The 72,089-nt window shown below is 36.3% G+C and overlaps 2 protein-coding genes across 3 annotated transcripts; both read right to left on the reverse strand.

Annotated features, from left to right (window-relative positions):
• Nucleotides 1–27,689: 27,689 nt before the first annotated feature.
• On the reverse strand, nucleotides 27,690–43,664 carry LOC121265863. The gene is made up of 9 exons (XM_041169555.1): nucleotides 43,296–43,664; nucleotides 41,843–42,577; nucleotides 41,086–41,621; nucleotides 39,882–40,362; nucleotides 39,192–39,640; nucleotides 30,122–30,282; nucleotides 29,203–29,401; nucleotides 28,496–28,598; nucleotides 27,690–28,396 (listed from the first exon to the last, which is right to left on the reverse strand). Exons 2-9 carry the CDS (start codon nucleotides 42,486–42,488, stop codon nucleotides 27,690–27,692), a joined length of 3,282 nt encoding a protein of 1,093 aa, XP_041025489.1. The 5' UTR covers nucleotides 42,489–42,577; nucleotides 43,296–43,664.
• Nucleotides 43,665–63,067: 19,403 nt separating this feature from the next.
• Nucleotides 63,068–65,491, reverse strand: LOC121250471 (ankyrin repeat-containing protein At5g02620-like). Of its 2 annotated transcripts, none has more exons than XM_041149604.1 (3): nucleotides 65,445–65,491; nucleotides 64,014–64,707; nucleotides 63,068–63,609 (listed from the first exon to the last, which is right to left on the reverse strand). In XM_041149604.1, exons 2-3 carry the CDS (start codon nucleotides 64,651–64,653, stop codon nucleotides 63,083–63,085), a joined length of 1,167 nt encoding a protein of 388 aa, XP_041005538.1. In that variant the 5' UTR covers nucleotides 64,654–64,707; nucleotides 65,445–65,491; the 3' UTR covers nucleotides 63,068–63,082. The 2 variants fall into 2 exon arrangements, with proteins under 2 accessions (XP_041005538.1, XP_041005546.1); XM_041149612.1 differs by having other exon boundaries at nucleotides 64,014–64,697; nucleotides 65,445–65,485.
• Nucleotides 65,492–72,089: the final 6,598 nt, after the last annotated feature.

Below are 72,089 nucleotides of genomic sequence, written 5' to 3' on the forward strand. Positions count from 1 at the left end.
TTAACTAACTGAGTCTAGATGTTAATGAATAACTCAATCTAACAAGTCATCTTTTGCATTTTTTTGCAACTCTAATTCCGCACTTCCCTAGCAGCTGCACAACCCCAAAGCACATGACCAGAAGTCTCAGGTTCTTGCCTGTAGATGGAGCACAAACTATCTTCAATAATCTTTCTTCTTTTCAAATTAGTAAGGGTGGGAAGGGCTTCACTACAAGCTCTCTAAATAAATATCTTAACAGCAGGAGCCACCTTTATTTTCCATAACACCTTCCACCCTACTTGTTCTCTTGATCTACCTGAAGATTCCCCTTCCAATCCAGTCTCCAAGTCTCTATGAAGATGATACCCACTTCTTACTGAAAACTGACCATTATTATTAAATTTCCATACAAGTTTATCTTCTCTCCCCCCAAGATTGATAGGAATGGATTTAATGGCCTCAATCTCCTGTGTTGAGAATAGCTCTTGAAGGAGGTCCCCATTCCATTGCTTTAGATCAGAATCAATCAAATCACTAACTATGCCACATCTACAACCTTTAGCTTGAGAGGTCTATCTGACCAGATATGCAACATTTGGCCATTCCCAACCCTCCACATGAGACACTTCTTAAGCAAAGACAAACCTACATACAAACTTCTCCAAGCAAATGATGACCCTGACACTAGTTTAGCATCCAACAAGTCCACCTTGATAAAATACTTCTACTTTAACACCTTGGCAACCAGAGAAGATGGATCCTACAATATTCTCTAGTTTTTTTTTTTTAGAACATGGCTAAGTTAAAACTTCTAAAATCTCTAAAACCAAAACCCCCAGATTCTTTTGTATGACTAAGTTGTTTCCAATTCACCCACTAGATTTTTGAAGCATCTTCATTATAGCCCCACCAAAATTTCTTAAGCAGCATGTTTAGTTTTTATTAATAGAGGTGGGCAAGAGAAAGATCCCCATTGAATAAGTTGAAATAGCTTGGAGGACAGCTTTAAGGAGAACTTCTTTACCTGCTACTGAGAGGAACTTAATTATCTAGTTGGCCACCCTAGCCCATGTTCTATCTATGAGAGAATGAAAAACTGTAATTTTAGCCATCCCCACCACTACAGGCGGTCCCAAATACTTTTCAAAAGTTCCAATAGTTTTAACCCTAGCCAATTGCAAAATTGGTTTTTGTACCTCAACATTAGTGTTCTTGCTGGAAAAAATAGATGACTTGTCCTTATTCAATACATGACATGAGGCTTGTTCATATGAATCAAGAATGTTGAGAATTCTAGTCAACTCTTTAGTGTTAGCTTGGCAAAAGAGAAAACTATCATCTGACAAAAATAGGTGATTGACACTAGTAGGGCCTCTCCCAATTGGAACACTAGTATTGTCACCACACTGCTCAGCTTTATGCAACAAAGATGATAAGATCTCAGCACAAAGGATGAAAATGTAGGGGGATAAGGGGTCATCTTGTACACTGGCATCTCAATTCCCGTGTTCCCTTACATGGGGGTAGGGGCGCCACAGATATCACTATTAAATTATTAATATAGTGTATAGTAATAATAGTATTAGTAATAATTTATATAATGTTTTATTATATAATATATAGTATTAGTATCACCATATCATTATAATATATATATATATACACACTATAAGTCTATATGTAGTAGTAACAGTAACACTATAATAGTATAATATATAGTATTAATATCACTATAAGTTATAGCTATATATACCTAATAGGCTTATAGGCTAATATAATGATTTATTCCATATAATGATATACCTAATACAATGATTTATTAGTCATATTACAAATTTACATATACAAAATGTAAAAACTATATGGAAAAATTGAAAATTATCATAGATTCATAAAATTATAAATTATAAATTTATAATACATTGAATTTGAGTCATTGACATACTCTAAGTTAGTAACAAATTAGCAATTAACATTTAACATCATAAATATAATTATCATTAATTATTTTTTTAATGAGTTAATTAAATAATCCACATTAAATAGTTTATTTAATTTTAATTTTACTAATTTAAATAATTTTTTTAACTAATTTATTTGCCAAAAAGATAAAAGAATCACAACAAATCACACATGGGAGCTGCCTTCCCAGAAACGACACCGTTCGGAACAAAATTGGACGTAAATGGCACCGTTTTAGTCACTGCAGGAAAAAAAAATAATTGAGTTGCGTGAAACGGCGTCTTCCCACCTCCCCCCCCCCCCCCCCCGGGATTCATTTTCATTTTTCAGTTTTCCCCAATTCCCCTCCCGTGAAACCCTAAGCGTTGTGATCCACCCTCTGTCCCCTCCATTGCAGCAGGCTCGCAGCTGATTGGTACTCTCTCTCTCTCTCTCTCTCTCTCTCTCTCTTTGTTATGTGCTTGAAAGTTAAAAGGAGTACAATGGAAGGCTGTTGTATTGGAAGTGAAGTGCAGAAGGATGTTTTCTTTGTTTTCTTTTAATGAATTGGTTAAATACGGTGTTGTTCTTCTACTTGTATTGGCAGTGGCGATTAGTTTACATATGGTGTCGTTCCTTTTAATGAGTTGATTGAGTACGGTATCGTTTTGTACTTGTATTGGCAGTTATGTTAGTTAGTATACGGTGTCGTTTTAATATTCATTCCAGGAGATTAAACACAATCTCTTTCCTATGCATTGTATTCTCACAGATGTAGTATAAAAAGGTAGCCATGAGTTGGGATGGAGCCCAAATCTGGTATTCAAGTGTTAATTCTCTTCTTCCTTCTCTCTTTCTCTCTCACTTTTACTCTCTCTCTCTTCTTCTTGATATCTTTCTAGAGGCCTGACTCCCACAAAGCAGTCATCACTAATAAAGAAACTACTTACAGAACAAGGGTCCATTATAGTTGGCATCAACAGTCAGTACTATTGGCAGAAGGTACAAGATTGTACCCTCAGATTGTAACGCCCCGCACCGGGAAGGGTCGGAGAATTACTACCTATCACTCACAAACCTGTCTCTCCAGGAACTTAAAACTCCAAGGACTTCATGATTAGCACACAAACTCATATTTTCCAAATAACCATAATACAAACTCCATAAGTCATCAATACAAAAACATAAACCAAAGGGGGTCCACAATCTCCCAATAACCTCAACAAAATTAAACAATACATCTTTACATCTCAATAGGTCCAAACAACATAAAGTACTTCAAATACTCAAATTAAATCCATCTACTAACAATGGTACTCTTAGGTACCCAACCTTCCATCCATATCTAGCCAGCTTCAATTCTATTCCTGACCCCTAGCTGGGTAATCAATGTCATCTTAAAATATATGAAGATAAGGGAATGAGTTATCCACAACTCAGTAAGTAGAGGATATATACTAGTATGTAAACATGAGCCAATTTTAGAAAGTTTAGTATGCAGAAATAAATCATTTCATTTTCATATACACATCTCAAAATCTTTTCATACTCATAAACCAAATTCATATTCAAAAACTGCTTTGGCATAACGTAACTGCACATCTTCACCTTATTATATCATATCATGTCATATACCATATTTAAACCCCCGTGGTAGAGTTGTGCTATCCCTGGTGGCCAAATCAGGCAGTATCATATAGTGAAACTTCCCTTTTTTCAATCTCGGAGCCCCGAGTGTGCACACAGGAAAGAACACATAAAAGACCACTTTGTTTCCAAAGTGGGTGCACTCATATCATATCATATCATGTTGGTACCAACCATATCACGTGAACCTATATCATCATATCAGAACCATATTCAGAATCAGATTCAGAACAAATAAGTATGCCAAAGTTTTATCATATTTATATCATATCAAAACACATGCGAAACATATTCATATCATTTCCATTTGATCAAAAACAGATCCAAATCATTTCATACCACATGTATAAAAATCTCAATGGTATCATATTCGCTCTTTTGCATATTTCAGAAGCATGTCAAGTATTGCTCATGTCTACACATTTCATGTCAAAAACATTTATTTTCTCTTTCATCCGTATCTTATGATTAAATTCAAAACATACATTGAGGTTGTTTTTCACTTTTTTGTTTTAAAACAACATGCACATTTTTACAAACCAACCTCAGTTCATTTCTTTTTATGCAAATCTAACATAGGAACCCCGCTTACCTGGACGTCTTAGCTTTTCAAAAATTTCTTCAATAATGCTGAATAAAATTAATCGTCACCTATAAAATAATCATATAAATTTCCATAAATTTTCAATTTATCTCGCATTTTGATATTCAGGCCTAAACATCTAAAATAACCTATTTTAACTTCCTCAAAACCCAAAATTTTCATTCTTCTTAGAATACCAACAACATTGTTTAAATAATAATAAAACAAAAATATTCTTTTTAGTATTTATCAGTATCTACTTAGTAACCATTCCAATAAAAATATTAGTCCTTTAAAATACCGACTTAACAAAGTAAATCCACACGTCTACGTCCAAATAAAAACATACTCTACAACCCACGTAATATCTTCATGATTTCAAACCCCAAGTACATGATATAACCTCATTAAACTATTCACCCGAAACAATAAATCTGGAAGGAGATACTATAAGGGGTAAAAAGGTAATATTTCCTACTATTAGAATAACGTGAGTTACAGATATATATATATATATACACATATGCACACCAGAAAAAGAAAACTCCACACAGTGCAGCTGAAGCACTTACGGAGAGGAGGCGGGGGCACAACGGCGTGGAGCTGGTGGTTGGCTACGGCAGAAGGGGGTCGCGCTTGGTCACTGGCTGCGAGAGCAAGAGAGAGAGACAAGTGAGAGAGGCACATGGTGAGAGAACGAGGGAGAGACCGATAGAAAAGGAACTCCAATCGGAAATGGCGTGAGATTACCGTGGGAAAAACTGAGGCGGCGTGCAGCGGACCGGGGTGATGGGGCGTCCTCGCCGGCAGTTTCTGTGGGGTCACTACAAGGAGGAGTCTCCGGAGGAGGAGATTTCAGCAGCTAAGGGGATGACCTGCTCTGTTTTCAGCTACCAAAACAGAGGAACGCAGGGCTTGGCCACGGGGAAGCTAGGCGGTGGCTTTGTACGACTGAGCACGATGGTGAGGACCGGACTAAGTTTCACAGTGATGGGTGAAGACCGGATGGCTTGGGGTGGCAGTTTACCAAGTGCAACCTGAGCCTTCGGTTTGGTGTTTAGCAGAGCAACGATGGCCTTCTGCGAAGAGGAGAACGAGCGGCGCTTAGTCTAGGGTTGAAGATTTTTAACATATATATAAGATAAAAGTAGTAAAGAGATAAAACCTAGAGGAAAAGGATACACGTACATGCATGAAAATTGAAAATAAGAACGTGAACATAAGCGACGTAGGGCGGTGAACCCGTGCGACCGTTTATGGAACCGTGAACCACGTGCAGGGATGGTAGTGAGCTGGGTATTACATCCTCCCCCTTTATAAAATTCCGTCCTCAGAATTTGTTAAAAAAAAGTCAACATTCGCATCGAAGAGTTGTGGGTACCTATCTCGCATTTCTTCCTCCAACTTCTATGAAGCTTCACTAATAGCATGATTTTTCCACAACACTTTAACAAAAGGGATAGTTCGAGTCTGTAACACTTGCTCTTTCCTTTCCAAAATCAGAACTGGTTCCTCTGCAAAAGTCATATCCTCTTGAATCTGAAGTGGTTCATAGTCAATAACGTGAGTCGGGTCGGGAACATATTTCCTCAACATGGATATATGAAATACATTATGCACTCCCGCAAGTGCCAGTGGAAGCGCTACTCTGTAAGCCACTGGTCGAATCCAGTCAAGAATCTCAAATGGCCCAATATATCTTGGGCTCAACTTGCCCTTTTTTCCAAATCTCATAATTCCTTTCGTCGGTGTTATTCTCAAAAATACTTTATCTCCAACCTCAAACTCCAATTGGCGGCGACATTTGTCTGCATAACTCTTTTGTCGGCTTTGAGCTGCTTTCATTCTTGTCCGAATGATATCTATCTTCTCTGTAGTCTGGTGAATAATCTCTGGTCCCAAAAGTTTCCTTTCACCTACTTCATCCCAATACAATGGAGATCTACACCTTCTGCCATACAAAACCTCGTAGGATGCCATTCCAATGCTAGCCTGGAAACTATTATTATAGGCAAACTCGACCAACGGTAAATGTTGCATCCAAGTTCCCTTCAAATCCATCACACATGCTCTCAACATGTCTTCCAAGATTTGAATAGTTCTTTCTGACTGTCTATCTGTCGGAGGGTGAAATGCAGTACTGAAACTTAACTTAGTACCCATTGCCTCCTGTAAGCTTCGCCAGAACTTGGATGTGAAACGAGGGTCTCTATCCGACACAATGGATACTGGTACCCCATGCAACCTCACTATCTCCCACACATACAACTCAGCTAGTTTGTCCAATTTATAAGAGACTTTAATGGGTATAAAATGAGCAGCTTTTGTTAAGCGATCCACAATCACCCATATAGCATCTTGTCCGCTCAATGCTCTTGGTAGGCCTGTCACAAAGTCCATGGTGATATGCTCCCACTTCCACTCTGGGATATGAAGTGGTTGTAATAATCCTACTGGTCTCTAATGCTCCGCCTTCACCTGTTGGCAAGTTAGGCACTATTATACAAATTTAGCAATTTCTCTTTTCATACCATTCCACCGAAAAGACTCTCTCAAGTCCCAATACATCTTGGTACTCCCTAGGTGAACTGTGTATAAGGAACGGTGTGCTTCTTCAAGAATTACCCTTTTCAGTTCTTCATTAGCTGGCACGCATAATCTACCTCTAAATCTTAAAACTCCATCCTCGAAAATGCTAAAGTCAGATCTGTCCCCGTTCCCGACTTCTTCCACTAGCTTCACCAACCCTAAATCCACCTTCTGAGCAGCTTTGATTCTATCTATTAAGGTTGGTTGAACTATCAAACTGGCCAAGAAAGTACTTGTATCACTAGTGATAACCTCAATACCCGCTCTTTCTAGGTCCATTAACAACCTATGTTGAGTGGTAAGGGCTGCAACTGCTAGTCCCACAGACTTCCTACTTAAGGTGTCGGTTACAACATTAGTTTTGCCTAGGTGATAATTGATGGTGCTGTCATAATCCTTGATCAACTCAAGCCATCTCCTCTGCCTCATATTTAATTCCTTTTGGGTGAAGAAATATTTCAAACTCTTGTGATCTGTAAAAATCTCGTACTTTTCCCCATACAGATAGTGTCTCCAAATCTTAAGTGCAAAATGATTGCCGCAAGCTCCAGATCTTGAGTGGGATAATTCTGCTAGTACGCTTTCAGTTGGCGTGAGGCATATGCTATAACCTTCCCATGTTGCATCAGTACGCACCCCAAACCAAGCCTTGATGCATCGCTATAAACTACAAATCCCCCTCTAGCTGTGGGGACTGTTAACACCGGAGCTGTCACTAATCTCCGTTTCAACTCCTGGAAGCTTCCTACACACTTTGTTGTCCATTCAAACTTATTATTTTTCCTTGTGAGTGCTGTGAGAGGAACTGCTATCTTGGCGAAACCGTCAATGAATCAACGGTAATAACCCGCCAATCCAAAGAAACTTCTAACCTCATGCACATTCTTCGGCGTAGGCCAATTAACCACTGCCTCCACTTTTCCCGGGTCCACTAAAATGCCATCTTTCGAAACTACATGCCCCAAAAATGCGATTGAATCGAGCCAAAATCCACACTTCTTCAATTTAGCAAACAACTTTTTATCTCTGAGTGTCCCAAGTACCAGCCTCAAATGTTCCTCATGCTCGGATTTGTCTTTGGAGTATACCAATATATCATCAATAAAAACAACTACAAACTTATCCAAAAATTCATGGAATACCCTGTTCATCAAATCCATGAATACTGCTGGGGCATTAGTCAGGCCAAAAGGCATGACCAAAAACTCATAATGGCCATAACGAGTCCTGAAAGCCATCTTAGCTACGTCCTCTACTCTGATCTTCAATTGATGGTAACCCGATCGAAGATCAATCTTTGAAAATACCTGAGCGCACTAGAGCTGATCAAACAAATCCTCTATATGGGGTAGCAGGTACTTATTCTTTATGGTCACACGATTAAGTTCCCTGTAGTCAATACACATCCTCATCGATCCATCCATCTTCTTCACAAAGAGAAGTGGAGCTCCCCAAGGTGATACACTAGGCTTGATAAAACCCTTATCCAACAGGTCTTGCAATTGTTCCTTGAGTTCCACTAACTCCGACGGTGCCATCCGATAAGGTGCTCGTGCCTGGAACTAGTTCTATAGTAAACTCTACTTCCCGCTTGGGCGGGAGTCCAGGTAAATCTTCTGGGAAAACCTCTGGATATTCTCTCACCACAGGTATCTGCTCTAACTTCAACTCCTCTTTTGGTGCTTCTACCACGCAGGTTAAGAATCTCTGACAACCATCTCGTAACAATTTCCCAACTTGAACGGCAGATATGATGGGTGGATGCATCCTCACTTTTGAACCTGTGAATCGAAATTCACTTTCTTTTGGGGCCTAGATATCACTTCCTTTTTAAAACAGTCTATGCTGGCGTGGTAGCAAGCCAACCAATCCATACCCAAAATTACATCAAACCCAATCATGTTAAACACTATCAAATCTGCTGGCATCAATCTTCCCTCAATTGATAAAGGACACCCTGGTAGAAACTCGTCACAAACTACTGAATTTCCTGTTGGGGTCGTAACCACTAACTTGGACTTTAACTTTTCGGTTTCTAAGGTGCAAAATCGAGCATAAGTCATGGAAACAAACGAATGTGTCACTCCCAAATCAAATAACACAGTGGCATTATTAGAAAACAAAGAAAGAGTACCTGTGGTCACAATCAACATCATTTATGAACTAAAATTTCCAAATCTTAACCTCAATCCACAAATTAATATCTTAAAACATAACAAAGAAGTCATACCCGTGATCACATCATTCCTATCCTCAGCCTCTCCATGTGTCAGAGCAAAAACCCTTGCAGGCGCAGTAGTGCGCTGAATCTTGCCTCGCGCTGTCCCTTTTGTCCTAGGTGGTGGTGGTGGTGGCCTGTTGCTATCCAATCGCAGAGGGCAGTCCCTGAGATAATGGCCCGATTTGCCATAACGGTAGCATAGTCCCGCTTCCTTCTTGCATACTCCAGTATGTACTCAGTTGCAAGTTCTACATTGATATGCTTGTTGGGTGCCCTGAACCATCCTTTTTCCTGAGCTACTACATTCATTTCTCTTTTTCCACGATTCTTTGTCCATACCAAAATGAGGCCCCGATGAAATAGTCCACTTCCTCTGATCGTGCAATGCAGCGCTCCTTTGAAGGCTTTGCTAAAAAATTGTGGCTTTATCTACCAATTCTGAGAAATTCTGAATCTGGAAGCCCACTACTCGTTCATAAAGTTTTTCATTTAGCCCTTGTTCGAATTTACGCGCTTTCTTTTCTTCGTCAGGAATCAGATACGCAGCAAAACGGGATAATTCAATGAATCTAGCTGAATATTGGTGCACTGTCATGGATCCCTGCACCAGAGTGGCAAATTCCATTGCCTTCTCCTCTCGAGCCGAGCTAGGGAAAAATCGTTAAAGAAAAATCTGCTTAAAATGTGGCCAACTGACTATTTCTGTTCCCCTGCTTCTCGGATAGTTCTTTCTGAGATCCACCATGTTTTCGCCTCACCGGTCAGTTTGAATGTTGCATATGCCACCTTTTGTTCATCTGTGCAGGTTAACACCCGCAATATCTCTTCAATATCTTGCACCCAATCTTCAGCTAGGGTTGGTTCACCTTTCCCATCAAATGAAGGGGTGCATCCAATTGAACTGTTCTATGTTACCACCTCCTTCATTAAAGTTGCGTTGGCGACCCACGGGATTTTGCGCGAGATCGTCTATTAACTGATGAGCTGTTGCTCGTAGCACTTCAGAAACACTCGGGTTTGCTCCCCTTTCGTTCTCTTTCATGTTCAAATCCGACATACTTCGCTCTTGACGACGAGTTGGCATCCTGTAATAAAGAGAAAAGAAGTACGCGCAACAGTAGTAATGATTAATCTCCAAAGTCTAAAACTTTAACGCCATCAAATCTATTTAATAAAAGTCTCCAAAATGAACCCAAACCACAAACAACATGAATTCAACACATAGACCTAAAAAATCCTACACGTCAAAATCATTCCTAAAGTTTGTAAATTTTAAGACCTCAAATACCTATGATATTCTTCCTTATAGCCCGCTCCACTATCACATCCAATCTAAAAATGATTTCTTAAAGCCTATCTATACTCCATAACCTTACACTCTATAGTCTGCAGAACCTCCAACTTGGCTCTGATACCAACTGTAACGCCCCGCCCCCGGAAGGGTCGGAGAATTACTACCCGTCACTTACAAACCTGTCTCTCTAGGCAACTAAAACTCCAAGGACTTCATGATTAGCACACAAACTCATATTTTCCAAATAACCATAATACAAACTCCATAAGTCATCTTTACAAAAACATAAACCAAAGGGGGTCCACAATCTCCCAATAACCTCAACAAAATTAAACAATACATCTTCAGGTCTCAGTAGGTCCAAACAACATAAAGTACTTCAAATACTCAAGTTAAATCCATCTACTAACAATGGTACTCTTAGGTACCCAACCTTCCATCCATATCTAGCCAGCTTCAATTCTATTTCTGACCCCCAGCTGGGTAATCAATGTTATCTGAAAATATATGAAGATAAGAGGGTGAGTTATCCACAACTCAATAAGTAGAAGACATATACTAGTATGTAAACATGAGCCAATTTTAGAAAGTTTAGTATGCAGAAATAAATTATTTCATTTTCATATACACATCTCAAAACATATTATCAAAAATAAATCAAAGCGACTTTTAAAATCTTTTCATACTCATAAACCAAATCCATATTCAAAAACTGCTTTGGCATAACGTAACTACACATTTTCATCTTATTATATCATATCATGTCATGTCATATACTATGTTTAACCCCCGTGGTAGGGTTGTGCTATCCTCGGTGGCCAAACCAGGCAGTATCATGTTGTGAAACTTCCACTTTTTCAATCTCGAAACCCTGAGTGTGCACACAGAAAAGAACACGTAAAAGACCACTTTGTTTCCAAAGTGGGTGCACTCATATCATATCATGTTGGTACCAACCATATCACGTAAACCCGTATCATCATATCGGAACCATATTCAGAATCAGATTCAGAACAAATAAGTATGCCAAAGTTTTATCATATCCATATCATATCAAAACACGTGCGAAACATATTCATATCATTTTCATTTGATCAAAAACATATCCAAATCATTTCATACCACATGTATAAAAATCTAATGGTATCATATTCACTCTTTTGCATATTTCAGAAGCATGTCAAGTATTGCTCATGTCTACACATTTCATGTCAAAAACATTTATTTTCTCTTTCAGAAGCATGTCAAGTATTCACTCAATGATTGAATGCAAAACATACATTGAGGTTGTTTTTCACTTTTTCATTTTAAAACAACATGCACATTTTTACAAACCAGCCTCAGTTCATTTCTTTTTATGCAAATCTAACATAGGAACCCCGCTTACCTGGACATCTTAGCTTTTAAAAAATTTCTTCAACAACGCCGAATAAAATTAATCATCACCTATAAAATAATCACATAAATTTTCATAAATTTCTAATTTATCTCGTATTTCGATATTCAAGCCTAAACATCTAAAATTACCTATTTTGTCTTCCTCAAAACCCAAACTTTTCATTCTTCTTAGAATACCAACATCATTGTTTAAATAATAACAAAACAAAAATATTCTTTTTAGTATTACTTATCAGTATCTACTTAGTAACCATTCCAATAAAAATATTAGACCTTTATAATGCCCACTTAACAAAGTAAATCCACACGTCTAGGTCCAAGTAAAAACATGCTCTACAACCCACGTAATATCTTCATAATTTCAAACCCCAAGTACATGATATAACCTCATTAAACTATTCACCCGAAACAATAAATCTGGAAGGAGATACTATAAGGGGTAAAAAGGTAATATTTCCAACTATTAGAATAACATGAGTTACAGATATATATATACATATGCACACCAGAAAAAGAAAACTCCACACAGTGCAGCTGAAGCACTTACGGAGAGGAGGCGGGGGCACGACGGCGGGGAGTTGGTTGTTGGCTACGGCGGAAGGGGGTCGCGCTTGGTCACTGGCTGCGAGAGCAAGAGAGAGAGACAAGTGAGAGAGGCACATGGTGAGAGAACGAGGGAGAGACTGATAGAAAAGGAACTCCAACCGGAAATGACGAACCGAGGTGGTGGGGCATCCTCGCCGGCAGTTTCTGTGGGGTGACCACAAGGAGGAGCCTCCGGAGGAGGAGATTTTAGCGGCTAAGGGGATGACCTGCTCTGTTTTCAACTACCAAAACAGAGGAAGGCAGGGCTTGGCCATGGGGAAGCTAGGCAGTGGCTTTGTACGGCTGAGCACGATGGTGAGGACCGGACTAAGCTTCACGATGATGGGTGAAGACCGGATGGCTTGGGGTGGCAGTTTACCAAGTGCAACCCGAGCCTTCGGTTTGGTGTTTAGCAGAGCAACGATGGCCTTCTGCGAAGAGGAGAACAAGCGACGCTTAGTCTAGGGTTGAAGATGTTTAACATATATATAAGATAAAAGTAGTAAAGAGATAAAACCTAAAGGAAAAGGATACACGTACATACTTGAAAATGGAAAATAAGAACATGAACATAAGCGACGTAAGGCGGTGAACCCGTGCGACCGTTTATGGAACCGTGAACCACGTGCATGGATGGCAGTGAACTGGGTATAACACAGATTGTGGATACAGTTAATCAAGTCAAACAACAACAAGAAAGACAACAAAAGCAATTAAAAGATACAATTTCCATTATATTTCAACAGCAAGAAGCAGCAAGATTGGAAAGGGAAAGTCAAGAGAAAAGGTTCTTAGATTTTATGCAGCAGATTTCAAGAATTTATTGCAACAATTCTGAAGAGAATGGACAGAATGCAAGGAATAATCAAGATAGTCATCATGGAGGCAGAGAAGGTGATAATGAAGAAGTGCACACTCATGACATGGATGACAGATCTGTTGCTAAAGGGATTAAGCTTGACTTTCCAAGATTTTTTGGCAAGAATCCTGCAGCATGGATATATAGGGCAAATCAGTATTTTTTGTATCATCAAGTTCCTCATGGACAAAGAATTTTTTTGGCTTCCTTTTACATGGAGGAAGAAGCCCTTGTTTGGTTTCAAGTTGCGAGTGAAGCTGGCACTTTTCATTCTTGGGAAGAATTTACACAAGCTATTCAAGTGAGGTTTGGATCATCAGCTTATGATGATCCAATGGAGACATTAACACATTTAAAACAAGTTAATTATGTTACTGCTTACAAGACAGAGTTTTAGTTACTTTCAAATAGAATTAAAGGGGTTTCTTAAAAAAACAAGCATAGTTATTTTTTGAATGGCCTGAAGGATGAAGTAAGGCTACCAGCGAAGATGCTTAATCCAACGACTTTAAATGATGCCTTTGGCTTAGCCAAGATACAAGAACAGTATGTGTGGGAAACTAGAAGATCTTGGAGGGTCACTAGTAGTGATCTTGGTGGACATTCTGCAGGTGGGTCAATATTAGGAACACCTAAGGTGTTGTATAATAATAAGCTACCTTATCAGAAAGTTTCTGAAGCACAGATGCAAGAAAGAAGAAAGCAAGGTCTTTCTATTTTTGTGAAGATAAGTGGCATCAAGGCCACAAGTGCATTAAGTCAAAGATCTATTTGTTGGAGGGAATGGATATTCTTGATGATGAAACTGTTGAAGATCTAGAAAAGGTGGAGATTGTTGGAAGAAGAAATGCAGCAGGGTGATATTGCTTCAATTTCTTTGCAAGCAATTGGAGGAACTCCAAATCCTAAAACAATGAGGATTGTGGGGCAAATTAATAAAAAAATGGTGGTCATTTTGATAAACACTGGTAGTATCCATAACTTTGTAGATACAACAGTGGCTGACAAGTGTGCTTTGGCAGTTAATAAAGATCAATCCATTCAGGTTTGAGTGGCAAATGGAAATGTTGTTTAAAGTTTGGGTAGAACTACTGCTGTAGCAGTACAGATGCAAGGTACAAGTTTTATTGCTCATTTCTTTACTCTTAATTTGGGAGGTTGTGATGTGGTTATGGGAGTGCAATGGCTGCTATCACTTGGTTCCATACTTTGGAATTTTGCTAAGTTGCAAATGCAGTTTTCTTATGGCACAATAACTGTGGTTCTTAAAGGGCTGACATCAACAAATGCTAAGTTGGTTGATAACAAGGAGTTAGCTACTATTTCTAAAGTGGGATCAAAAGGGTTTTGGCTCCAATTAATGGTTGTGGAGCCTATTCATAAGCAGTCTATTAACCCCCACTCCCCCCCCCCCCCCAGATTGATGAATTGTTGCAGAACTATCAAATGGTCTTTGAGGAGCCTAAGGGCCTTCCCCCCCCCCCCCCCCCCAATAGATCTTGAGACCATCAAATTATTTTAAAGGATGAGTCTATTCTAGTATCCTTGAGACCATACAGATACCCACACTTTCAGAAACCAAAAATTGAGAACATAGTAGCTAATTTACTTAAAACTGGAGTTATTCGACCAAGACATTCTCCATTCTCATCACCTGTGTTACTGGTCAAGAAGGCAGATGGTTCTTGAAGGATGTGCATGGACTATCGAATGCTTAATGAGGCCACCCATTAAAGATAAGTATCCAATTCCAGTAGTTGATGAACTCTTGGATGAATTATTTGGCTCAACTATTTTTTCAAAGCTTGATCTTAGATTTGGTTACCACCAGATAAGAATGAGGCCTCAAGACATACACAAAACTGCATTTAGAACATATGAGGGACATTATGAGTTTCTTGTTATGCCATTTGGAATCACTAATGCTCCCTCAACTTTTCAAACTCTCATGAATGATGTTTTTAAACCATTATTGAGAAAATTTGAAATTGTGTTCTTTGATGATATTCTAGTGTACAGCAAAGACCTAGAATCTCATTTAACACATTTAGCTACTGTTTTGGGAGTTTTGAAGCAAAATCAGTTATATGCTAAAAAGTCTGAGTGTCATTTTGCATGCCAAGAGATTGAGTACTTGGGCCATCTGATTTCCAAGGAGGGAGTGAGAGCTGACCCAAAGAAATTAGAGTCAATGGTTAACTGGCCAGTTCCGAAAACTCTTAAAGCTTTGAAAGGTTTTTTGGGTTTAACTGGGTATTACAGAAAGTTTATTAAACACTATGGTCAGATTGCGAGCCCTCTTACTTCCTTGTTGAAAAAGGATGCCTTTTTGTGGAATAAGGAAGCTACTGTGGCCTTTAAGGAATTAAAGGAAGCTGTTGTGACCCCTCTTGTGTTAGCATTTCCAGATTTCACTCAAAAGTTTGTCATTGAGTGTGATGCATGTGGAGTTGGGGTGGGTGCTGTGCTCATGCAAAATCAGAAACCCATAGCTTTCTTAAGTCAAGCTTTAAAAGGAAACAATTTAACACTCTCTACCTATGAGAAAGAGCTGTTAGCATTGGTTTTAACCATGAAAAAATGGAGACCTTATTTGTTGGGATCAGTTTTTACAATAAGAACTGATCATTTGAGTTTGAAGTATTTGTTGGAGCAAAAAGTGGTACAGTAGCTCAACAAAAATGGATCTCAAAGCAGTTGGGCTATGAGTTTTCCAGTGAATATAAAAAAGGGATAGAGAACAAGGTGGCTGATGCCTTGTCTCAAAAAGATTGCCAAGAAGATGAAGCTGCAATGTATGCCATTTCATATCCTACACCAGTTTGGTTGGAAGAACTTAAACAAGCTTATGTCTCAGATCCTATAACTCAACAACAGCTGTCCTTGTTAACAGATGGGGTTGCTTCACATACTTCTTTTACTGTGAAACATGGAGTGTTGTTCAGAAAAGGCAAGATTTATGTCCCTAATTGTCAACAATTAAAACTGAAGTTGATGCATTTTATTCATTCCAGTCCATCTGTTGGTCATTCAAGATTTCATAAATCCTTACAAAGGGCAAGGTATGACTTTTATTGGCCTGGTTTAAAAAAAGATGTGAAGACCTTCATTCGAGAGTGTGAAACTTGTCAAAGAAATAAGGTGGAAAGCATCCACCCAGCTGGATTGTTAAAGCCCTTACCAGTACCACAAACTATTTGGACTGATTTATCAATGGACTTTGTGGAAGGCTTACCAATTTGTAAGGGATACTCAGTGGTGATAGTTGTTGTGGATAGGTTACCAAAGTACTCCCATTTTATGGCCCTTAAACACCCTTTTACAGTAGAGAAATTGGCTTTATTATTTTTTGACCATGTTTTCAAATTACATGGTATGCCCCAGAATATTGTTTCAGATAGAGGAGCTACTTTCACCAGTTCTTTTTTGAAAGAATTGTTCAAATTACAAAGGGTCAGTCTTTCCTATTCATCTGCTTAACACCTTCAAAGTGATGGCCAAACTGTGGCAGTGAAGAAATGTCTTGAACATTTCTTGAGATGCTTTGCAGCTGACAAGCCCAGATCATGGTTTGATTGGCTGACTTTAGCTGAATGGTGGTATAACACCATGTTTCATACATCTACCAAGTTAACCCCTTATGAAGTGGTTTATGGCAGAGCTCCAGCCAAGTTGCAATCTTATATCCCTGGGTTATCTGCTAATCAAGCAGTGGAAGAGGTGCTTAGAACAAGAGAGGAGTTATTGGCTACTTTAAAGCTAAATTTGCAAGCTGCTCAAGAGTGGATGAAGTACCAGGCTTATAAGTCAAGAAGTGTGAGAGAATTTCAGGTGGGAGAGTGGGTGTTTCTTAGGTTACAACCCTATAGACAACAATCTTTAGTGGTTAGGAGGAATCTATAATTATCTCCTAAGTACAATGGGCCATTTCAGATACTAGAAAGGATTGGGCAGGTAGCATACAAGTTGAATTTGCCTCAGACTTCGAGTTTGCATCCAGTGTTTCATGTTTCTTGTTTGAAAAAGAAGTTAGGCCAGTTGATCTCCCCTCTGTCCATTTTACCACCAACCAAGTTTCATGGAGAATTAGCCCCAGAACCTGAGTGCACTCTGCAGAGAAGAACCAGGAAAGTCAATAATAGGCCATTGGTTGAGGTTCTTGTACAATGGAAAGGAGTTGCTATTGAGGAAGCTACATGGGAAGCTTATTGGAAGTTGCGTAAAAAAATTCCCTCACCTTGTGGGCAAGGTTCTCTAAAGGGAGAGGGTATGTTATGTGCTTGAAAGTTAAATGGAGTACAATGGAATGTTGTTGTATTGGAAGTGAAGTGCAGAATGATCGACAGCTATGTTAGTTGTTAATACGGTGTCGTTTTCTTTTAATGAATTGGTTAAATACGGTGTCATTCTTCTACTTGTATTGGCAGTGGCGATTAGTTTACATACGGTGTCGTTCCTTTTAATGAGTTGATTGAGTATGGTATCGTTTTGCACTTGTATTGGCAGTTATGTTAGTTAGTATACGGTGTCGTTTTAATATTCATTCCAGGAGATTAAACACAGTTTAATCTCTCCTATGAATTGTATTCTCACAGATGCAGTATAAAGAGGTAGCCATGAGTTGGGTTAGAGGCCAACTCTGGTATTCAAGTGTTAATTCTCTTCTTCCTTCCTTCTCTCTCTCTCACTTTTACTCTCTCTCTCTCTCTCTTCTTCTTGATCATCTTTCTGGAGGCCTAACTCCCTTGAAGCAGTCATCACTGATAAAGAAACTACTTACAGAACAAGGGTCCATTACACACACTCTCTCTCTCTCTCTCCGCGATTGGTTTGTGGAGATGAAATTTCAGTAGCGATTAGCTTGCCCATGATTTTAACTCCTCCATAATAGCTGAGGCACATAATGGTTCTAGTAAGGCTACTTGCTTTGTCCTTGGGATGTTGAGTCGCATTGATCCCAAGCTGATGGCTCCTCAGGCACTCTGTGTCTCTCCTAAATTTGTTATGCTTGATGCTTGGTTTGATTTTTTTTAATATTTATTTTGATGGTATCTCTTGAAAGTGCAGAAATTTTGTTGGAAGAACATTGCCATATTTTTTTCTGCATCTTTAATTTCAAATCTCAACAAACTGTAAACAGCCTTACATGAAATGCTTTGGTCTCTTTATAATATTTGTACATTATCATGTTTTATTATTATATTATCATAATAATATAATAATGAAAACAGCCTTACACAATACATTTAAACCAATGTGCTTGTTGAATTTAATGATTTTTAACCAGAGTGTATGTATTCTACCATGAAAACAATACTTTACATTTATGTGGATCAGAACAATATAGCAATCAGACAGCTGAATGGTTCTGATAATTGGAATCAAGCTCTTGGAATTTATATATATCCAGCTTCTACACTTGTACATGAATTACGGATCATGCATCACCATGTACAATATCTTTTGTCCTTGTTTGTTGTCTAATTCATTATTAATGTTTGGACGTTGTACAAGCCATAAACACTTGTACATGAATTAATGTTTGTTTTCTAATTCTTTTGTCCTTTTGTCCTAACCAACAAGAAAGTTTTTATTATATTAAATTAAAACTTATCAATTCAGACAGTTATAATAATTTCTTGATGTTTTGGATCTACTTCTTTCTCTATGGCAATGCAATGCGTACATCTATGATATAATCACCTTATAAATCAATACTAATTGCATGATTGTGCTTCTCAAGATTCTTACATCTCATGTATATATGCATTTCCATCCATACATTTTTTTCAAGCTAGTGACTATGTCATGTAATTCTTATAGTTGCTGATGTGCCATATAGTCAACTTTAATATGATCACTTCATTTTTGTAGATGGAGTCTTCTACAAATGATGTGCAAGAGTCAACACAAGACATGCCTCCACTCCCACCCCCATCCAATGTAAGTGATAAAATAGTTGGTGTGTCACAAAGAGGTAGAGTTAGGTCGTTTTATTTGGGATCACTTTACAATAATACCAAAAGGTAATCCAAGTAAACCTAGGGCTGCATGTCATTATTGTGGTGCTTTGTATGCATGTGATACGAAGACCAATGGTATGAAAAATATGAAGTATCATATTGAGAATTAATGTAAGAAATGTCCATTTAAGAAGACGGATAAATCTCAGATGACTCTAGGTTGGAAGGTGGAGGGAGGCAGTGGTAGTGGGGGACTTGTGTCTATTACATTTAGTGTTGAGGCTTGCCGACAAGTCTTAGCAGAGATTGTTATTCTTGATGAATTACCCTTTAGGCATGCTGAAGGGGAGGGTTTCAGGAAGTTTATACTTGTGGTTTGCCCTAAGTGGATATGGATTCCATCCTGTATGATGGTTGTCAAGTATTACTTTAATTTGTTATTTAAGGAAAAACAAAAGTTGAGAAATGCTCTTCAAGGGCAGCGAATTTTCCTCACCACGGATACATGGACATTGTGCAAAACCTAAACTATATGTGTCTCACAGCACACTTTATTAATGATGACTAGAAGTTACACAAGAGAATTCTTTCCTTTTGTTTGGTTGAAAATCACAAGGGTGATACACTTGGTAAGGCATAGAGATGTGTTTGCATGATTGGAGGCGACCAAAAATACTTGCACTCACTCTTGATAATACAAGTTTTAATAATGGGGCCGTTTCTTATTTGAAAAAGAAAACCAACTATAGGAGAGACATGGTCTTGGAACATGAATTCTTGCATGTTCGATATTGTGCTCACATTTTGAACCTAATCGTTCATGAAGGGTTGAAAGAATATGATGAGTCTATTGAGAAGGTGAGGGGTGTTGGGAAGTATGTTAAATCCTCCCCTCAAAGGTGGAGTACATTTAAGAAATATGTGGGGTTAGAAGAGAGTCAATCCAAAAGCCAATTTTGCCTAGATGTACTGACTAGTTAGAACTCCACCTATCTTATGTTTGAGAGAACTTCAAAATTTAGAAGGGCTTTTGATCAGTTGGAGGAACAAGATCTGTGTTTCGTAAGTAGTATTAGAAATGACGATGATGACGATGTCAATGATAAAGATGTGGACCATGTGGTGAATAGGAGAAAGTCAAAGAAGTTAGGGCCTCCCAATGCATCCGATTGGGAGAAGATGTTAACGATAGAGATGTGGACCATTCTCCTCAGCGCGCAAGTTCTCTACATGAAGATGTAGGTCCTTCAACTGACAAGATTGTGAGTAGAAAGGCACATTTGATGGCCCAATTTCAGCAACAGTTAGAGTCAGAAGACAATTTAGAAAGTAAGTCAGAGGTTGATAGATATCTAGATGAAAGATGTGAGGATCAAGATGATAGTCTTGACCTTCTAATTTGGTAGAAGGTGAATTCAGTTAGATATCGCGTACTTTCAAAGGTTGCACGCGATGTTCTTACAATACCAGTATCTACTGTGGCCTCTGAATCTACATTTAGCACTGTGGGTCGTGTACTTAACCCTTTTCGAAGTAGTTTAAATCCAATGAGTGTTGAGGGTCTAATATGTGCACAATACTAGCTTCATTCTTCTTCTACTCCAATAAGTCTTAGGACTTTAATGGATGAAGTGGAGGAATTTCAGAAGCGCTAGATATGGGTATGTAATAAAATTACCTTTGATATCTTTTGTGGTTTATTTTGTTTTATCTTCAATGTTATGTAACTTTATTTAACTTGTTTTGTTTTAAATTTTTGTGGATAGAACTTATTAGGGACCTGGACTTTGCAAATTCTGTGGAGGCGTCAAATTCAATGCCTACTGGCCCTACACCCAATGCTGATTAAAGACTAAAGAAATGAGAAGATTGTTGGTTATCATTTTTGGTCTTGAATTTTATCATCGAGCTAATTTCATATAGTGGGGTAGATTAAAGACCAAATATGATTGCAATTTACTATCAAGACTTTCTCCAGACTGTGTGTGTCTTCATATTGCTGGAAAATATGGTCTTCACGCCATGTACCCATTTAAAGCTTATAGATTGTATGTTAAGTTGCTAGATTGTAATTTGTAATAACTTTTGGGGTTTTTTTTTTTTGTTTTTTGGTTTTCTACTTTTTTTATATAGATTAGTTTTCTTCTATCATTGTATTTTTCAAGATCAAGTTTTTTTTAGTATTTTTTAGCTAAAAAATATACAAATACTGAAGTTGTGACGCCCCGACTCCCACGTACAAAAACAAGGGAATCGTGACGTCAGGATGATGACAACACGGGTCATGCATCCCAACGAAATGTGCTCAAGTGTATGCAACATGCAAAAGTGCACAATAAAAATCGCAGCAGTTAATATAAATAAGTCATCTAAGTACCAGAAATTTAAATACAAATATTCAAAACAAATTACCTTTAAATAGCTATACAGTCATCCTAAATATATTACAAAGGCAACACATAAATTGATAAAAAATAAAACTTGATAAACAGGAGCAATCCCAGATCACTCCACCAACGGAGCCAGGCTAAGGCTCGTCATCCTCATCTGCATCAAAATCTGCGATACCATAAAATGGTACCACAGGTAAGTATAAACCAAACAACTCTCGGGATAAAAACATATTAATGCAACTAACATGCATTCATACGACAAAATCCACTTAGCCATAAAATACTGTTTTTCTCCAAAAATGATTATTTCCAACACGTGCCAAAATCTCATTTTGGCCCAAAAACATAGTCTGTCATTTTTCCAGAAAATGATTCACACAAAACAAACTATTTATCGGACACTGTAGGCGAGAATCGCAGGCGGGACTCTACCACCTTCCCTGCTTACCACCATCCCTACCGCGTGCACCGTAGGCAGGAATCACAAGCGGGACTCTACCACCATCCCTGTTTACCACCGTCCCTACAGTCTCTTTTCCTTTTTCTCAAACCAGTCAATCTAGTCGTTTCAAACACACTCAAATCATTTCACATGAAAATTCAATTTTCAGATAAACATATGAACATGTATGCAATCATATGAAAACCCAGTTTTCATTTACAAACATGAACATGCGTGCAAATATGCCATATACATGAAACAACACCACAACAACCAACAATTCACAATACCAACTAAACACACAACTCCGTCCATAATCCATCCGACCCCCGAACTCCTCGGACTCAGTCCGGCATGTCCAACCAGATCACAATAATATGTGTTAGTGCAAAAATACATTTAAATCACGAAAGTTCTTTGGAAAAATACTTACAGTGCTACATAATAATTTTCGAAGGATCACGAAGCTGCAAGAAGTGGCGGCTCAGCAACGTAACAGTGTAAAATACACTATGTCCGTGGGTCTCAAAAACTCACTTTTCAACGGAGACAAACTAAGACCCAAAATTGATAGGGTAGGGCCTAAAGAGGTCGGTGAAGCTAATGGTGGTGGTGGTTTGAAGTGGGTGGCGGCGCAAATTGTGGTTTTAGGCCAAAAATACCCAAATCGAAAATGGGGTTGGATGTGCTTCACCGGTGACGGATCGGAGCTGGGGTTGGGTCCATTGGGTTGCTAGGAGGTCAAGGATGAAGTGGTGAAGAGATGGTGGCCGGAGGTTGCGCGGCGGCGGTGCGGGAGCTCAAAGGGTGCAGCGGCTTTGCATTGTGCGAAGGAGGTAATGGCGGCGAGGGAGGAGCTGGGAATGGACGGGAATGGCCGTCAGTGGGTGGAGGAGGAGGAGGAAGGGGCGGTGAGGTACACAGTGGTACACGGCGGCGCAGAAAGTCTACAACCCATATGGGTTTGACACAGCCAGCGGGGAGAGAGAGAGAGAGAGCGTGGGTAAGGGAAACCGGGGTGGGGGAGATCGCCAGAGTGTGGGGAAGGAGGTGGGATGGGCGGTGTCGCCAGACGGTGGCGCACGACGACGGCTGGTGGACGAACGACGCGGACGCAGGGGAGAAAGGGAGAGCTGGTCGCGCGCGGGAGAGGAAGCAGGGGAAGAAAGAAAAAAGAAAGGAAAAGAAGAAAAGAAAAAAAAAAAAGAGGAAAGAGAAAATGAAGGGAAATAAATGAGGTTCAATCCTCATATCTTGGGTCACAAAAATTATCCAACGAAAATGATTTCAAAATAGTATCTCAATTAAAATAATTTAAACGTAATGATACAATGAAAATAAAATAATTAAATCCAACAATCAAATAATTTAAAATAAAGAAAAATTTAAATGCATCACAATAATAAATATTAAGAAAACATATCAAATTTAATTTTCGTAAATTTTAAAAATCATAAAATAAACCCACTAAAAATCCATCAATTTTAAAATAAGAGAATAAATTTTTGAATTATTAAAAATAATCCTTCAGTGAAAATACACTAAAATACGGAGTGTTATAGAAGCAGGCCGAAAATAATTGAAATTGGGCTTAAAAAAACTAGATTTAGATGGGTTGAATGGCCTATTTTGGGCATGGTCCAAACCGAATGGACGGACCGGACCGAAAGGGATCAGACCGGTCTAGTCCTAAAGATTACTCGGTCTGGTCTAGGGTGAAAAATCCTTAGACTGAATAGGTCTGGTCTGATCCACAGAACCCCCTAGGACCGGACCAAACTGGACCGAGAGTACCCCTAACGACCACTAAGAACCTTTTCTTTATCAGTCAACTTCTGAAACCCAATCTAGAAACTCTGATCATCCAGTTCCTTAAACCTCACCCATCCCTCCAACCTCCAAACTTGGGACATGAAAGCTTCATTGTTTACACCTTTCTCATAAATTACTCTTTCAATAATACAGTGTTTCCCATGTACTCCCCCCTCCTTCACACCCTCACGAGTGATATGGAACATAGAGCTCTCTTCCCATGACAAGTTTAGTCTCTCCCAACGCTTAGCCAGTTCTTCATCTTCCATCATCACACCACCCTCTGCCCAACTGTCACAGTGATGAGAGACTTACACCCTTGCACAAGACAGACACTACACCTTACTCTATCTCAAGGCATTATGCATATTCATCTTTGTATCATTCTTTACTATTTTTTTAATTTTTCCAATCTTTTTTTATATATATTTCTCGCATTTACACTTTTATTTGTAGAAGCATGCAAATGTCAATATTATTAGAATACTTTATCTTAATAAAAAGAAAAATACTCATATAACCATTTGTGCAAGACATGATAAAAAAGGGAAAAAAGATCAGAAAAAATAGAATGAATGAGGTTTTTCCATTTACTTTCTTTTTAATTTTTTATTGAGCGATTGAAATCATTTTATCAATAACGAGATATTGAGTTCATATTAATATATTGAAAATATTGAAAAGATCTGAAAATATTACAAATTTAACCATAGGTATAAAATATTTAAAATGAATAAAGAAATAAAAAATCAAGAATATTTAAATAATATATAGATAAACCGATGTATAGTGTATTGTAAAAGTCGTTACATAAAATAGAAAAAATGAGTTTTAGTTGAATATAACAGATGAAAATTTAGATTAGTCATTAGGAATGCTCAAAGTGGGACAAAGTGTTACATGCCATACCATGCGAGTTGTAAATGTGATATCTCGTATTTACGTGTATTTTGACTAAGTAATTATTACATTTCTTAGGATTGTGGGCTTTCTTGTTTTAAATTTTAGATGATTTACGTGGAATTATTTTACGACTTTTAATTGAAAATCTTAACTCAATGTGTTTTATTGTTATTAATTATTGTTCATTATTTAAAATGCTCTTTATTTTAAATTAGTTTATTGTTGGATTTTATTATTTTATTTTTCTTATTCACTATGTTTAAATTAGTTTATTTAAATATTGCCTTTTTGAAATCATTTTCATTGGATCAATTTCGAGACCCCGAGTTGAAAGACTGGACCTCATTTCTTTCCCTCATTTTCTCTTTTTCCCTTTTCTTTTTCTTTTTCTCCTCTTTTTCTTTTTCTCCTTTCTTTTTCTCATGCCTTTCTCTTCCCACGTGCGAGCCCCTCCCCTCTCCTCGTCCATTTTCTTCATCCACCCACAGCACCGTCGTGCGCCGTGCGTAGCCACCACCATCCCTCCCATTTTCTTCCCCTCTGGCCAGAGACCACCCCCATATATTTTCAACCCTTTCCACACCGCCAATCTCCTCCACACATGGCTTCAAGCAATGCGATCTTTGTGTTTCAGTGCCGCTGTTGCGCACCATCTCTTCACCACTGCAACGGCAGCCTCTCAGCTACCTAACCCACCCATCCTCAGCTCTAATCCGCCACTGTTGAAGTCCTCCATCCCCATTTCCGATTTGGGTGTTTTGGCCTTCAACCGCCACCCACGGCCAACCACCACTACCAATAGTTTTACCAACACCTCTAAGTCCTTCCATAGCCATCCCAAGTCTTAGTTGTCCCCATTCGATATTGGGATTTTTTAGATCCACGACTTTAGCCCGAATTGCACTGTTTCGTTACTGTGTTGCCACTTCAAACACATCCTTTGAAAATTATATTATAGCACTGTAAGTATTTTTTCAAAGAACTTTTGAGATTTAAATATATTTTTGCACTAACTCATATTTACTGTGTATTGGTTGGTTGTGCCGGACTGAGTCCAAGGAGTAAGGGGCTGGTTGGATTGGAGGATGAAGCTGTTGTGTGATTGGATTATGTCGGGATTTGTTGGCTGTTGGATATTTGTGACGTGTCTTGTACATTGCATAATTGTACGGATGTTCATGTTTGTAAATAAAAACTAAGTTTTCGCATAATTGCATACATGTTTAAGTGTATATTTGAAAACTGAGTTTTCATGTGAGAAATGGTTTTTGGGAGCGTGTGTATAATGACCCCAAGATGAGATGGATTATCTTGGTGGAGCTCATATGGTCACTCGAGAGCAAAATATACTGAGTGACGTCCCCTAGATTGTCGTTGGGCAACAATGGGATTGGACAGGATGGTAACACTCTCGTGCCAACTCCGTGACCCCTCTTGCTGGCGGAGGTTAGAGGATGCTAGGCCATGAACGTGTTGGATGCGGAACTGGACATCGCTCGTTACGAAGTCACTCGCATGGTCGTTACTCGTGATGTGACGAAGGGAGTCAGGGTGTGCGGATGGTCCTTATGGGAGATCATGATACATACGGTTAAAATGGATTGTTGGGCTATTTTATGGAAAAATGGCGTGTTTTGGGTAAAAGGATTCTATGTGAACTATTTTCTTGAAAAATGGTGGAATATTGTTTTGAGCCATTTTCAGGAAAAATGACGGGAAATGTTTTAATGGAATGTTTTGGTCCAAAATGAAATTTTGGCATGCGTTAGAAAATATTTACTTTTACGGAAAATGAGGTTTTGGGTCTAATGCATATTCCATCATATGCACGCATATATGTTGGTTGCATTAATGCATTTTTATCTCTTGAATTGTTTAGATTGTTACTTACTGAGATTCATATCTCATGTGGTATTCCTTATCCTGCGGTACCGTTTTATAGTATCGTAGATTTTGATGCAGATAAGGATGTGGAGCGTAAGGGATCGACTCCACCGTAGGAGTGACATGTGGTCACTTGGGATTATGGGATTTGTTTCCCACTCGTTTATGTATTTTTTTTGTATTATATTTATACTAGATCATTGTATAACTTTTTAAAGGTATTTTGTTTTGAAAATCTATATTTAAATTTCTGGTACTTAGTTGGCTAACTTTTAATTAACCGCTATAACTTTTGTTGTGCACTTTTTGCATGTTGTGCACACTTGAGCACTTATCTTTAGGATGCGTGACCCATATTATCATCATCCTGCCGTCACGATTCCCGCGTTTCCGTACATGGGAGTCGGAGCTTCATAGTAAAAGCTTGCAATTGCAGCCATAAATTTTACAAGTTAAGCAACAGAGGTGGCATTTTGGAAACCGACAGAAACTAAGTTACTAAATTTGCAATTAAACCCTATATACAATGATATTTATCTTTAAAAAAAAAAAAGTTCCATACTCAATATTTTTATTGATTAAATCAGAAACATATTTGCATAGTGGTTAGATCATCCCACATACCACATTATTTTTTGAAATATAAAAACAAGGATGGGAACGGAGGATAAGCAGATAATACAAGTGGGAATGGCAATATTTGAATACTCCAACACAGCATATGCACCTGTGACAAATGCCAAAACCATTGTTGCCAGGGAGGAAAGAAGGAACCAAAAGGCCATTTGAAGAAAACTTGTGTGCTTTTCTTTTTTCTTTTTTTTTTCTTTTTTTTTTTAACAATACCTTTGTATTTCATTTATAACTGTCAAGTAATACAACTTTTATCTCTATCCAGACTTCTTGGAACAAAATCTAATACATCCTCTATCCAAATTTTTTCTAACAAAGATAAAGTTGACTTAGCTAAGGTATGAGCTACTATGTTTCTTTCTATATAAGCAAACTGAATTTTACAATCTGATCTATTGTGAAAAAAGAACTTTATATCATCAATTAAAGAACCAAAAACAGAACTTCCCTCTTCAAAACTCTGCACTGCCTCGATGATAATTCTTGCATTTCCTTCAAAAAACAGCCTTGTGTATATTAAGTTCATTGCAAAGCTCTACAGCCATCCTCAAAGCAAAACATTATGCCACCACTGAACTGTCAACATTGGCCTTCTGATCACAAATAGCAACTAAAGCTTCTACTTTCGGTACTCTAACTATGATCCCAGCCCTCATTCTTCTCTCTTTCAAGTTTAATGAAGCATCTCGATTCACCTTCGCACATCCACTCTCTAGTTTCTCCCAACTCATAGCACTCCTTGCATTGTTGTTTTGCCCTTTCACCACTTGTTTTGTGAGAATCTGAGCTGCCTTGAACTCGAGTAAACTTTCTAAAGTTGTCTTCACCAGTATCTTAGGACAGCCTAGCTTCTTCTCAAAAACAAACTCATTCCTGTGTAGCCAAACTCTCCTAAGTAAAACAACCATATCTTCTAACTTCTTCATGCTCAACCTTCCCATTAACTTCCCCCATAACAATAGAAACTCCTCTTCTGTTCTTCCCCATTTTTGCACACAACCTCCAACCTCAGCCCATATGTCATTGGCTGCTGGACAAACCCACAAAGCATGCATAATAGTTTCTGTTTCTACACTACAAACTAGGCAACTTTTGTCTTCAACTACCTTTCTTTTAAACAAATTCTCCTTTGTAGGCAGTCGGTTATTTCCAGCTCTCCACAAAAACAACTTTGTTACACTTGGAACTTCAAGATTCCAAATGTTTCTCCACCTCTCATCTATAACAGCCCCTACTAAGCAATCTCCTCTTTCATTCTTGAGCCTTTCTAGTTGCAGAAAGTAGGCACTGCTTACTGAGAAAGTTCCCTTCTTGGAAGGGCCCCAAATTAATTTATCTTGAGTCTAGCCTCGACTCAGAGGTATACTTAGAATTTGAGCAACCTCTTCTTCTAAAAAAATTTCTCGGATCCTTCCCTCATTCCATTCCCCCTTATGCTTATCAATAAGTTGTTCCACTTTGGCATCTTCCTGGAATACAGAAACAGGAGATTGTATAGAAAAAGAGGAAGGAGTGGGTAGCCATTTTGAGCCCCAGATTCTTATCTTACTGCCATCTCCCAATGTCCATCTCATCCCATCCTTAACAAGCTCCCTTGCTAACTAAATACTTCTCCACATTAAAGCGAGCAATGAGCTTAGCTTAGCATCCAAGAAACTGGAATGCCTATAATACTTCTCTTTAAAAATGGTGGCAACCAAAGACTTAAGACTTTTGAGCAGCCTCCATCCTTGCTTTGCTAGTAGGGCCATGTTGAAACTCTCCAAATCCCTAAAGCCTAAGCCCCCCTTCCATTTCTGCATGCCCATGTTCTCCCATTTTTTTCATAAAATACCCTTTCCTTCCTACTGTTTACCCCACCAAAATTTTGAAAAAAGTACATTTATCTCTTGGCACAATCTCTTAGAAAACTTAAGGACAGACATAGTGTAAGTAGGTATGGCTTGTAACACTACCTTAATCATAAATATCTTTACCAGCTTGTGATAAGAAGGTATTTTTCCAACTTGTGATTTTTTGCCAGATTCTCTCCTTCAAGCTTCTTCTAAAGGTATTGAACTTAGACCTTCCAACAAAAGCAGGAAGACCCAAGTACCTCTCATAACTGCCATAAGCTATTGACTTGCTGACTTCCATAATCATTTTCTTGTCTCCTTCCCTTGTGTTACTGCTAAAGAAGACTGAGGTCTTATCCTTATTTAAAAACTGCCCTGAGGCCATCTCATAGGTATTCAACACCTCCTTAATCCTATTCCATTCTTCTAACTTAGCCCTACCAAAAAGGATACAATCATCTACAAAGAGCAAATGATTAATACTAGTTCCTCCCTTGGCCACGTGCACTCCTCTTGTATATTTCTAAAGTTCATAGAAATTCAACAAGGTGCTTAATCATTCAACACAGAGAGTGAATAAATAGGGTGACAAGAGGTCACCTTGTCTCAAGCCGCTTTAAGGCCAGAATTTCTTCCCTGGGTTCCCATTAACCAAAACTGAGTATGAAACAGATTTGACACAACTCATGATTAACTTCACCCATTTCTCATTGAAGCCTAGTTTTTCCATCACCACTTCCAAAAAAACCTCATTCTACACGATCATAGGCCTTAGACATGTCTAGTTTTATGGCCATGCTTCCCACCTTTCCCTTTTCCTAGTTTTCATGGAATGAAGCAACTCAAAAGTCACCATTATGTTGTCATTAATTAGCCTTCCAGGCAAAAATGCACTTTGTGTTGGGGATATGATGTTGGCCAGCGTCTTTTTAAGTCTGTTTGAGATGGTTTTTGACACTATTTTGTACATAACATTGCATAAACTTATAGGTCTATACTCATTGACTTTCTTTGGTTCTTTACACTTGGGAATCAAGGTTATGTAAGTGTAATTCAATGTAGGTTCCAAAGGATTACCATTTAAAACCTAAAGTGCAACATTGCAAACTTCATCTGCTACAACCTCCCAATGATTCTTGCAAAAACATGGACCAAACCCATTTGGTCCCGCGGCTTTAAGAGGCGCCATTTGTTTCAAAGCTTCCTCCACCTCCACCCTAGAAAAATCCATGCTCAAGGCCTCATTCATCTCAGGAGTAACCTTTCTTTCCATACCAACCAAACACTGCTCAAAGTCCTCACTTTCAAGATTAGTAAACTGAAAAAGTTTCTCAAAATAAGCTGTAAAAGTATCTTCAACCTCCTTTTGTCCCTCAGCCCTTCTACCATTCTCATCATCCACTTCTCTAATAAAGTTCTTCCTTCTTCTTTGATTAGCACAAGCATGGAAATATTTTGAATTCCTATCTCCATGCTTATACCAATTACATTCTGCTCTTTGTTTCCATTTAATGTTTTCCATTTCTAATAGCAGGTTTAGTTCTTCTTTTAAACTCCTTATCACCTCAATATTGCTGCTGCTCTCTTTTGCTTGCAACCATTGTAACAACTTAGACTTTGCTTCTATCTCTTTATCACCCCCCCCCCTCTCTCCTCCTTACTCCATCTTTGCAAAGCAGCCCCACTCCTCTGCAATAACACAGAAATGTGACTGATCTAATTTCCTTTCCAAGCTTCCTTTAAGGCCTTTTCACACTCCTTTTCAAAAGCCCAGCTCGCCTCATATTTAAAAGCCCTCAGTCTGTTCCAATTTTTGCCCTTCTTCTTTAGTACATGCACAAGTAAGGGTTTATGATCTGAAGTGCTTGTCACCATAACAACTTGTGTGTAACGCCCCGTCCCCGAGGGTCCGGAGAGTTAACTCATATAACCTGATAATCAACAAATTTATAGACTCCAAAATATAACGTCATCAGAATACTACAAAGTCTCTTAATAAAATCTGCCACTTCTCAAAAATCTTCTATGAGTACTCCACTATGCTTAAAAATCATCTCACCGATACTCCATAATCCTGATCCTTAGCTGGTCTATTCAAAAATCATCTGAAAAATGAATGGAGATAAGGGGTGAGTTATCAACAACTCAATAAACAGAGGACATATACTAGTGTGTAAACATGAGCATTTTCACAGAGTACAAAATGCAGAAACAAAACATTTCAGTATCAATATGCAAATCATAACAAATACGTTTTATCAGAAAATCAGAGCGACTTCTCAAATATTTCATATTCAGAAACCAACTTTTCATGTTCAAAGACTCCTTTGGCACAACATGACTGTACAACTTCGTCTTATCATATCATATCAGAACAGAGACCATGTTTAACCCCCGTGGTAGGGTTGTGCATCATGCGGAAAGCCAAGCAGAACATAAATCACCGTATTACCAAAGCGATTGCACTCAGAACAGAAAACCACTATTATATCCCATGGCGGGCCAGAGGTCACTATTATCTCTCGTGACAGGGCTAGAGGTCACTATTATATCCCGTGACAGGGCCACATATCAGAGCAAAACAGAATCAGAATCACCATATCAGAGTCAGAATCAGAGTCAGAAAGTCATGCCAAAGGTTTTTTAGATGCCACATTATAACAGAGTACAAAACAGAACAGAATCAAATCACAAAACATACTTTATGCACAAAATTTCATATTCGCTCTCTTTTTCAAAGTTCAGAAACAGAATATCAGAAATAAGCTCATGTCTACACCAGTCATAACAGAAAATACTTTCTTCTTAAACAGAATCTTATGAGTAATGCAGAACAAATATCTGAGGTTGTTTTCAGATTTCTTTTCATAACCAAACATGCACATTTTCCAAGAAGGACCTTAGTTCATTTTATTTTAATGCAAAGTCTAGCATAGGAACCCCGCTTACCTGGACTTCTTAGCTTTTCAAAACTTTCCTCAAAAATACCGAACAAATATTAATCGTCACCTATAAAATAATCATGTAACTTCCATAAATTTCTAATCAACTACGTATTTCGATATTAAAACTTATAAATGCTAAAAGAACCTATTTTAAGAACCTCAAAACCTAAAATTCTCATAATACCTAAAATACCAACATTTTCTAAGACCAACAATATTCAATTAATCGAAATCGTACTGGACAAGAAAATTTATCGAAAAAGTATTATGATACTTATAGAGCTCAATAAAAATTAATATTCAAAATATCTAAAATACCAACAATATTTTATAAATAAAAATAATACATTGATTACTAAACTTTTCCTAAAATAATTCATGAAAAACTCACCTCTTATGAAAAATAGATTTACTTACTTTAACTAACAATATTATCAAAATACAATATAATATTTATTAAAACTTAAAACAAAATCCTAATTAAATATAAACTCAACGCACAAAAGTTTCTTCTCAGCCGAAACTCAAACCGTGAACTTTCCTAATATATATTAGGTTAAAACTAGTAAGTGCCCAAGTTAAAACTTTACTTATAAATATACACACACACACATATATATATATAAATATATATATAAGCACCCTATACGTAAAACAGACGATAAACAAACAACAGAATAAACAAAAAACATGCAGAGGCGGCAGGGACTCACCGAGATGGTGCAGTGCGACGGCGCGGCGTGCGACGGGAGGTGGTGCACTCGGTGGCTATGCACTGGACGAGAAAGAGAGAGAGAGATGCACGGTGAGAGAGAGCTTACGTGTAACGCCCCAAATCCGGGTGACTTGGAGAATTTCTACTTGTCACTCATAAACATATCTCCCAACACATCCAAAGAATAAACTCCAAAAAAAACTTCATAAATGAAAACAATCTCAAATCTTCTCAATAATCTCATTACAAACTCCACACAATCTTTAATGCTATAATAATAAATCAAAGGGGTCCATAACCTCCCGATAGTCAAAACAAACCAACTAAATCTTTCATAAATCTTACTAAACTCAAGACATAAATAAAACTCAAAGATATTAAAACTAAGAACACCAGAAGTCCTTCTTCTACCAACATCTCCTCAGCTTAGACACAAACAGCATTCTAATCCAGGTCCTCATTTGGACTCACCACATCATCTGAAAAATATTATAATGATAGGGGGTGAGTTATTAATAACTCAGTAAGCAGAAATCATATGCTAGCGTGCAAACATGAGCATTTATCAAGGAGAGTATGCAGAACAAAATATTTTTCCAGAGTTATCATGCAGAACAGAACATATTTTCAAAATAACAGAGCGATGGTTTTAAAACAAGTAAAACCCATGGTACTTTGGCATAACATAAACTGAGTATCATCATCAAATCAAAACAGAGCATCAAACAGAGCAGAGACCATGTTTCACCCCCGTGGTAGGGTTGTGCTAACCCCGGTGGCCAAACCAGGCAGAGACAGAGGTGAAATCTTTCCTTTATTCTTCTCGGAGCCCCGAGTGTGCACACAGGAAAGACCACAATAAAACCACTTTGTTTCCAAAGTGGGTGCACTCAGAGACAGAGAAGTTGGTACCAACCCAAACAGAGCAGAGCATAACAGAGCAGAGCAGAGCAAAGCAGAGACAGAATCAGATACGAAAACCAGTACACCATGCCAAAGGTTTTCAGATGTTATAACAAAATAATACAGAGTACCAAAACAGAATCATACGGTTACACACGCTGAACACAAAAGCCAGAACCTCTTTCTAAAAAAAGAATGCACAACTTTTCATATCCTCAATATCGCTCTTTTCCAGATTTCAGAAACCACATGACAGAATTTAGCTCATGTCTACACAATGCATGCCAAAACATATTTTTTTTTTTTCCTTTTTCACACAGATTTCATGAATAATGCAGATAAGTGACCGAGGTTAATCTTTATTTTCACAAGTTCCCAACATAACACAAAATATGCAAGTTTTTCATAAAATCAGCCTCAGTCTTATTAACTTGTATAAAACCTAGCATAGGAACCCCACTTACCTGACTCCTGCAGTGTATTATCTATGACTTGGATACGGTCTCTATCCGTCTCGCCACCTATTCATAAGATAATATAAACTAAAAATTAAAATCCAACAATACACAATTGGTCTTAACAACTCAAGACTCAAACTCTAGACCATAATTCAACGAGTTTAATCAAACTTAACTAGCCAAATAACAATCCGGACAGCCCACCCTTCGACCCAAAATATTCTATACTAAACTCAGTATGTTGGTTATAAGTGGAGACTGATTTGGAACTAAAAAAAATGTTTGCTGAAAGTTGGCTTGACAGTTGGCTCGAGCCAAGTTCGCTCGACAGACCGCTCGAGCGAAGGCAAGTCAGAGAGGTTCGCTCGAGTCTCGCTCGACACTCCGCTTGAGCTAATGCAAGACAGAGAGGTTCGCTCGAGTCTCGCTCGACACTCCGCTCGAGCGAATGCAAGTCAGAGAGGTTCGCTCGAGTCTCGCTCGACACTCCGCTCAAGCCAATGCTCATTTGGCTGTTCGCTCGAATCGCGCTCGACAGTCTGCTCGAGCGAAGTACGCAGATTTTGCCAACAAAACCAGTTTACACTACACAAAGCACTCTTCTTTCCATTCCCAACTCCATAACATAAAGTATAAACTAACACTTCCAAATATTTTCTCCACCACCAGTCCAACAATTCCACTACAATGAAGCTTCAAATAATCCAAACCTAGGACAAAACACCAACCCGAAATACTCACCACGCAACAACCAGAAAAACTCACAAAAACTACTCAAACTCACAGCCAAAACAGATATTGCATCAAAAAGAAGATAAACCAAACCCAAAACTAAGAAGCAGAAATCGCACGGTTACAGAAGGAGAAACCGATACTTGGATGAGAAAGAAACCCTTACCAATCGAAAATGGAGGGGATGCGAATTGATGCCCGTGAGTTGCAGACGGAAACCAAAATGCAAAAATGGAGGAAAAACAGAGTATAGCAGACGGCAACACTCGGGAAACCAGAAGCAACGCAGCAACAGAAATCCACGTGAGGAGGTCTAGGGCATGGGATTCGGAAACTCAAACTAATGCCAACAACAGGAAATAAAGATGAAACCGAAAAGAAAAGAGAGACGTGCGCGAGAGAGATGCGGGAGAAACTAAAACTGAAACAGAGAAATGCGGAAAGAAACGGAAGTTGAAGGAGAAAACACTCACCTCAAAAACGACGTCGTTCAGGATTCTCACTAAACACGAAAATGGCTGGGCCATTTTCACGCACTGATCCGGGCCACTTTGATGAAGAGGCAGGGCCTTACATTACGGGAGAGTAAACCAACGTGAGAGACAGAAAACAGAGAGGGAGATACCGTGCGGCGGGGTGGCAAGAGGCGGACCTGGGGTGACACAAAACCTCGCCGGCGGTTTCTGGAGCCGCAACGTGAAGAAGCTCACGGTGGTTAAAGGTTGCAATGGCTCATGGTAGGAGGAGAACCATCCTCTGTTTCGGGAGTGAAAAACAGAGGCTGCAAGATGGCTATCGAAGGCTACGGGTTCACGGCTGGGTCACGGTGGCGGCGCATGGCAGCGTTGAGGAGGAGCAAGCGGCAACTTGACTTCCTTGGGAGGCTGCGGTTTTCCAGGAGACAGTTGGATAAAACCGTGAAGATGCAGGATGGCTTTTGGCCGTGCGCGGCGAGTCTCTTGCTATGCGATCCGCTTGCTCAGCGTCTCACGTGGTGCAATGGTTTCCTGCGGTTGCTTACCTCCTTGTATGAGCGGGACGCTCTCACGGTAACGGCATGCTGCTGCGGCTGAGGCCAAGACGGACACGATGGCGCACAGAGAGGCGTTGAGCCTAGGTGAAGGACGCTAACGGTGGCGTCGGTTTTACGTGCGTGGAGATGGAAGTTGACGTCGAACTAGGAGGGGCTGCACGATGGTGAACTCTGGAGGCTGGTGGCAGCGACGGCACAGGGTAGTTTCGAAGGTCTAGGGTGTAAGTGTGAAAATATACGGGTGCTAAGAAAACCCAAGAGAAAGAAAAGAGATAGACGTGCACCGTGTAGTGCCGTGCGTGGGAGAAAAAAAAAACAGAAAAGAAAAAGAAAAAGAAAAAAATAAAATAACAATAACAATTAAAGTCCAACAATAAAATTATTCATTAAAGCAAAACGCAAATTTAAAAACAAACATTAAATAATAACACCAAAGCACATCCAAATAAATTTCACAACTTAAAAATTATAAAATAAATCCAACGAGAAAAATTCGATAAATTTTTAAAACAAGAACAATAATATTTAAATTAATTATAGAAAAAAAAAATATTCCACATAAAATAAATAAATACGCTAAAAAAATAGCAGAGTATTACATTGTGCGCTTTTCTAAGTAGTATTTAGAATGGATAAGCATAATAAATAGGTAGATAAAGATAGCAGAACTAGATAGCATCAATGCTAGGGGTTCGTAATGATGAATACTTTGAAAGGAACACTTTTTTCCTAAACTGCAGAGCCTGGATGTTGATGATCATCTCCACCAATGAAGCCCCCGAGCATGGTAATGCCCATTGTAAAGGTCACGGTTGTAATGAGTGCAGCAACAACCAAATGGGCTTGAGCCGCTTTACCCTCCTCCTCTTCCCTCTTTTTCTCCCTCTCCTGCTTCAACTCCCCATCCTCCTCCTGCGGCATCATGTTCTTCTCAAGTTCATCATACCTAACTTCTAATACTTGTCCACAGTAGAGGAACCTAAATTTTTTTTTATCTTTTCGAGAATCCATCACCTTCTTCTGTAAAATATTTATTGGGCTGAATCGTGAGTATTTGGTATTTTTATATAGATTGAAAGTGAGAAAAAAAAAAAAAAACCCAAAGATTATTAGTTTGAGAAAGCAACATGGCTCAGCATAAAATAATGACTAAAAACAGAATATATAAAATAATGACTATACGAAAGCAAAATTGAATACTACAGACCCTTAATGCCTACCTCGGTTGCATCTAACATGACATTTTATTTTCAAACTCTTCTACTAAGAGGGAGCTTCACACTAATTTAGAGACATGCCATTTTATTTCAAACTCTTCTTCTACGAGGAAGCATCACACTAAAGGAAAAATAATGGTAAATATTGTGCTTGAAGTGAAAAATAAAAGTTGTGGTTGGTCATAAATATATAACAAATCACTTAAGATATATGGAAGCTAAAAGCTTGCTTTCAAGAATTCAATAGCAATTGAGATTCTTGAAGTATGGCTTCGGTACCAACAACTATGCGAAGCTAATGGGTCTACTGCATGGACTTCGGTTGGTTAATGAGATAGGCATAATTGATATAGATGTTGAGTTAGACTCTTTGCTGGTAGTGCAATGGCTAAGAAAAAAAATATGTGCAAACTGATACCTTGAGGATTTTTTAGAAGAGGTAATGGTGATTTCACAAGGCCTTAATGTTCATTTCTCTCATATTTTCTGGGAAGGGAATAAATCTGCGGACTATCTAGCAAGGTTGGGAGGCGGAAGGTACTAGCAGGTTGTGGGGGTCCAATCGGGAGTTGCCTTCTCTCCTCAGAGGCATCATGCGTCTGGAAAAAAAATGGGTGTCCCACTATTCGGATGGTATAGCCATGGTTTTTTTTTTTTTTTTTTTTTTTTTTTTTTTTTTTTTTTTTTTTTTTTTTTTTGGTGTTTTTGCCTGGTGTTTCTGCTTTCGGTACTGGCTTTGCTGGGTGTAATAGGAACTTTATAATGGTTTTCCCCTACCATAAAGGGGGTCATTTGCAATAAATCACAGAGGTCCTCCCCTGTTTAAAAAAAAAAAAATGTATGGCTTAAAAATCTTTCAAAAGAGCGAAAAAAGTATACATTTTCAATATGGGAGAAGTTGAAAAAGAAAAGATCGATTGATAGTTTAAAAAAAGTGAGTAGTTTTTTCTCCAAGAAAATTTCATTAATAGTTATTACAAATGACAAAGTATTTTTCTTTTCTTTCTACGAAGCTGCAATGAGGAAAAAAAAAAAGAAGACGACTTCGTTTCATTTTTTTATCAAAATAATTTTAGACCAAAATAAAATTACAGAACGGCATTTTGTTAAGTTTATATATTCTTCAAAGGTTGTAAAGCGAAGCTAAGCTAGCCGAGTTTCAGTAGAAAATTAAGACAAAATGAATATACTATCTCAAGAGTCAAGAGACTCGACATCAGACCAAAACAATCTATTAAAAAAAAGTATACTTTTTTAATTAGATTTATTGCTATTCCCTTCCGTTTAGAAATGATTTGATTATATTTAAATTTATTAGATTCAGATATATAATATTGATGAAATAGATAAACTCATTTTAATTTTAAATCAGTTTAAAATTTAAAATTTAAAATTTAAAATTTAAACCACATCAAAGTGATTTATATATTATCTGATGTGATACATAAATCAGTTTAATTTTATGATTCTAAGAATTCCTTTGGTTTCGCTTTTCCTCAGCATATCTTATTGAAAAAAACTAAATATTAAGTATATAATTTTTATTTTTGAAGAAAGATAAAAGATTACGTTACCTTATCCTTATCATCAACAGTTGAAAAGCTTTTACTTCAAGATTTGAAGAGCAGTCTTCTTCTCTTTGTTGAAGACCATTTTGTCAACTCCTGGAGAATTCAACGATAGGGCTTTTGTAATGACGAATGCTCTGAAAGCAGCTCTTTTTCCCAAAACTGCAAAGCCTGGATGTGGATGATCATCTCCACCAACGAAGCCCCCGGGCATGGTCACGGTAGTAATGAGTGCAGCAACTACAAATGGGCTTGAGCCCCTTTATCCTCCTCTTCCATCTTTTTCTTCCTTCCAATTTTCTTCCTCGCCTCCATCTCCATCTCCTGGCGCTCTGTCTCTTGTGTCTTCTTCTCAATTTCATCATACCCGACTTCTAATAGTCGATCATGCATTTGGAAAAGGCCATTATCTTCCCTCTCTACAAAAGCCCTCATCTTCTTTTGTGAAATATATATTGGACTGAATTGTGAGTATTCCATATTTTTCCATAGATTGAAAGAAAGCAAAAATAGAAAACAAATCCAAACAATATTTGCTTGAGAAAGCAGGGCTGCTTGGTATAAAATAAGGCCTAAACTTAGAATATATAAAGAGAGTTAACTTCATATTAAGTATATAGTTTTATTTTTTGAAGAAAGATAAAAGATTACGTTACCTTATCATCATCATCATCAGTTGGAAAGCTTTTACTTGTTAAGATTTGATAAGCATTCTGGTTCTCTTTGTTGAAGACCATTTTGTCAACTCTTGGAGAATTCAGGAGACGCTCGTGGTACCAAAAACACTTGGAATAGTGATGGAGAGGTGTATTCCCGTGGTTGTCTTTCTGATTCAAAAGATTCCGGAGAGACGAATTATCTTGGATCATTAGCGCTGCACGTGGATGGGAGATATCATGTTCCAAACCCATCAAGGAGGATACTTGATTCCGAAACTCTTCCTCAACGAGGATACTTGAAATGCAAATATGTAGGATTGTAATTTGATTAACTGTTAAAAACCCATCAAGTGGATGGGAGATATCATGTTCCAAGACCTCCAGGTTGCCTTTCACTGCCTCTTTATAGATTTTAGGATCCATTGCAATGATGGCGCCTCTGTATGCTGCAGCGTTGTTACTAAATTTGCAATTAAACCCTATAAACAATGACATTTATCTTAAAAGAAAAAATTTCCATACTCTTAATATTATATTGATTAGATCATAAACATCTCTGCATAGTGGTAAGTCATAGGACATTGCCCCTTATTTTATGAAATATATAAAGAAGGATGGGAATAAAGGATAAGCAGATAATACAAGTGGGAATGGCAATATGTGAATGCTCCAACACAGCATATGTACCTGTCACGAAGGCCAAAACCATTGGTGCCATGGAGGAAAGAAGAAACCAAAAGGCCAGTTGAAGAAAACATGTGCGCGTTTTGAACAAGTCCTCAGAAGGCATAAGCGGAATAAATAGGTGGATAAAGACAGCAGAACTAGATAGCATCAACGCTAAGGCGTTTGTAATGATGAATACTTTGAAAGCAACACTTTTTTCCAAAACTGCAGAGCCTGGATGTGGATGATCATCTCCACCAATGAAACCCCCCGGCATGTTAATGCCTGCTGCAAAGGTCACGGTTGTAATGAGTGCAGCAGCAACCAAATGGACTTGAGCCGCTTTATCCTCCTCTTCCATCTTTTTCTCCCTCTCCTGCTTCAACTTCACATCCTCCCCATTCGGCTCCTTCATATTAATGTCAGCATACCCAACTTCTAATGCTCGTCCATAGTTAAAGAACCTATAATCTTCTGTGTCTTCAAAAATGTTCTTCATCTTCTGTAAAATATTTATTGGGCTGGACCGTGAGTATTCAGTATTTTTCTATAGATTGAAAGAAAGCGAGAAAAGAAAACAAATCCAAAGAATATTTGTTTGACAAAGCAAAGTGGCTCGGTAAAAAAGAATGACAAAAATCAGAATATATAAAGACAGTTAACTTCATATTTAAATGCATCTTACAAAAAAACATTTAGCAGTTATAAAATGAATAGAAAAATATTATCATTCCCAAGATGCATCACTATAAAGAAGATATATCAAATCAAATATGTTTTGAAACGAAACAAGTTATGTATGCCAGAATTATAGGAACATGTTCTTGAAAGTTTGTGTCATAACGATGTTAGCTAGGTTTATAATTATAATTTGTGTCATAACGACATTGTACATCAAAGGAAAGGTTGTGGTTTCTTTGTCACATCATCTTCAAATTAAAGTCATAACCTAAAAGGATTCAGCTTGGATGGATTTGGACCGGGTCCGGTTTCTATTGGAATTGGACCCACGCCCTATAACCCGAAACAAGTAAAACACAATACTAAAGCAAAATTGATTATTACAAAACCTAATGTCTACGTCGATTGCAATTAACATGACATTTTATTTCAAACTCTTCTTCACACTGATTTAGAGACTTTGTGGGCCAAACGAAGGGAAATAATGGTAAATATTGTGCTCGGAGTGAGAAAATACAGTTAGAAAGATAAAAGATTACGTTACCTTAAATTGATCATCACCAGTTTGAAAGCCTTTACTTCTTAAGATTTGATAAGCAGTCTGGTTCTCTTTGTTGAAGACCATTTTGTCAACTCTTGGAGAAGTCAGGACACGCTCGTGGTAACCATCAGAATTGCAATAGAGATGGAGAGGTGTATTCCCCTCGTTGTCCTTCTGATTCAAAAGATTCTGGAGAGACGAATTATCTTGGATGATTAGCGCTACATCTGGCCGCAATTTGGTCATCACGGCGAGATGGAGTGCATTGCGGCCTTCATTGTCAACCACTTCGCAACAATCCGGACACATTGATATAATCACTTCCGTCACCAAGCTGTTGTTGCGTAGAGCTGCAATGTGAAGAGCTGTCCTACCCTCTGCGTCTTTCTTATATGCTACCTCTCTATCAGATTCCAGCAATAGTTTTGCTGGCTTAAAGTTGTCCATGTATGCAGCCATGTGAAGCGGAGTCCAACCATTTTGGTCTGCTTGTTTACATAGATCGCGTCCGTATCTTTCCAAAATCTTATTACTCATTCCTAAAAGAAGTTAAATGGAAAGATGTTAGGAGAAAGAAAAACGCAAAAATGAAGGATAAAATTTAGTAATTTCATGAAATAAAATTTGTATTTACAAAAGGCAAATGCAGGATAAAATTTCATGAATTCGATGTCATATCATATTTGATACCACCACATAAATATTTTCTTAACCAAATCATATTCTACAATGCGGAAAATATAAATTAAATAGGCAATACCTTCATCATCCCGAAATGCTGCAGCATGCAAAGCCGTTGTACCGAAGGGTCCATCAGAAGCTGGTGAGTTCAAATTGTTTAAAATTTCTGACACCAAATCTGGAAAGTGTCCCTTGGCAGCCAAGTAAAGTGGGGTCTCACCAGCAGCATTAGCACCAAAAGAAAATCCTGGACCTACCTCCATTAGTAACTGTTTTACCACGTCAATGTGATTCTCACGTACAGCCTCATGCAAGGCCGTTTCTCCCCCTTTGTTCTGCTTCCTAATCATCTCCCTAGTAGCTTCAACGACTCCTCCACTTTCGAGATCTTGATGTTGGGGTTTTTGATGTTCAATCAGGACTTTAACAATGGAAGCATGCCCATACCTTGCCGCCACATGTAACGGAGTATCGCCTTTCGCGTTGGCTTTCAATAAAAGTGACGGACACCTGTTCAGTACATCTTCCACAAATCTTGCCGCTGAGACTGGGTCGGTTCCTCCAGTGGCGGGAAACTTTTCTTCGACGAGGATACTTAAAATGCAAATATGTAGGATTGTATTTTTATTAACTGTTAAAAACTTATCAAGTTGATCGCGACTTCCATGTTCCAAGACGTCCTGCAGGTTGCCTTTCGCCGCCGCTTTATAGATTTTAGGATCCATTGTAGTGATGGACTTTGTATGCCGCACAATTGTGATTAGTAGCTGCGGAGGCCTCAATGCAAAGCAACAGATCAGTACTCCAAAAAATCCTATGTTAGCCACAAGCATTCATGTCGTTGATGTCACATTCAACATTTTTCTATTAACGCGCAAATCCTATATATATAGATTACAGAGTATATAGATTCCTCTTCAAACACGACTAAATGATCAACGTTCTAAACAAAACAGAAGTTTTCTTATTAATAAACAATTAAAATTGACAATAAAGTGATTGTTAATTCTTTGAAATACCAAACATGACCCTCTATCTTCAGGTATCATTTCTTCCGTGAGAGATCATAGGAAATGATAGTTTATTTTCTTCCAAATTGAGTAATGTTTTTTTCTTCTAATTGCTAGCTAATTAATGTGAGGAGCTACGCAAGAAAGCCAAGATTATTAACCATTTCTATATAATAAGCTTTTATACACTTTAATAATGCAAGAAATTAATAATTAATAGGAAAAATAAGAAATTACGAGACATTAGATATATACTTCGGATAACGAAGTTGGTTTCCTTTTCAGAATGTAAAAATGTCCAAGATTGCATCCCACTCCATCATACGTATGTTGATATAAATAATATATTTTATATGATTTATTTTTTAAAAACATTTATAGTTAATCAACAATAAAGCATCTTAGATCCAAAACTAAAAAATAAAAAATAAACACTCAACATGCAAATTACTTATAATTAAGACAAATTCATCAGTTGACAGCTTAGTTTTCTGTAAATCAAACTCTCTTGAGTGGAGCAACCTGATGAGGCTTCTTGGCACCTATGAAAGTGCTTCTGGACAGGTACTCAACAAGAAAAAATCCTCTATCTTCTTTAGCAAAAACACCCCACTTGAAAACCAGAAAACAATCTTGAGAATTGCTGGGATCAAGACTTCAGGCTCCTTTGAAAAATATCTGGGGCTCCCTACCATGGTTGGCAGAGCCAAAACTGCAGCCTTTCACAGCCTTATTGATAGAGCTTGGGCAAAGATCACAAATTGGAAGACAACATGCCTCTCAGTAGCAGGAAAAGAGACTTTCCTCAAGCAGTTTTGCAAGCCATCCCCACCTATACCATGGGCATCTTCCTCCTCCTTCAATCCATCAGAAAGAGGCTAGACCAACTCTTGAGGAAGTTTTGGTGGGGTTCCAATGAGGGTCACTTAAAAATTCAGTGGGTTATGTGGGGTTAATTGCAAGGCTCATATGGAATAGAAGAAATGAAGTAGTGCATGGCAAGGAACTCAGACATCCCAACTCTATACTCCATAAGGCCAATGAGGAAACAAGGTTGTTCAAAGCTACTAAGGTCCAAGTCAGTTCTCTTGTTGCTGCAACCTGTCCTGAAGATAACCTTACGTGGAAAAAACCTCTGGAAGGGAAATACAAACTTAACTGGGATGCTGCTTTCAAATGAGTCATTGGGAGTGTTAGGCATCGGAGCCATTCTTAGAGACTGCCAAGGTATGGTATTGGGAACAATCAGGTCAAGAAGAAGCTTAAGAGTTTCACCTTTTACTGTTGAAGCCTATGCAATGTTGATGGCAATTCTTTTCTGCAAGGACTCTGGAGTTACAAACTTTGTCCTTGAAAGGGACTCGCTGCAGGTGGTTCAACAGATGCAGAACTCAGTCAGGGACTGGAGCCAAGGTGGTCTAATCCTTGAAGATGCTAAAGCTATCTTGAATTCTTTCCCTGGCTGGAGCATTAGACACATAAGGAGGGATGCTAATATGGCTGCTCACTTGCTAGCCAATGATGCCCTTAATTGTGTAGAAGATTCATACTCTCTTGAATGTATTCCAAGTTGTATTGAGCATGTTGTTTGTAAGGAATCTTTGTAAACAGTTTGCTTGAGGAATATAACTGATCTTTGATTTCAAAAAAAAAAAAAAGACAAAAGACAAATTCATAAGTACCACAATTACGAACGAGGCATTTCACCATTCATGAACTATTTTTAGAAAGCACAAATGAAAACGAACCTCTAATTCCAAGTTAGTATGTAATGATCGGAACCAGCTCCTTTAATTTTCCTGAAATAAGCTTACTTCTCGATCGATCTCATGACCTGAATCCCAATGAAGCACAATTTAATCAGCAAACTCTACAATAATGAGAAAGAAAAGAAAAGAAAAGGAGGGTCTTGGGTTTGTCGTCTTCGAAATAGTACTGGGAAAAAGAAAAGAGGCGGTGTTAAAGGGTCGGTGGTGGAGCTACAAGCTTGGAGATGGCATACCATGTGAAGAAAGAAGACCATATCCTTGAAACTGAAGAAGTGAGTGGCGGAGGTGAGATATTTATATACAAGCGCTTGATCATTAGGCGTCATTGTAGACGTAATCATTACGCGTCATTGTAGATGAATTAGATGAAAATTATTATTAATTAATAGTATATATTATTTTATATTTTATACGAGTAATGATAAGAAATTAGATAAAAGTTATATGAATATTATACATATGAGCAGTATGTATAGTAAATTTTCGTTAGATTTAATTCTGTTGATAAATAGAATGAGATGATTGAGAAGTTTTAAAAATTTAAGAGTTTATTTTAAAACAATTATTAGTTTGAGAGATACACTCTGAATTGAGCGAAAATTGAGGTGCAAAATGTAATTAACACTCAGACCTTTTTTGTCACTTTCTCTTTTTGTTCTTTTCAATTTTTCTTTCCATCCTACAGGGCTTTTATTTCAAGTGTACCTCTACGGGAATTGAAGGGTGCGTCGATAATGTGCACGCATTTTGTTATTTATTTTTTTATTTTTAATATTTAAAAAAATACACACAAAATGCATAGTAGTGTACATTATCTGTTGACCCTTTCGATGCACTTAGCATTTCCCTTAGGGTCCTTACATGTCCTTGCATATTTTATATCCAACACTACCCAACTTTCCAAAGATATATATTACATGGAAAAGAAAACATACCGAGGTTTAATATTGCAAATAAGAAAACTTATCGTAATGTTTCATTTTATCATGTTTATGAGTAACTCACTTGATATTGAAGCAAATCCGAGTTTGTTCACAGTACCGTCTTTAACCTTATAATGTTTACTAGGAGAGTAGTAACATGCAGAGTACGTTTGCCTAGTTGGGTGAATTTAACTTTTTTTAACAAAAATTATATGATTTTGTAAAAACACAAAAATCGATTATTGAAAAATTTAATGGTTAAAAAATAAATTTTAGCAAATATGTTTGGATAATGATGGATTGATGAAGTATAATAATTACATGTTTTGATAGATTAGAAAATAAAAAGATAAGTTCAAAAAATATCATAGTTTAATACAAGTTTAGCAAGTTTAACAAAAAGATTAGTCTAAAATCGTACGTGGTTGGTTTGTTGCGCAATTGATCATTCTGTATAATTTTGTACGAGATCAATTGAGAGGACATTGAAGTTTTTGTGTTGTCGTTGCTTTAGTCGATCAAGATCTGTATCAAGTTGAATTATCCATTCTTTCTGTGAAGCTTGTGTTGTAATATTTTTCAAATATAGTAAATGTTCCTACGTGATAGAAATTTCATATATAGTTTGTTATGATTAATAGGAAAGCAAAGGATTTATATGAAAAAATTCACAGGAGAGGAGGGAAAAAATCGTGCATGCCTACGGAAATGAGCTTGCAGTGTGCGAACAGTACTGAACATAATTTATTTTGGTATTTTGAAAAATGCTGATCCTTTGAGGCTGTGAGAGACAGGCTCAGTTTGGCTCACCTAGCATTCTTATATCCAGAACAATAGCTAATAAATAAACGTTGAAAATAAAAAGGAAAATGATAGGATTATTACTCTTTTACTATTTATTTACTACTCTTTTTTTATTTATTTTTTTATTTTTTTCTTAATTATTAAAGATATTAAAAAAATACTTAAAATAAAACAATAAAAAAATTTTAAATATAGTATAAATAATAAAGGACAATGATACAGCCTCGCTGAGAGCTCCCACTAGGGTGTAGTATTGTTTTATATGTGTTTTTTTTAAAGTTATTTTTTATATAATTTTTTAATAATTTTAAATGTTTTAAAAAAAATTAGAACATCATTAAAAAAATACTTCCTTAATCAGAAAATAAAATAAAAAGATCATTAAAAAATACTTTCTTAAGAAAATACTTCTTTAATACTTTTATTTTATTTCGTGATTAAGAAAATATTTATTAATAATATTATGATTTTTTTTATTTTTTTAAAATATTTAAAATTATTAAAAAAATTTATATAAAAAAAAAAGGCTTGAAAAAACATATAAAAATACACTTACTAGATCCAAGCCGGAGCTCCCATCGGGAGATTTAGTATTTTCCTTTATTTTGATGTTCATAAATTAGTGCAGGTGGCGTCGGACTTAAGTGGGGTGCATAAAGTAGAGTGATGCAGATAAAATCATCATTATTATTACATGTGCTGTAATTTTAAAAAATATTAGAAAATCATAATCATAATCATTGCCGCCCAGTAGAGTCTGAGGTGGCGTTTTAGGGTAAAATAACCGCACAGGAGACATATTCCCTTCCAAAAGCATGGCAACAAAAATGGGGTAGTGCCGTAGTGGCCGTGTTTTGACTAATAATTGAGAGAGGAGAGAGAGAAAACCTGTGACCATTCGTTTGTTGTTCGAGGGATGACGGACCTAAGTGGCAGTTGAGGTGTTTTTCATGACTTTGGTCCTTGGATAGGCAGGTAGTTTTGGTGAAATATATAATAATATAATTAAAATTAAAACGAAACTATATTTGCAATAAAGATAAAGATATTATAAAATATAGTATATTAAAATTAAACTAAATTAAAATAAAGATACCAAACGGCTACTATATAGCAAGCAGATTAAAAAATGTTACTGGCAAACAAGAAAATAAAGGTGGGCCGAATAAACATTCAAGCAATAAATATCATAATGTATAGTAACGTTTCAACCATTAAAACTATCAACGGAATAAAAATACTTTAAAGACCCTTCTCAATATCAAATGCCACCGTAAGAGCACTAAAAGAAACTTTACAAAAACTCTATTTATTAAAAAAATACCAACATGCAGATGGCGAGAGAGCGCGATCAATGCTTTCGTTGGAAAACCCACGAGTGTCATGTCTTTCTCACAGTAAGCTGGTTATTTTAAAATAAATTTAGCGCATTATATGAAATAATGTTAATTTATATATTTCTTTTGATGTAATTTTTTTTTTTTTATGATTATTGTACTTATGAGATTTTATATGGATAATGTTAAATATTATAAAATTTATTTAATGTCTTTGTATATATATATATATATATATTAAAATTAATCAGATAATTAAAAGCCTTTAGTTATGTAATTTAATGAATCTATAGGCATAATATGCTGCTAACTGATAGTTGAAGATCTAATATAAATGTCAACAGTCAAACCACTTGAGAGATATCCAACGTGATTATTGAGAGACTAGTGCATGACAGTGACTGAGTGAGTGACTTTTCAGTGTGCATGCATTTTGGCTTTCGGTTACTTTTCATTTTGAACTTTACATACACAGCTGAAAAGAACCCACGCACGCGAAAGAAAAACAAAAATGAAAAGCTAGCTTTCGGTGGAGGTGGGATCATGGGAGACATGGTAAAGAAATAAAGAGAAGTTTTTTCGAAGGCTCGTTTGTTTTCAAAAAATATTTTATCTCATTTCATCTCATTTCACTTTATTATTATAATTTTTTTAAATCTTTACATAAAATAAAATAAATAATTTAACTTTTTCAAATTTCAAAATAAAAATAATATTAAAAAATATATTCTAATAATATTTTATTTAATTTTTTAATTTTAATCTCATCTCTTCTCATCTCACCTCTAAAAACAAACAAGATGCTTTTCTACAACTCATGCCGTTCTATAGCCCCGAACTTTGGAACATCAATCACCTCTTTTTCTTTCTTTTTAATTTTTATCTTTCTACATTTTTTAGTGTTATTTTGTTTTAAATATAAATTTTAATTTTTTTAATAAATTACGATGATGTCACATCAAGACAACAAAACAGAGTGATATAAATTAAAAGACACATTAACATTAACCCTTTAGAAAATAAATCTACCCAAATAAAACTAAAAAAAAAATCCCTTAATTAGCTTTAGATTTTAACGAGGCAAAGGCCTAAGATGAGAAAACCAATCTCATTGAAAATCCCGTATGAAGATCAGTACTGTTTTCGAACAAACATATTTACTATGGTTTTTTCTATTTCTAACCCTCTTAAACATAGTCCACGTGAGTATTGTTCACATGAGTCTTCTAAGAGCATTGACATTGAATTGATTATTTTATTCTTCAAATTTTGAAGAATATGTAACTTTTTCATTTTTAACTAATCATAAAACTTAAAGTCTACATTGGATTAGTCATCACACTCTTTATAATAATAAAATATTATTTTTTTTTATTTTTATATTTTTATAATTAATTTTTATTTTTTAATTAATTCTATTTTCATAACCTCCTATAATCTCCATCAATCATATTCATTTTTATTTTCACAATCTAATAAAAAAAATTTCATCACATGATATCAATATTATCAAAATAATTCCATCGATCTTCAATGCAACCAAACCAATTTTCAAAAACATCATCAACTAATACAAAATTTACAAAAAAAAATTGCCACTATAATGACTTCCATCTCAAGAAGATCCCCACAGATTTTTTTTATTAAGTTATACAAACTTACATACCACTACCAGTAGGTCTTGAATACGTGAGAGGGAGAGAGTGGATATTAATAAACAATGTATTTGAAAGTAAAATAATACTTTTCATATTTGAAGAAAAAGATAAATTTACTGTAGATAATATTTAGGATGAAAAGTATTTAACTAATTTAATGTAGGCTAGCTATTGATAAAATTAATTAAATTTAGAGATAAAATACTATTTAAAGAAACCAATGTAAATGCTCTAGTAAGATCGAGGAGATGAAAAGCAAGATTTTGATTCCACCGTGATTTACGGAATGCATTAAGAAATTGTTTTTATTAAACATTATTCCTATCCCCTATTAAAGTTGTCTGCAAAGTTTCTTTAATCACGGTAGCATGCAATATGAAATCATGATCTTCGATCTCCAATCATGATCTTCGATCTCAAATCAGGATGGTTTTGAACTTTTGAGGGAGCTACGCGACAAAAAGGGAACAAAAGTTGGCTTGAGGCAGCCTTCATGACACAATAATGCTCTTTTAACGTTCGTGATCCATTCGGTCCCGCCGAGAGCAAATTAGTGAACTTTTAAATGATGGACTACTGTTGTGACTTCCAACAATGATGCTCTTTTAACGTTCATGATCCATTCGGTGATCGATTCGATCCCAAGGCAAATTAGTGGTCGGAAAAAGGCTGTTGAGGAAATCAATAAATTAATTAAGAAGAATCAAAGGTCTAAATTAAGTTCACAATGGAATTAATTATCAGTATAGTAGTTTTTGTTCAAAACCGTGTTTGTGGGGTCAAATAATTTACTTACTAAGCAAATAGTCTAAAGAGTAATTGGCTCAGCAATTTCTTAGCAAATACTGGATAGGCAACTCGATCTTCAAACTGGATAGCTTTTATCAATTTCTATATAATAATGAGTGCTGTTGATGGAGGATCGATTAAGGCAAAGATCACAATGTTAAAGATCAAATAGCTTAAGATGCGTTTAAATGTTGAGTTGAGCTCTATTGAATTGAGTTCTTTATGAAAGAATAATAATGAGTTGAGTAGTAATAAAAGTTATGTGAAACCCATCTAAACTGAGTTTAAAGTATATTTAGATATTAAGATGAGTTTAATACATTTTATGAAAATTTGAAAAAGATTGTAGATTCCCCGTATAAAGATATTTTAAATTGAAAAATATTGTAATTTTTACGTGTAAAAAAATTTTAAGTTGAAATGAATTTAATAATTTAATAATTGAATATTTGGATGTTAGATTCAACTTAAAATTAGACTAAACTAAACTAAGCTAGCTCAGTAACCAAATAGAGTCTTAGTAATATATTCTTCCTAAGCAAGCTGCCTCCTCCATCAAACTACCTCTGCACGAGTACCGGCCAGAGCTTCCCCTCCACCTACCATCGCCACCGTCCCTATCGCCCAATCCTTGCCTGTTGCATAGCAAACCCGAAACCCATAAAGCTTTCGGCATGGCAGTTGCGATGTTGTCGTTCTCCACCATCGGGCCCTAAATTTGTAATGGAAATTGATTGTCTGGTTGTTGATGAACTATTCAATAGTTTAATACTTTTTATGAGAAATTAAAAAAAAATTGTGAATTCTACGTATAAAGATTTTTTAAATTGAAAAAAATTGTAAGTTCTACATGTAAAAATATTTTGAGTTAAGATGAGTTTAATAATTGAAGAGTTGAACGTTTGAACGTTAGACTCAACTTAAAATTAGACTAAATTTAACTGAAATAGTTCAGTAACCGAACAGAGCCTTAGTAATCTATTATTATTGGGCAGCCTACCTCCTCCATGAGACTATTGGGATTTCATTGCTCTACAGACTCATACAAGGAAACATCTACCCCATTTAGGCTCGCTATCTACTCCACATCAAATGGTCTGCTCTCCATTGCCTCCTTCTGGAAACTCCCATGATTACAGGAATCATTCACGGTTGTAGCCCCTCTAACTGCATCCACTTCTTTTGATTGGTCTCTACCAATTACTCTAGATTCCTTATCCATCTTATGCACAATAGGAAACTCCTTCATAGTAGCCTTAGTATCCTCCTTAGCCTCCTTTTGTCCTAAATTGGCTTCATCCATGTCACCACCTTTTGCATCTACCTGCCGCCACCTCTGTTGGTGGTTGTGACCAAGTGCACCACCATATTTTCAAGCATAAAAAATATTGTTCATTGGCTGTGCTCGAATCCAAGCACCAAACTACTGAGATTTCAAATCATCCCCTTGGTGCTCAAACCTTTGCCTGGAATAGCCTCTCCCTTTATGAAATAAAGTACCACATTGAGGGCAAGAATGTTGCAGCCTCTCATATTTAAAAGAGATCCAATATTGTTGCTCCTCAAACTTCAGCTGCCTTCCTCTCAGTAAAAGCTTATGGAGGTCAATTGCAACCCTCACTCAAACACATATCCACCATGCCAAACCATCAGACTCATAATCAAGTCTAATGACATGACCAATTAAGGATAAAAAACTAGAAGGCTATGGCTTTGGAGGGAGGGAGAAAGAGAGAGAGAGAGAGAGAGAGAGAGAGAGAGAGAGAGAGAGAGAGGATGACAAACACTCTGAAGGTTAGGGTTTCGGTTTAGATGCGAGAGAGAGCAGCGAATCATGAGCTAGGGTTTCAGAGAGAGACATCAAGAGGTTTCAGTTTGGACTCTGGGTTTCGACTGGAGAGTGAGAAAATGGAGAGAAGGAGGAGGGTTTCGGCTGGAGCAGGGGTAGTGTTTAGACGAGAGAGAGAGAGAGAGAGAGAGAGAGAGAGAGAGAGAGAGAGAGGCAAAAGCGAAAGCGGCAGTAGGGTTTAGAAATAAATTGATAGAGTTGGGAAATTATTATTTTTTAAATGGAAACCAGGTACCGGCTTTAAAATTCGATACCTGGATTCTAAACCCAGGCCAGGTTTGGGTTTTGACAACCCAGCTAATGAACAAGCCTAATTACGGCCTTATGGTATATTACAATAGAAAACGACGGTCAAGGATTTGTCATTGTGTCACCAGTTGGATATTTGAGTAATTACGAGGTCTAGTGGGAATTATTTAAGGAAGTATTATGGGTCTAATGTCAAGGATAGTCTCATTAAGTAGAGTTCTAAGTCTTTTTATTAATAGTATGCTTAACAAGGAAATTGGCATGGCACTAACGTGAATGAGATTTGATTGAAGGGCCGTGATTTTGCATAAGCTCGAGGTAAATGACTATTTTCATACCCTTCTTACTATTTTATTGTAAACAAAAGTGTCATTTTTGCAAGCTATATTATGTGTACATGTTTTAATGATATAAATATATATATATATATGTGTGTGTGTATAGACTATTCATCGATAGCCTCTTTTAATATACCCTTTTATTATTGTATGTGATCTATGAAATGAAATGGATTGCATATTTCTGACTATAATATATAGTATCTCCATATATTAAATGAATAAATCAAAGATAAGATAAGGAAATGAAAGACTGAATGAAAAATGACATGAAATGGACAGAACTGCATGTTTGTCTGTTCAAAGAAAAATTCTTATAAAGTGCCATGACAATGAGGATGGTACCATGATGCTAAGGGGTCGACCTAGTGATGCCTATTCTCGAAGCTAGGTTCTTGTCCACTAGCTATGGAAGAACATGACCACAAGGATCACTAACGGCCTAACACATGGGACTTAATAGTATGTACTGACCATGAGGTTAAAAGAGGAAAGATTGTTACAACATAAATGAGATTGATGTGGCTGCACAACTGAATTGTATGATTGAGGCCTTGAGAAATCAAGGGGATGTATGCATTCCGATTAATGTGACTTAATGTGATGAATGTGACTTTGAAAGTTCTTGCAAAAACCTATATTTTTATATGTTTATTGTATGAAGTAGTTCTTGTTGAGTATTCGACTTTCTTTTGTTTCAATGAATGGTTGTCCGAAGAAATGCTTAAACTAAGGTTTGAAGCCACAAGACAAGACTTAGCTCATGGACAAGAGGCAGATGCCTAGATTATGTATATATTTTTTTCATTTATGATTTTAATAAAATAAGATTTGAGAAATTTTGTAACAAGAGCTTCCGCAAACTCCCTTTTCATTTTTTATAAAGTACATTTTATCTTATTAAAGGGGATCTTGTGCTTCATTAAGAAAATTCTTTTAAAGGCGAGTTTCATTCTGGTCCCTCTGTTATCTAAAATATTTAAAATGAATAAAAAATAAAAAATAAAGAATATTTAAATAATATATAGAAAGAATAGACAAACTAATATATGGTTAATTGTAAAAGTAGTTAAAATAGAAAAAGTGAGTTTTAGTTAGTTATTTCATAGGAAAATTTAGATAAGCAGTTGGGAAGAAATGTTCAAGGGGGCAGTGTTACATGCCATGCGTCAAAAGGTTCGTTACGAGAGATCAACGAAAGTTGTGAGTTGTAGAAGTTTGAAATTGCATGTATAAATGTTACGAGTTGAGTAACCGAGGTGGAATTTCGGAAACCGGTGAAAACTAAGTTACTAAATTTTCAATTAAAGTACCCTATATATATACAATGATATTTATCTTTAAAAAGGAGTCTCGTAATCAGAATATTTTTATTGATTACATCAAAAACCTCTTTGCATAGCGGTTAAATCATAGCACTTACTCCCTAATTAATTTTAGACATATATAAATAAGGATAGGAAAGAAGGATAAGCAAATGATACAAGTGGGAATGGCAATATTTGAATGCGCTAACACAACTTATGTACCTGTAACAAAGGCCAAAACAATTGGTGCCATGGCGGAAAGAAGGAATAAAAAGATCATTTTCCTTAAAGCTGCAACCGCGTACTCCTTGGAGATCTCTCCGGCTTCTTCATTTATTAAATTTGATGGAAGCGGTTTAAGTTCAAGTTTGGGTGATTCATTATGTGATAGTTTTGGAAATTTAGCTCCATAAGTCTCGTTGACCATGACCACATCTCAGTCACTTATTTGAAATATAAGAATATTCCTTGGAAGGGAATTTCATCGATTTAAATACGTTATCAGTCACCTCCTTCTCGTCGACTCTCAAAATGAGTTTCCCTTTCTGGATATCAATTAAAGTTCTCCCCGTCGCAAGGAAAGGTCGGCCCAGTATCAAAGAGATCTCCTCGTCCTCCTCCATATGTCCGCTCACTTCTCAACACCATGGCTTTGACATATTCCTTCAGATTGGTCACAGTGTTACTTGGTAAAGTCCTTGTTGTCCTCTCGATAAGCATGTTTGAGAGCTGACCGATTTGTGCCTCAAGATTTCGAATTGAAGCCAAGTTGCTTTGGATCACCATATCAGTCTTTTGCATCACCATATTAGTCTTTTGCATGTATTACATAAACATATCCTTAAGTGTCGTCTTCTTCTCTTGCTGTGGAAATTATTGAGGTGGTCTAGTCAGCCCTTGATTATTGCTCCATGAAAAATTAGGGTGATTTCTCCATATGAGATTGAACCTGTTTGAATAAAAATTATTTTGACGTTAAAAATTGGACATGTAATAGGCTTGTTCATAATTCAGTTGGGAAAAAAGATTCTCCACTTGGCAATCTACACTTGAATGATTTCCTACGCAATGATCATAAACAACATTAGTTTGAATAACATTAACGTTCATCTTATCTATTGTTGTGATAGATTTGCCATATGCGCAGCCAATGTGGTAATAGCATAATCTTTGTACACCTTATACTCCTGGTCGGCCATATTAAATTTGGAGGCGTAGACCTCTTTCTTCTTCTCTTTATTGTACACCTTGTTCTTTTTTTTTTAAAAAAATAAAATCCAAAGTAGTAAAAATCTAGTTAGTATCAATATCAATAAACAAATCACTATTCTCCGACAATGGCACCAAAAACTTGTTCGCATAAAAATATATATGCAAGTGCATAAAATCGTAATAAGTAGTAAAGTGTTTTAAAGAAAACGAATATCGAACATACAGAGAATAATTATGCTATTGAATATTGAAATTGACTAAATTAATTACTATTTGGAAAATCGAATTTCAAAGAGTGGATTATCTAAATTAAATAGAAAAAAAGAACATTAAAATTAAGATTTTTAAAATAATAAGAATAGATCTAGAGTATTTGATTCCACCTAGCAAATCCCTCACAATTTATTCTTCGTTGTTAGAGAATCTCAATTATTCCAAGTCGATGATAAAAATCTCTTAACTATTCAATATTTTCTCTCGAATAATACCAAAAATATTTTCAACTAATAACTTCATATCTCTATGTGAATTTAACTAATTGGAGAATCATTAAGTTCTTTGAATTTTTTTTGAAAATCACACTAGTCGCTATAAAGCATCTCTACTTTGGCTCAACCAATGGTATTTAATTTTAGAACTTTAATCACAAACCACCTCTCGGTCTCATTGTAATCCAAAAGATCGAACAATAGTTAGTTAGAAAATTGTAAGTATTAAAAACAAGGAATAAATACTCAATCATGAAAATATTAAAAATAAAATAACTTGGAATATATATTATGTGCTCAGTTCTAGGCTACATCAATGTTCTAAAAAATAAAATTAGTTTATAACGAAATTAAAAAGAAAAAGAATAAAACTGGTGCTCTTTGTTTGAGTCAATTGATGAAGCATGCAGTTCTCACCTCTACTTCCCAGGTCTACCTCCTTGAAAGAAACTCAAATAATAAACTCTTAACTATCGAAATCTAAACTCAAACTCTCTAAAACTCAAAACTCAAAAACCAAAGACCCCCTATTCATCCCACAAGACAGGATTAAATAGATGTCAAAACTCAAATCTGGAAACAAAATAAATGCGTCTACAATCTAGCCTAAAAATCTAGAAAATAGTTTTTAAGGATAGATGTTAGCATAAAAGGAATTATCCCAAGAATAACGAGATTATCTAAGATAGAAGATTCAGCGATATTTGTCCTGAATTACGAGGTTCAGAAGGATTCGGTTGCCAACAGATTGATTGTGGAACTCAGATTTGGTGGTTAGCAGCAGATTGATCCTAGTCGGGATGAACTATCCCACTGACTAGATGTCGTGTGCGCTGAATATAACTAGCGTAGAGGTCACAACTGAACGGGCGTGGAGGTCACAAGGACCACACGGCCCTCTCCTCGCCTACCGAGTGGAAAGACTCCCGACCAGGACGGAAGACTCCTCTCACCTTTTCTAGTTATTGCCCACAATGTCGTTTAGGTTAGTCTTTTAAGTTAGTCGTTAAACTAGTCTTCCAATCTAACCACCTAGAGCTTTATCGTCCAATCTTCACGTCTTCTAGTCGCGAGTCTCCTCGCCTACCAAGAGGTAAGTCTTCTAGCCTTTGGACGAGAGAAATCTCTTTGCTGCTTATGAGATAAGGCTCATTGCCCAAATCCCATCGGCTCTCTTCAAATCTCACTACTTATTATTGGTCTAGATCTGTAGTCTCTTCTTTTATACCAAAATGCTCTTCTTTTACACTAAATCTTCTTATTCCTTCAAATCCAAGAAAATAAATAAAAATATGTAGAAATAAAATAAAATCAATACTATTGAAGGAAAAATGATGCTTTTCAATAAATAAAAGAGTGATAAAAATCACATAAAAATAACACTTATTAGGGACTCTGTCTCTATCTATCTCCATACCTACGACAACGAGAGAAAAAAAAAAAGATTGGAAACTCCTCTATGAATTGTGTACACAGTTTTGGAAAAATTTATCACCTGGTTTTGTTATACAAATGATATAAGATGATATAAAAATTAAAAATTGCTTAAAATATTAATAAAATATTTTTTAATATTATTTTTATTTTAAAATTTAAAAAAAAAAAATTATTTATTATATTTTGTATAAAAATTTTAAAAAAATGTAATGATTATATAAAATAAAATGATATAGTTTAGCTTGTGTAACCAAACTAGACCTTATTTAATACCTGACTTTTTAATTTTGACCATTCATTCAAAATTTGAACACGCATTCATTGTCAATGGATTTTCTTGAGGAAAGAAAAATTAGCAATGGATTTTGTATTTTATGTGTATATAAATAATCAGTTATTTATCTAAAAAGGTGCTTCAATGAATTTGTGTTTTATCTTCATTTTATATTTTTCTACAGTAATTCTCTCTATATTTAGACTTCGTTTGATTATATAGATGAGATGGGATGAGATGAGAAATATGTGAATAGTAGTGAGATAGTTTGTAAATTGTAATAAAATGTGTTGAGTTAAAATGTTTAATGAGATTTTAGAAAAATAGAGAAAAAAAGTTGAATGTTAAAATATTATTATCATATAATTTTTAATATTATTTTTGTTTTAAGATTTAAAAAATATGAATTATTTTTTGTGTTTTGTTTATAAGTATAGTAAAGTTGTAATAATTAGATGAATTGAAAAGTTGAAAATTATTTGTACTTGAATGATATTTAGATATTGAGATGAGATGAAATGAAATACTATATAGAACGAAACGGTGCTCATGTGGGCAGTGTTTATCTATGTAAGATTTCTTTATTGATTTGTCTTTCCATTTTGTCTTCCTCTTAAAACTTGTCAGATCAAATGAGCTTTAATATTTTGTTAGATACATAACTAGGAATGAAATGATTTCAATGCATCTAATATTCTTTTTCTTTTTTTCTCAGAATATAGTCAAATTCTTTTCATCTTTTGATTTTATTTTTAATTCGTTTGCCTATAAATTTTTTATTTTGTGTATAGGACCAAATTATATTATATTGTATATGAGGAGATAGTGTAAATATAAAAATATATGGAAATATTGCAAATTCATTGATAGTTAGAAAGAATATTTAAAATTAATAAAATACTTTAAAAAATATTTAAATGATATAGAGAAAAAAAATAGATAAGTTGATATATGGTATATTGTAAAAATAAGTAGTTAAAATAGAAAAAAAGTGGATTTTGGTTGGGAAATAATAATAAAATATTATTTTTTAATGCGTATTTATTTATTTATTTTTGAAATAATTTGATTTTTATTTTCATAATTCTCAACAACCTATATGATAGGAAAATTCTACATATCACACTCCTATTTCACTTTCACCCCAATATAATGAGATAGTATTATTACCCATCAACCATCCGCATTTGTTTGTTTGTTTTTTTCTTTTTTTTTCTCCTTATCTACATTTTTACTGAGTTGAAAACAAAATAGATTGGTACAAATCAAATTCAACAGACTGAAAACAAGTTTAATAGTTGTAAATGAAATGATTGTATTTGTGAGCACCACACCGAATCGAGAGAAGGAATCCCCTCACAAGGGCAAAATGTCAACAGAAAGAAGGCAGTTAGGCTAGCAATGTGCAGCTGAGAACGACGTAAGGCAAGCAAGGCCAGCATGAGTAACACGAAGAGAACAAAGAGACTAAAGAGGTGCATACTCTACCCTGAGCAAGCAAACGATGTGCTAACCATTCGTAAGGTGAGCAGCAAACAACAAACAACTCAATACGGAGTTGTGAGACCTTCCAAGATAACACAAAGGAGCTTAGAGGGTAGAAAGTGACAAATTGAGACCCATGCTCCAATGATGACGTTTCTACATAAAAGCACATGGGAAAAGAGGAATAAGGAGATTGGGAGCATCCCACAATGGTCCACGAAGTTAGGAGTTTTATGGGACTTTTCGTGTATTACTAAAGATTAATGGTAGGATTTTCCAGACTCTCAAGATCACTCAAGGTGTTGTCTAGAAAGAATGCCAAATTCATATGGATTGAGAAATATAAGAGGAGCTTCAAAGAATTATTGTCTCCCTTATTGGGATTGCCAAAGCCTCACAAACCAGTAGTAGTGTTAGTGATGCATCTAAATATGGACTCAGATGCATCTAAATATGATGAAATGAATAATACTGTCTCAACTGTCTAAAATTATGTTATTACTTAAATTCTAAGAAAATTAATACTATACAGGCATGGGTTGCACAAGTGTCACACATGCCTTTTAATCAGCAGACTCACTCTTCTCTCGAGGTCTAGCAAGCTTGGGAAGTATTTTTGTTTTAGAAATACTTTCCAAATCTATTTGGGAAGTTTCCAACTCCATATGGCAATCAGTCTCCTCCTTTTCTTTGCTCTACAAACTCATACAAGGAAACATCTACCCCATTTAGGCTCGCTATCTGCTCCACATCAAATGGTCTACTCTCCATTGCCTCCTTCTGGAAACTCCCATGATTACAGGAATCATTCACGGTTGTAGCCCCTCTAACTGCATCCACTTCTTTTGATTGGTCTCTACCAATTACTCTAGATTCCTTATCCATCTTATGCACAATAGGAAACTCCTTCATAGTAGTCTTAGTATCCTCCTTAGCCTCCTTTTGTCCTAAATTGGCTTCATCCATGTCACCACCTTTTGCATCTACTTGCCGCCACCTCTGTTGGTGGTTGTGACCAAGTGCACCACCATATTTTCAAGCATAAAAAATGTTGTTCATTGGCTGTGCTCGAATCCAAGCACCAAACTACTGAGATTTCAAATCATCCCCTTGGTGCTCAAACCTTTGCCTGGAATAGCCTCTCCCTTTATGAAATAAAGTACCACATTGAGAGCAAGAATGTTGCAGCCTCTCATATTTAAAAGAAATCCAATAATGTTGCTCCTCAAACTTCAACCGCCTTCCTCTCAGTAAAAGCTTATGGAGGTCAATTGCAACCCTCACTCAAACACATATCCACCATGCCAAACCATCAGACTCAGAATCAACTCTAATGACATGACCAATTGAGGATCAAAATTGTTCCCCACCTCTTCTATCATAACTGCCAAAGGCAAGTTACGAAGTTGAATCCAAAAGGGTTCAAAGTTAAACTGTAATGCATTGTTGGACACAGTTTCATCCACTTCTAGCAGGGTTAAGAGGTTCCTATCAAAAAACTATGGACAACCACTAAGAACCCTTTTTTTATTAGTCAACTTCTGAAACTCAATCGAGAAACTCTGATCACCCAATTCCTTAAACTCACCCATCCCTCCAACCTCCAAACTTGGGACACGGTCATCCAAAAAGCTTCATTGTTTACACCTTTCTCAGACAATACTCTTTCAATAATATAGTGTTTCCCACGTACTCCCCACTCCTTAACACCCGCATAAGTGACATGGAAGATAGAGCTCTCTTTCCTTTGCCAAGTTCTCTCCCAATGCTTAGCCAATTCTTCCTCTTCCATCATCATACCACCCTCTACCCAACTTTGGCAGTGATGATAGACTTACACACTTGCGCAAGACAAAAGAATTAAACCTTGCTCTATCACGAGACATTTAGCATATTTATCTTTGTATTAATCTTTAGTACTTTTTTACTTTTTCCGATCTTTTTTTATATATATTCCCCGCATTTGCACTTGTAAAAGCATGCAAATGTCAATATGATTAGAATACTTTATCTTAATAAAAAGAAAAATACTCATATAACCATTTGTACAAGACATGATAAAAATAAAAAGGGGTAAAAGATCTGAAAAAATAGAATGAATGAGGATTTTAGATTTATTTTTTTTAATTTTTTATTGAGCGATTGAAATAATTTTATCAATAAAGAGATATTACGTTCATATTAATATATTAAAAATAGTGAAAAGATCTGAAAATATTACAAATTTAACCGTACGTATAAAAATATTTAAAATGAATAAAGAGAGAAAAAATAAAGAATATTTAAATAATATATAAAAAAAAAATTAGATAAACCGATGAAAATTTCAGATGAACCATTAGGAATGCTCAAAGTGGGACAAAGTGTTGCACGCCATGCCATGCGAGTTGAAAACGCTTGCAATTGCATGTATAATTTTATGAGTTATACAACCGAGGTGACAAAAACTAAGTTACTAAATTTGCGATTAAACACTATATACAATGATATTTATCTTAAAAGAAAAAAGTTCTGTACTCATAATATTTTTATTCATTAGATCAGAAACATCTTTGCATGGTGGTAAGTCATAGCGCATTGCACCTTATTTTTTGAAATATGTAAACAAGGATGGGAACCAAGGATAAGCAGATAATACAAGTGAGAATGGCAATATTTGAATGCTCCAACACAGCATATGTACCTGTGACAAATGCCAAAACCATTGGTGCCATGGAGGAAAGAAGGAACCAACAGGCCATTTGAAGAAAATGTGTGCGCTTTTTGAAGAAGCCTTCAGAATGCATAAGCGGAATAAATAGGTGGATAAAGACTGCAGAACTAGATAGCATCAACGCTAAGGCGTTTGTAATGATGAATACTTTGAAAGCAACACCTTTTTCCGAAACTGCAGAGCCTGGATGTGGATGATCAACTCCACCAATGAATCCCCCGGGCATGTTAATACATGCTGCTGCAAAGGTCACGGTTGTAATGAGTGCAGCAGCAACCAAATGGGCTTTTGAGCCACTGTATCCTCGTGTTCCATCTTTTTCTCTCTCTCTTGCTTCAACGTCACATCCTTCCCCTTCGGCTCCTTCATATTAATGTCAGCATACCGTACTTCTAATTCTCGTCCACTGTGAAAGAACCTATAATCTTCTATGTCTCCAAAAAAGTTCTTCATCTTCTGTAAATATTTATTGAGCTGAATCGTGAGTATTCAGTATTTTTCAATAGTATTTTTCACATAATATTGATAAATGGATAAAGTTTACATCAAAGGAAAGGTTGTGGATTCTTTGTCACATCATCTTCAAATTAAAGTCATAACCTAAAAGGATTCAGCTTGGATGGAATTGGACGGGGTCCAGTTACTATTGAAATTGGACCCACGCCCTATAACCCGAAACAAGTACAACACAATACGAAAGCAAAATTGAATACTACAAACACTAATGTCTACCTCGATTGCAATTAACATGACATTTTATTTCAAACTCTTCTTCACACTGATTCAGAGACTTTGTGGGCCAAACGAAATGAAATAATGGTAAATACTGTGCTCGGAGTGAAAAAAATACAGTTGTGGTTGGTAAGCTTGCTTTTAAGAATTCAATAGCTATTCAGATTCTTGAAGTATCGCTTAAAATATTTGATAAAAGAGAGAAAAATCGTATATATTTCTTCTATATGGGAGAAATTGAAAAAGAAAAGGTCGATCCATCGATAGGTTTAAAAAATCAGTAGTTTTTTTCCATGAAAATTTCATTAATATTTATTACAAATGAAAAAGTATTTATTTTCTTTCTACAAAGGATTGAAGGTAAAAAAAGAAGAGACTACGTTTCTTTTTTTCTATCAAAATAATTTTTACAGAAATAAAATTACAGAACGGCATTTTGTTACGTTTATATACTCTTCAAAGGCTGTAAGAAGGAAATCTAAGCCATGGGTTGGAAAGCGAGGCTAAGCTAGCCGAGTTCCGGTAGCAAATTAACACAAAATGAATATACTATCTCAAGAGTCAACAGATTCGACATCAGACCAAAACAACCTATTAAAAAAAGTATTTTCACATTTTTTTTTCATTAGATTTTTTATTATTTCCTTCCGTTTAGAAATGATTTGATTATATTTAAATTTATTATATTTAAATAATATTAATGTGATACATAAAATCAATTGATATTTAAATCAGTTTAAAATTTAAAATTTAAACCACATCGAACTGATTTATATATTATCTAATGTACCAATACATAAATCAGTTTAATTTAAAAAAAAAACATTCCGATTTGATTAATTATGATTCTATGAATTCCTTTGGTTTCGGTATTTCTAAGCATATCTTATTGAAAAGAACTAAATATTAAGTATATAATTTTATTTTTTGAAGAAAGATAAAAGATTACGTTACCTTAAAATGATCATCAACAGTTAGAAAGCTTTTACTCAAGACTTGACTAGCATTCTGGTTCTCTTTGTTGAAGACCATTTTCTCAACTCTTGGAGAATTCAGGACACGCTCGTGGTACAGAAAATAATTGCAATAGTAATGGAGAGGTGTATTCCCGTCATATTTGGCGGATGGAGATGAATTATCTTGGATGATAAGCGCTACATTTGGCCACAAGTTGGTCATCATGGCGAGATGGAGTGCATTGCGGCCTTTATTATCAACCACTTCGCAACAATCCGGACACTTTGACATAATCACTTCCGTCACCAAGCTGTTGTTGCGTAGAGCTGCAATGTGAAGAGCTGTCCTACCCTCTGCGTCTTTCATATATGCTACCTCTCTATCAGATTTCAGCAATAGTTTTGTTGGCTCAATGTTGTTCCAGGATGCAGCCATGTGAAGCGGAGTCCAACCCTTTTCATCTGCTTGTTTACATAGATCGCATCTGTATCTTTCCAAAATGTTTTTGGTCATTCCTAAAAGAAGTTAAACGTACTAAATTAATGTAACAATTTTCTGAAGGACAAAAAGGAAGACGTTAGGACATAGAAAAAGGACTATTCAGGTGATCATTTAATGTGGAAGCCATGTTTAGTAATCAGTCCTTTATCATTAAATAAAATTTGTCTGTACAAAAGGCAAATGCAGGAAAAGGCAGACATCAGTCTTTATTTACCAAGATGGTAAAAACAAAATTAATCTAAAACCGGCCCTGTGCATATCAAACATCTTTATATTTCATGAATTCGATGTCCCGTCATATTTGATACCACCACATAAATATTGTTTTAACCAAATCATATTCTAAGATGATTGGACCATCTAATGAAGCTAGAATGCTGAAAATATATATATATATATATATATATATAGGCAATACCTTCATCATCGTAAAATGCTGCAGCATGCAAAGCCGTTCTACCCAAGGGGCCATCATAAGCTGGTGACTTCAATTTGTTTAAAATTTCTGACACCAAATCTGGAAAGTGCCTCTCAGCAGCCAAGTAAAGTGGGGTCTCACCAGCAGCATTAGCACGAAACGAAAATTCTGGATCTACCTCCATTAGTAACTGTTTTACCACATCAATGTGATTGTGACGTACAGCCTCATGTAAGGCCGTGTCTCTCTCTTTGTTCAGCTTCCCAATCATCTCCTTAGTACCTTCAACAACTCCACTTTCGAGATCTTGATGTTGGGATTTTTTATGTTCAATCAGGACTTTGACAATGGAAGCATGCCCATACCTTGCCGCAACATGTAACGGAGTATCGTTATCCGCATTGGCTTTCAATAAAAGTGATGGACATTTGTCCAGTACAACTTTCACAAATTTTGACGCTGAGGCTTGGTCAGTTCCTCCAGTGGCGGGATACTTTTCTTCAACGAGGATACTTGAAATGCAAATATGTAGGATTGTATTTTGATTAACAGTTAAAAACCCATCAAGTGGATTGGAGTTATCATGTACCAAGGCCTCCAGCTTGCCTTGTGCCGCGGCTTTATAGATTTTAGGATCCATTGCAGTGATGGCACCTGAGTATGCTGCACCGTCGTGATTATTAGCTGCGGAGATCTCAATGCAAAGCAACAAATCAATACTCCAGAAAATCCTACGTTAGCCACAACCTTTTATTTAGTTGATGTCACATTGAATGAATTTGCGCAAATCCTATATATATAGATTACAGAGTATAAGATTCGTCTTGAAACATGACTAAATGATCAATGTTCTAAACAAAACAGAAGTTTTCTTATTAATAAACAATTAAAATTGACAATAAAGCGATTGTTAATTCTTTGAAATACCAAACATGACCCTCTATCTTCATGTATCATTTCTTCCGTGAGAGATCATAGGAAATGATAGGTTATTTTCTTCTAATTACTAATTAATGTGAGGAGCTACGCAAGAAAGCCAAAATTATTAACCATTTGTATATAATAAGCTTTTTACACTTAAATAATGCAAGAAATTAATAATTAATAGGAAAAATAAGAAATCACGAGACATTAGATATATAATTCGGATAACGAAGTTGGTTTCCTTTTCAGAATGTAAAAATGTCCAAGATTGCATTCCTCTCCATCATATGTATGTTGATATAAATAATATATTTTATATGATGTATTTTTTAAGAACATTTATAGTTAATCAGTAATAAAGCATCTCAGATCCAAAACTAAAAAATAAAAAATAAACACTCAACAAGCAAATTACTTATAATTAAGACAAATTCATCAGTACCACAACTACGAACGAGAATTTCACCATTCATGAACTATTTTTGGAGAGCACAAATGAAATCGAACCTTACTTCCAAGTTAGTAAGTAATGACCGGAACCAGCTCCTTTAATTTCCCAGAAATAACTTTACTTTGCGATCAACCTGACCTGAATCCCAATGAAGCACAATTTAAGCAGCAAACTCTACAATAATAACGTAATGGGAAGAAAAGGAGGGTCTTGGATTTGTCGTCTTCGAAATAGTACTGGGGAAAAAGAATAGAGGTGTTAAAGGGTAAGACTGTTCATCCAAGTTCCAACCCAAGAACCCTGGTTTCAAACCCGGGCCGGGTTGACCCGGGTCAGACCCGGGCCGGAACCCAGATGAACCCGGATTCCGGGTAGAACCCCCTTTTTTTTTCTTTTTTTTTTTATATTAAGTCCATAACATCTTTTCATGAAATAATTGTTGATGTGTAGTATTCAAACTCTATTTGCTTAGTTTTAATTTTATTTAAAATGCATGCAACACAATGCAATTCACTACACATTACATTATTTGGTATTTATACATTACATTACAAAATACAAAATTACAATATATGAATTATAAATCAGTAGCATGTTCCTCTATCAGCAATTTGTATTCTTGTATTTCAACTCAGTGGCTCTTTGTTAGGATCCAGATCCGAATACAAAAAAAAAAAAAAAAAAGTTAAAACCACGAGATTGCCACATTCAACATTTTTTTTACCTGCACATGTTGAATCAAACAAACTGTGCAGTTTGATAATATTGACCAATAAGTGATTATGATGAATATTGCCAAGCATCAGTCCAGAACCAAAATACCTTTAAAAGGTAGACAAAGAGAAGGGGTGTCAAAGATATGTTACCCTGTGAATTAGATGAGCATCATAGGCAGTCTCTTTTGAAACACCTTACAGAAACAAGAGTGTCTGCAAAAATATTAAAGCACATTTGTGACTTTCATTTTCTAGGAAATGCCAATGCCAGACTTGAAAGCAGGGAGAGAACTTTTATTGACATATGCATCTACCGTTTACCTTGTGAATGAAATCTTTTGTTAGATGATCTTGCCAAAACAGAGTGCCTGAAGTAAATTCCTTTTCACTAATACCTGTTGTGATTCTGTGAATAGATTAACCATCTTATCAGACTGAACAACACTGCTTTGTAATACATAATATAAATGTTCAAAAATTTATAACTATAAAGGTAGCTTCTTTAAAGTTTGGCACACAATAGCATGCAGATTTATTCTGTTGTTATTCTGTTGAGAGTCTCTTAATATATTGAAAGCCGACCTGCCCTAGCCTGTGGTTTAGAATCATCAACATGATCACATATGATACAATTCAATGTTAATCAAAACAAGAATTTAAAGTAACTATTCAGCATTAAGCTTGCAACTTTGGATATCGTTCCATCAATATTACCTTGGAAGCCGAAGCAAGAGAGTTATTCAAACCCTCCATTAGTGTACAGGAAAAACTACTCCAGAAAATCCACTCACTAATTTCTCAACTTTTCACGATAAATTGAGCAAAACCCAATATTTTCCTCGAACCTAAAATAATCTCAGGCCTTCTCCCCAAAATACCACACCTACCCTGTTGACTACCAAACAATTAGAATGGAAAACTATATATTAAAGAATTGAATCACAAGCATAGGATATAAACCTGATGTCCTGTAAGTTCAAAGCAAGAAAAACTTCATTTGACAATTTCCAAGCACAAAGAAGAGACCCAGTTCAGCAGATCTACAAATTTTCATCTGAAAGAATTTGATGGGTCAAAAAATAAACTAGCACACATCGAAGATGAAGGTTTCGTTACAGAGCAATCCAAATAAACTAGCAAGAAAATCCTGATGTCCTGCAAGTTCAAAGCAAGAAACACCCATCCGACAGGTTCTAAGCACAAAGAAGAGACCCAGTTCACCAGATCTACACAAATTTTCATCTCAAAGAATTTGATGGGTAAAAAAAAAATAAAAATAGCACATACTGAAGACGAAGGCTTCATCATTACAGAGCAATCCAAATAGCCAGATTTTAACAGTTACAAACATTTACCAAAAAATGCATGCACCGAAAGGCGAAAACACTGAAAAAATTTAAAGAAAAACCATATTTAAAAAAAAAAAAAGAAAAAAAAAAAAAAAAAAAAAAAAGAAAAAGAAAGAGCAGATCAAGCAAAAGAACCGCATATATTTATATCCACATAAGATCTGGTCAAAGATGAGCACCACGAATCCTTTCCCATGCTCACAGATAGTGTAACACACGCCGCCGCTGATGGTGGAAGAAGAGAGAAACGGCGAACGGGAGAAGATGGATGAAGAACGAAGAAGGAACTGACCTGACTCGACATCTACGGAACTGAAGTGAAGTGTTCGAAACTGACATTCTAGAAGGAAGAAGTACTTGTAACAGTCAAGCCGTGGGATATATGAATTATGTAGGAAAATGGAATTATATATTGAATTCTGATAAAAGCTGCGGGGGCGGGGGATTGATTTTTTTTCCGTACCCAGCCCTCGCATTCGGATATCCCGTCCGATCGACGGGGGCAGGGATAAACCCCCCCCCCCCCCCCCCCGGTTTAAAATCTATTTTAAACACAGAATTTATTTTTAGACATAAAATTTAATTAAAAAATTAAATATATTTAAAAATTAAAAAAATATAGAGTATATACATATATATATATATATAGACAGAACTATTAATTACTAAACTATTACAAATTACAATTTATAATTATACAAATTAAGACTCTAAAAGAACTAATAAACTTAAACTATTACAATATTACAAACTCCTCTAAAAATATTAAATATTACAAATTGTATTATTAACTATTATAGCAACATTACACTTAATTGTAAATTAACAATTATAACTCATAACTTTTCAATTTGATTAATTTGGGATGGCGGTGTGGTGCTGTGTAGAAGTGAATTCACTGAGTGGTGAGTTGTGTCACTGCTGTGAGACTGAAAATCAAGATCATAAACGTTAATAAGTTATAAAACCTTAAAGACTGAAATATTAATAAGTTAAAAATAAAACAAATTAGAATTATAAAGTTATAAAATGAAACAAAAACTAAAATACAAAATATTAAAAGTACTAACCAAGATGAGATTGGGATTCGGCAATTAGAATTTGAGATGAAGATGAGGCAGATGAGCATAGATCGGTCATTAGGATTGGGCATATGTATAATTGTATATTGAGAATATAAAAGCTAAAATAAAAACAAGCAAAATAATTAGATACTAAAATATGATATAAAATTATAAATACAAAAAACAAATAAATGACAAATTGTGCAAACCATGGCAATGGTGGGTCCAATACAAAGTCATACTGCATTGGAGGTAGCTGTAGACGTCGTCTCATGTATCACTATAACAATAAAATTTGAAAGAGTAATGCTAGATACAAGCCCCAAATAGACAAGTCTCATACAAACCTTTTATAAAACAATAGGTCCCACTAATAAATAATAGTTTTTTTTACACTTTTTTAAAGTGGGGCCACTTTTTTACAAAGGCTTGTATGGGACTTGTCTATTTGGAGCTTGTATAAATCATTTCTCAATTTTGAAATTAAATTAATGAATATCAATTAAATGAAAATAAATAAATTAATAAGAAATTAGAAAATTAAAATAAAATAAATACCAGATTCAGGCTAATCACCACCCTCCTCCTCGACGTCGGCCTCCTCATACTTAAGAACATCCGGAACATAAATTGGAGTTCTCTTGATCCAATTATGTGTGCAAATCAAAACCTCCACAGTGGTAGGAGCTAATGAACTCCGAAATGAATCTAATACACGCCCTTCGGTGCTAAAAGCTGACTCTGAGGCTACGGTGCTAATAGGGATGGCCAAAAGACTGCGGGTTATCTCTCCAAGGATATGATACTTCACGGCATTCACCTTCCACCAACTTAATATATCGAAGTCTCGTGAAAATGGGATTACCTCCGCTGCTAAGTATCTGTCTATCTCTAACTGAGCCTCTACATAACTCTGCATTAAGGGGGTCTGCTCAAACCTCTCACCCTAATCTAATCTACATCTTTTCCCACTATCGTCTTTTTGAACCGATTTTGGGGTAGGTGTAGTTGCCGCAATATTACCACCCTGCAGGACGGTAAACTCATCAAATAATCTACAAAGGATTTCCCGAACCCTTGCTGTAATAAGCTCCGCCCATGCTTGCCCGTACGCAATGTCCAATCCAAATATTATGCCATCCACCTTAAACATCGGGTCAAAAACGACAGCTACATATAACAAAATATTAGCCCTAGTAAAATCTCTCCAATATTTGTCGTACTTTGACTTCATAGCCAATGTCATCTCCCGCAGCCTATAGTGACCACCCGCGACCATATCATCTAATTTTTCTTTTACCTTACATATTTATTGACAGAATTGATGGGATGCAGGATACAAAGTTCCAAATATCGTTGTGGTGACCTTATAAAAAAATCTCAAAAACTCTACAAAAATATATACAATCTCCCAATCATCATCTACGGGTTTTTCCAATCCCCCGTGATCATCAAAATATCTAACATATTGGATGTCTTCATCACCCAATAATGCAAATGCCAACCTATATTTTTGGGCCGCCTCCAACATCAAATATATTGAGTTTCATCGTATAGACATATCAGTACAAAGGCCCTTCTTGGATGTTAGGCCCGCAGACCTTGAAGCAATCTTGAATTTCTCCAACCTCGAAGGAGAAGATCTCACCCATCTCATAGCAGTCCTGACTCGAGCAATTGAGTCATGAAGATCCCTTAAACCATTAGTAACAATAATATTCAGAATATGTGTCGCACATCTCACATGCAGACACTCACCACCTAAGATTGTCTTATTTGCCTCTCTAAAATAGGTCTTCAAATGTCCCAATGCGACATCATTAGACAAGGCATTATCAACTGTGACTGTAAGAACTCGGGTCAACCCCACTCCTTCATTGCGGCCTCTAAAGCCTTCCCAATTGTCTCACCTTTATGATCGGTGATTTGACAAAATTTTTTAATTTTCTTATACAATGTCCAATTACAATCAACAAAATGTACATTTAAAGACATATAATTAAAATTTTGGACTGATGTCCAAGTATCAATGGTAAGGCAAACAAATTGACCGGCCAATTCACTTCTCAACTTCTCTTTTTCAGGCCAAAAATATTTTTTTACATCATTTGCCACCATGTGGCAAGAAGGAATATTAAACCTTGGTTCCAAGTAGCGAGCAAACGTTTGGAACCATTTCCCATCAACAATTTGAAAATGTAGCTCGTCCATGATGACCATATAAGCTAAGTGTCTTCTATTGTCGGGGTAGGGGTACCCTGGACATGGAAAGGAGAGTTCGCACTAGAATCTGCTGGCATATCCATGAACTCAACCAAACAAGAAATCTGAAATTAAAGCAGACATAGCAACATGCCAAACAATTACATCCAAACATTAACATATATATTGGAAGTTGGAAGATGAAACATCAATGATCAAACATCAAACATAAAAAAAAAATGAAATACCCAATTAAAATGGGTTATACAAGACTACAAGTTGTAAAAAAAATGAAATACCCATTACCCAATTAAAATGGGTTATACAAGTTGTAAAAAAAATGAAATAGAAATACCCAATTAAAATGGGTTATACAAGTTGTAAAAAAATTGAAATACCCAATTAAAAATTAAAATGGGTTATAAAAGTTGTAAAAAAAAATTGAAATACCCAATTAATTAGGGAATTTTAGGATTTTGATTATTTAGGGTTCCAATCCGAAACCCTAAATTAATTTAATTTCAATCCTTGAAATCCCTAAATTATTTTAGGGTGAATCCAAACCCTAAATTAATTTAGGGGTTTCAATCCTTGAAACCCCTAAATTATTTTAGGGTATTTTGAAAAAATTGAAACAAAAAAACCAATCACGATAGATTCACACACAAACATAGAGTCAACACACTGTACAATCAAGTGAACCACATGCACAATCAGTGAACCACATGCACAATCAAAGTCTTCACAACACACAATTTATAAAATCACATCCTCCATCTCCGATTGAACCCCATCATTCCTCCAATCTCCATTCTATAATATAAATATCATAACAAATTGTAGTAGATGATGGGTTTCTTACCTTCAGCGATGGAGATGAAGACGGAGAGTCACATAAGGCTACGGCAACGGCGAGCGACGAAGCGAGCTGTGAGACACAGAGAGCGCGACGAGTGAGCGACGGAGCGAGTCTGCAAGACGCCGAGATACGGAGAGAGAGAGAGAGAGAGAGAGAGAGAGAGAGAGAGAGAGAGAGAGAGAGAGAGAGAGAGAGATAACTGAGTGGGAGGGAGGGTGATCGCGGGGGGGGGGGGGTGGGGATGGGGAATCTAAACAAAAAGGAAACGACGCCGTTGCACCATTGACGAAACGACGTTGTTTCGTAATGGGTATATTTAAAAAAATAACCCAAGCATGAAACGACGTGGGTTATTTTATATATATATATATACTTATATATATATACTTATATATATATATTTATATATATATAATAACGGGGTGGGGCGAGGGTTGCCCCCATCCCGCCCCCACCCCGGCCATAGGGGTCAGATGCTGGCGGGGCCACCCGCCCCCCACATCTGACGGAC

This window comes from Juglans microcarpa x Juglans regia, chromosome 1D (assembly GCF_004785595.1).
Source record: "Juglans microcarpa x Juglans regia isolate MS1-56 chromosome 1D, Jm3101_v1.0, whole genome shotgun sequence".
Classification (NCBI taxonomy): Eukaryota; Viridiplantae; Streptophyta; class Magnoliopsida; order Fagales; family Juglandaceae; genus Juglans; species Juglans microcarpa x Juglans regia.

What these genes read in the sequence shown, in the direction of transcription:
- LOC121265863 (XM_041169555.1), bottom strand. Translation starts at nt 42,488, where the DNA reads ATGGATCCTAAAATCTATAAAGCGGCGGCGAAAGGCAACCTGCAGGAC. An exon ending in CTGGTGATGATCAATTTAAG is followed by an intron (nt 40,363 to 41,085) that starts GTAACGTAATCT and finishes AATATTTTACAG; the next exon opens with AAGATGAAGAACATTTTTGA. An exon ending in ACTTGGGTCTTCCTGCTTTT is followed by an intron (nt 28,599 to 29,202) that starts GTTGGAAGGTCT and finishes TCTGTATTCCAG; the next exon opens with GAAGATGCCAAAGTGGAACA.
- LOC121250471 (XM_041149604.1), bottom strand. Translation starts at nt 64,653, where the DNA reads ATGGATCCTAAAATCTATAAAGCCGCGGCACAAGGCAAGCTGGAGGCC. An exon ending in AGCATTTTACGATGATGAAG is followed by an intron (nt 63,610 to 64,013) that starts GTATTGCCTATA and finishes AACTTCTTTTAG; the next exon opens with GAATGACCAAAAACATTTTG.